The 72,089-nt window shown below is 34.5% G+C and overlaps 1 protein-coding gene and 1 non-coding gene across 5 annotated transcripts; one reads left to right on the top strand and one right to left on the bottom strand.

Annotated features, from left to right (window-relative positions):
• Positions 1 to 17,349: 17,349 nt before the first annotated feature.
• On the bottom strand, positions 17,350 to 17,457 carry LOC131167165 (small nucleolar RNA R71). The gene has a single exon (XR_009140024.1). It is a non-coding gene; the product is annotated as a small nucleolar RNA R71 (small nucleolar RNA).
• Positions 17,458 to 22,985: 5,528 nt separating this feature from the next.
• LOC131166018 (exportin-2) lies at positions 22,986 to 49,889 on the top strand. Of its 4 annotated transcripts, XR_009139707.1 has the most exons (3): positions 23,025 to 26,185; positions 44,278 to 44,378; positions 49,387 to 49,889. XR_009139707.1 is itself a non-coding variant. In XM_058124230.1 (2 exons), the coding sequence occupies exon 1, from the start codon at positions 23,245 to 23,247 to the stop codon at positions 26,182 to 26,184; it is 2,940 nt and encodes a 979-aa protein (XP_057980213.1). In that variant the 5' UTR covers positions 22,986 to 23,244; the 3' UTR covers position 26,185; positions 49,387 to 49,889. The 4 variants fall into 4 exon arrangements, 3 of the variants coding, with proteins under 3 accessions (XP_057980213.1, XP_057980214.1, XP_057980216.1); XM_058124230.1 differs by lacking the exon at positions 44,278 to 44,378 and having other exon boundaries at positions 22,986 to 26,185; XM_058124231.1 differs by lacking the exon at positions 44,278 to 44,378 and having other exon boundaries at positions 22,989 to 26,185; positions 49,338 to 49,889.
• The last annotated feature ends 22,200 nt before the right edge of the window (positions 49,890 to 72,089 follow it).

The raw sequence follows: 72,089 nt of genomic DNA, 5'->3' as shown, positions 1-72,089 counted from the left end.
GAACTCTAATTTTTGTAGATTACATACAAAGTTTTTTTCTAAATCCACACAAATTAAAATCTAAGTCACAAAATTCATAATCCCAAATATAACGTCATAAAATTTTTGAAGACTTGAAAAACAAGGTGCCCTTTTTATAATTATTTTTAAATCATAAAAAAATTAAAAAATTATTTTACAAATTTAAACAAACTCTTTATTTTCTACCTTTTTAATACGAATCTTAAAAATTTTAAAAATGAATTAAAACTAATTATTTGGAAAACTAAAAATAGAAAATGAAAAATATTTTTTCACAATTAAATGGGCCCTCAAATTTCACAAATTATTTTTTATTTTTAAAATTTTCAATCTTTTAGAAACAAGTAAATTTTCCTTATTACTATAATAACATAGAAATAATTTATTTTATACTTTTTATTTATCATAGTTTCGATACTATGTATTGGTACTTTTTATATTGTATTCTTTTGTATTTATTATTTTCTAATAATATTGCAATAATTTGAACTATTTTTTTCTTCTATTTGGTTTGTTATTTATACCCTAAGGATTCTTTATACTTATTGATGAAAGTTTTTATAGACTTATATATATATATATATTGTTGTTTATGGTGTGACTTTTATACGTGGGATTTCATAAACAAAGGAAGGAAGAAAAACATAAGAGTGCTGCATAGCAGGGACTCGTCGATGAGTGTCATGTGCTCGTCGACGAGTAGATCCTGAGAGTAAGGAAAACTCAGAGGTTCTGAGATACCGAGAGCAGAAAAATAGGCTCGTCGATGAATTATCAGATTAGTCGACTAGTGTCCATCTCCGTCTTGTCGACGAGTACCCTATTCTCGTCGACGAGTGCATATGGGCTGCGAGAAAATATTTGAATTTTGAATTAGATGTTGGGGTGGTTGGGAATTCGGAGGGAAACTTCTAAGGGAGTTTTATTTATGTTCTTCTAGGCGTGTATTGACAAAAGAGAGAGATCATTATGAAGTGTATTGTGTACTTTAACATTTCTTAGTGAAATTCTTGTGCTGATTGCTTTAGTGGATGTAGGCTTTGTCGAACCATGTAAACCTTGTGTTGATTCTTATTTGTTTCTTAATCTTTTGGTTGTGTTTCATTTGCTTGTTGTTGTTTTACTTGTTCCGTTGTGCATCCTATATCCGATCATTATACAACAAATTGTATCAAAACAACTGTTGTCATGGCATTGAGATCATCTTTTGCAAGATCTGACATTGTCAAATTCGATAGAACCAAAAATTTTGGTCTATGGCAGAGGAGAGTTAAGGACATACTTGTGCAACAAGGAATGGGAAACACTTTACTTGGCGTTCAACTAGAATGAATGGATGAGGCAACATAGAGAGAATTACAAGCAAAGGTTGTTCTACAATATGCTTGTGTTTAGCCGATGAAGTGCTCTATCGTTTGATGGAGGAGGATTCTCCAGCGGTTATATGTCGAAAGTTAGAAAGCTGGTATATGTCCAAATCACTCAATAAAAAACTTTTTTTAAGTAACCTCTTTATTGGCTTAAGATGGTTGAAGGATCAAACTTAGATCAACATATCAATGCTCCAATCAAATCATAAGTGATTTGATGAGAGTTGATGTTAAGTTTGATGAAGATGATAAGGCTTTGATGTTACTAAACTCCTTGCCATCGACTCATACCTATGAAAATCTAGTTACCACTCTTACATGGGGAAAAGAGACTCTTGATTTAAAAGAGGTGACAAGTGCTTTAATGAATTTTCATCAAAGGCTGAAAATATGTGACGAAGAAGAAGGACTTGTGGTGAAAGGTAACAATGAGCATGGCAAAGGAAAGTTTAAAAGTGGGTCAAGTCAAAAATCTCATACTCAATCCGAGAAGAAAAAGGAAATCCGGTGTTATAAATGCGATAAAAAGGGGCATGTTAAACAGGAGTGTTCGGATTGGAAGAAAGGGAATGCTGAAAAGCATGAAGCGATTTCGAAATCAGTAAATGTGGTTTAAGAAGGAGGTTTAGTTTGTAGTGATGGTGATGTTCTTTCAGCTTTGTCGGGGTCAGATAACCTTACGAACTCTTGGATACTTGACTCGACATGTTCTTACCATATGACTCCAAACAAGAAGTGGTTCAACACTTACAGGTTAGTGAATTCAAGTTCAGTTCTTATGAGTAATGATATTTCTTGTAAGATCATTAGCATATGAAATGTTAAGATAAAAATGTTTGATGGTGCTGTGAGAACCTTGAGCAATGTAAGATATATACCGGAGTTTAAAAAGAGTTTAATATCACTCGACACCTTTTATATTTTTATTCAAAGATTTCATATTCTCTTATCGTTGCAAAACCTATTTGAAAACAAACCCTAGAATCTCCAACACACATATTTTTAATTAATCATTTTTGGAGAAATATTGAATAGGGTTTAGATCTTTAAAGCAACTTATTATATATATTTCATACAAAGATCATATATCTTTATTGCAAATACATCATTAGGTAAAACACATATTCTCTCTTGAGCTTCAAGTTACATCTTATAAGAGTGTTTAGGATTTCATTGTACTCATTAGCTTATTAAGTAGCATCTTAGTGTATCTAAAATTATTTGTCATCACTTGTATTGACGGTTCAAGTTGTGAACTAGGAGGAGGAAGCTACACCTCTTATAAGCAGCAGATTGTAAGGAGGTAACTACGCCTCTTGTAAGTAGCAGATTTTAACGAGAAGCTCCGTCCCAAGTTAAGGAGCAATATAGTAGAACCCTTGGGTAGTTTGCCCAAGGCGAGGACGTAGGCTGGGTGTAGTGATCCTAAAAAATAATAATAATATAATTAAATAATTAAATAATAAATATTATTAATTAAATAATATAATATAATAATATATTGATATAATAATATTATATATATTTATATGCATAAAAGTCTCCTAAAGCTTCCGGAAAAATCAACTTGATTTCTAATCCCACCCCTTGGCCGAATTCTCTCTCTCTCTCTCTCGCTCTCTCCCCAAACTCTCTCTCTCTCTCTCTCTCTCTACAATTTATTTCAATTTCCCGCCCAAATCAGAAAACAAACATCATTTCTGGGTCCGAGCTCTGCTCCTCAACGTTTTAACTGAAGTGATTTCGTTGTTTGGATGTTGCAGGCACCACTTCAGGGTTAAGGTAAGGAGAATAGATTATGTCAGTTATTTTTGGAAATTTAACTGATTAAAATGAAGTATGTGATTACAGGAATATTATATATGATTTTCTTAATAAATCAGGCGTATGGATATGGTGATTTTGTATGTTATATACGTATTTGGGGAACACTAAAGTGAGTGGGGTAATCATCTCCTTTTTCCTATAAAACATATATTTTGAGTTAAATAAAATCATGGAAATGATCATACCCTTATTTTCATCAAAAATATATTTTTCCAATCAGTTGATTATATTATGAATTATCACTTAAATTGTGTGGCATGAGAAATGATTATATTACTGCACAAATAAACCTATTAAAATATTTTTATGATGATATACAATAAAGTATGGTTTATTACTGATCTCTGGAAATGTTGTGAATATTGTGGAATTATGAAATGACAGTTTGATATTGAGTTATAAAATGACGGTTTGATACCGAGTTATGAAATGACAATTTTATACTGATTTGTGAATGATTGGAAAATTGTGGAAATACAGATACGTTTTATATGTTGAGAATATGAGATCATTTTACTATTTTATTATATAAATTGCATTATATGGTTTAAGAACCCTGATGGGCTAGATATGTGAGAGCTCGATACCGTAGCTAGTGGAAATTGTTAGTGCAGCCACACTATGCTGAAAGTGTTGGTAATTGGATAGTCGATTTGGCCAGAGAAGGGTTGTGTACCCCCTGAAGTCTAGACCAGGCTGGGTAGGCAAATCAGACTTACAGATGAGTATGTTGACTTAGCTTGGTGCTAAGCTAGCCAAGGCTAAGTCTAGTCTTCGAACTGCACAACCCGATTATGGGGATTATACAAGATGTTAGTCCAACCAAGGAGGTTCTTCTATGTATATATGTAGATTTATGTAAAAAGGGCTATTTATTAAGCCGAAGTATGTTTTTGAGAAGAAAGGTATGTATTTTCAAATATATATATATATATATATATATAGAGAGAGAGAGAGAGAGAGAGAGAGAGAGAGAGAGGTGTGAGTACAGTTTTATATGCTATCTCATTTAAAGTTGATTAATGGACGTATTTTGCTTAGATTAAAACTCATGTTAGCCACACACTGATAATAATTTATTTTGTCTTATTGAGAAGCGTCTCTCCTCAATGATATCACATTTCAGGAAATACAGGGAGTCGAGCTTAGCGAGCTTCGGGAGGGGGCTTAGTTATTATAGCTTAGTGTAAGTGCTTGTGAGATACTAATATGTATATAGATATGTTTTTGTCTATTTGGGGTGTAGTATGAATGCTTGGAGGTACATGTGTACTTATGGTGGTATTAGAACTCTGGTATAGTTTTGAGATTTAAAATATTTTTCGTTGCATGATTTTAAATTGAGTTCGGGTTGTTATATTATGGTATCAGAGATTGTGAAATGGGTTTATTTATGGATTAGTAGCACTCCGGATCCCATCAGGTTTGGGGCGCTACAGTTGTGGTATCAAAGATTGTATTTATTATTATTATTATTATTATTTTTAGGGTCATTACAGTTGTGGTATCAGAGCTTGTATATGTATTACTATTATTTTTAGGGTCACTACACCGGATGAGGCCGAACCTCATAAAAATCTTGAGTTTGCATCTCTCTCCCTTACCTAATTTTATTTTAGCTTGCGTTTGATAATCTATTTCACATTTGCTGCGTTTGAAATTAATTAGGTAATTCTAATTGTTTGGAATATACAAAGCTTGAATCTATTAGGTTGTGTAATACTGAAATTTGTGTATCTCCAAACTTGTGTTTGTGTAGTTGTGCTTTTGAAAATTAGAACTTGAAGACATAGAATTTTTGAAATACCCAATTCATAGTATTGATATCCTTGAAGGACAAAAACTGGATAATGAACCTAAACCACAAGTTTAACGTGGAAGGCTTATTGGTGCAAAAGATAAAATTCTTAGAATGAGAATATTGAAATCTGTAAATCATTTTCTCTTGAAAATGAAATCCCTATTATAAAACCTCCTGAAGAGGAATCTCCTAAAAAGAAAACTCCTGAAGAGACATCCCTTGAAAAGGAACAGGTACCTAAAAATAATAATGAGATCTTAATTCATTACACAGGATAAATGTGGGATAGAAATAAAGTTGTTGTCAACAATACATTTTCATATGTAGTAGCTACTAACATTACTAGAAGTAATGAGGATCCTGAACCTAAATATGTTAATGAATGTTGAAATAGAAATGATTAGCCAAAATGGAAAGAGGCTATAGCATTAGAATTAAACTCTCTGTTGACTCTATGAGTTCGATCCCGTTTTGATAATGACAAATCACGTTATTTCTTACGTGTGCACTAAGCTTATGAATAGGGTTAATTCTTAGCATGCACGTTTGGTAAGGACGCAAGGATACCATAAAGACCACAAAGATCATATCATATGATTGGCACCTGAAGAGCAAAAGGGGGATGAAAATAAATTTTTTGTATTGTAATTACAATTCAATTTTTGGTCTGTAATAATGCACCGCATAAATGATAAGGTCTTATGCTCAAAAGACCATAGCATGACCATAGGAACCAAAACCCCTTAAAGTTAATATGTCATAACTTATTCACACATGGTTGAATAAGTTCAAGGACAAATATAGGGTAAAATATGCAATTTCAAAGAGCCCCGATTGACCAAACTTTCTAAGTTTAAATCACCTCGGCCAACCAACGATTATTTGTTAAATATTTCAAGGATATTGGGCAACCATCCTGATTAATATGCATCTTCCTTGGGCACCCGAAACCAAATCCCACTCGGACTCGTCTGCCTCAGCAGACCGGCCCTCACGGTCTAAAATTGATCGGCTGACCGAGCTTGACCATTCGGGTAACCGAACCATATGCCAGGCGACTGAACCTACGAAGGCTTGGAAAAATCGCCTTCGCTCAGCCGACCGACACAGTGATCGGTCAGCCGAACCCTCAAGTTCTTTCAAAAATACTGTGTATGTTCAAGTGATCGGCACATAGCTTCGGGCGACTGAACCTCTTGAGTTGGCACATTTTTACCGCTTTAAATAGGGGTTAAAGGTAATTAATCTTCTCCAAAAATTCCCTCTGTGTCCCTAATGGTCCAAAATTAAGGGAATTTTATATATACCCCTCATTTTTCCAAATTAAAAAGCAATTAGTATTACATTTAGTAAAAACTCTCTCTGAATTTTCTCGAGCTACCACTTCCCATACTTCACATTTTGAAGCCATATTTGATACTCTCTCATGCTTTTACTAGAAAAAATCTTTTCAAAACAGAGAATATTATTTAATCGTGCTCTTCATTTGCAAATTAATTGCAAGTTGAAGGGAGTGTGACTTTTAGTGTTGTGTGCATACATATATTATTTTAAAAGCTTATTACTCTCACATTCTTGTATTGTCTGATAATTTTTGAGAGTAAGTTAAAGTTCTTCTCATTATATTTGATTGATAAATATCTTTTGGGAAAAACTCATATTAGCTTATGAGTCTTGGCATCCTTATTGCCAGATTTGAAAGTTTGCTTGTGTTATTTGATAAAATACGTTTTTCTTTGCAAGCTTTAACTCTAATCTCAGTTGTGCTTAATACTAGAAAAATCTTTTGTTGAGAGATTCACTTAGAGTTTCAAATCTCCTTTGATTATATACTGATTACATTATCTAGAATCAAAGGTAATCACTCTCAAGTATATACAAATATGTACACACTTTTTGAGAGTTGGAATATTGATTAGCCAAATCTCACTTGAGCATAACATTTTATCATTTGTGAGTATATTGATTATATTGTGCTTATTTGTAACGACCTAATTTTCATGCCATATATATATATACCATAAAACTATACTACTCTGATACCCTGAATAAAATCTATAATGTCATCTTGATCCAAGTGAGGCCAGGAAGCTTGAACATCCATAAAATTTTCTATGCAGCGGTAAACAAAAGGCATACATCCACATTTACAATACCAGAGTTTTAGTATTCCCAAAATATACATACAACATGAACATTCCCAAAAATCTTCCATCTAATCTCCTAGGGACCATTCAAAAATTCATCTTCCCCAAAAATACTCACCCTACATACAAGGCAGTACTGTAGTCCCCCTACCTCCGAGTCTGATCTGCTCATCTATCTGGTGCACTTGAAAAGTGATAAATTACTGGGATGAGACAACTCTCAATAAGACCAAATATGCTATTACCAGTGTGTGGCAGATGAGTTTACATAATTGTAATATCTGATTTAAAAGTATTGTAAACAACCGAGTCTAAGAAAACACGTATAAATAATACATAGTATAACTCACACCTATGTTACTTAACATAAATTGTTTTTTGAATATTTTATTCAAAATACTTATAATATTTATAGGTATGACTGCGATTTCTGTAAATCTAGATATATAATAATAACTGAGAAAACTTCCCTGGATGGATAACTGAAAGTCATGATTTAACCTCTCATGATAGGGTTATGCGGCCCACAGGCAGTAACTTAACACTGGTTGGCCGACCAGGATAGTCAACTGAACTCCGATAGTCAAATCGGCCGCCTTAACCCTCTGACGGGGAGCCTATCCACAACAAAGGCACGATCGACTATTGAGAATCCACGTACTATCTGAGATATGTGATTGCACTCTAAATTAAAATAACTACGGTATTGTGCTCTGAAAACTAATTTGGTCCATCAGGGTCTGATACTATATATATATATATATATATATATATATATATATATAAAACTGATATATCTATATTACTGATTAACCATGATTCTGTTTAACTGAAATAACCATAACGTCGTAATAAATTGATCTGAATAAACTAATATATCTGAATGTTATGGTTCTGAAATCTGAATATCATGGTTTACTGAAACTGAATTTCATATTTCTGTATAAACTGTAAAAATCATAATCTGTATAAATCATAATTCTGGCTCATACTGCGTATCGTGCTTTCTGTATAAACCGTATAATCATGGTACTAAGAAAACTGAATATTTTAACTCTGTAAAACTACATAAATCCTGATAACATAAATGTTGTATAAATTCTGTTTTGTACTATTAATCTCTCATGCCACATAATTAATTAAATAATACACATATACTGAAATATGTATAACTATATAATTTTCTTACTTTGAAAACACCCATAATCATATACTATATCTTTACTAGCAAGTATTTCTAAATCAGTTAGCATAGCATATTTCCCTTACCTATTGGATTGGGAGGCTTGCCTCCAATTCAACCCTTACGTGCTCTCGGCGTACCAACCTCAAAATCCTGTAAATACATATATACAAATTTCCTAGTAAAACACCGAATTTCCCAGAAAATCATCACACTCGTATTTTTTGAATCTGCCTGCTCATAATTTTCTAAATTATAACTTACCTAGGCTCCTGAAAAAATATTCGTTGGGGTCCTCAACCCATGCCTGCAGAGTCCCAAAAACACACTAACCCTGAAATCATGACATCCTAATTTTACTCCAAAAACACCACTATATTCTTATACAACACAAAATATGGGCTCAAATAAACCTAGTAATACTAGAAATACCTAAATAATATACTTACCCTGATTTTGGGATGGTACCCAAGTTGCCCTAATCAACAATCTATTCTGGCAAACTTGTAGAAAATCTCCTCAGGATCAACATGGTAGCTTCTGATCGTCGAAACGTGGAGAAACGGGGCGAGAATTGTAGAGAGGAGGAGGGAGAACCGAAGTGGAGAGAGAGAGAGAGCTGAGAGATTTTGATTTTCCTCCCTAAAATGTCATTTTCGGCTATTTATAAACCTCTGGCCACATGGCCTTGTCGACGAACACATAACCCTCATCGGCGAATTTCAAGCCCTAAGATCAGCCCTCTTGGTAAGTTCTCGTCGATGAGACACATGTCCAATTCGACGTTCCCAAGAAGACTGCTCGTCAATTAATGCTCTGCGTTCGTTGACGAGACCCTGTTGAGTGCCCTTTTGAAATTACCTTTTCTCTCCTTCCTTTTATTTATTTAATTTCTATAATTCCCCGGGTCTCTACATTATTGGTGTACGTATCTTCTTAGCTTAGAAGCATTTCTGGTGTACACGAAATTTATATTGACTAATTGTATTCCAGGCGTGGCTTGAGGTGGGTCTTCTCCGCCCCTTTAAGAAGAGGTTGTAAAGGTTGGGGTTAGCCCTGCAAATTTAACCTAGGGTATTCCTCGCCCAGTAAGGAGAGGCTTTGTAATTGGTGCTGCTCCACCTGCAAGTGAGCTTTGGTGGAATCATCGGGCTTACAAGTTAGAGGCGGGGACGTAGGCACAGTTACTGAACCTTGATAACACATCTAGTGCAATCTTTACTTTATTTGCTTTACTGTCTAGTGCATGCTTGATTAAATTTATTTGGAGCATATTATTTGTGAATTCATCTATTTGTTTATTTTATACAAGTATTAGATTGACTCTAGACTTGTAAAATACTATTTGCTAGAATATTTGACCTAGAATTCTAAAAATCTCCAATTCACCCTCTCTTGGGATTACACTGAAAACAACACTCTTTATCAAAAAGAGAAGTTTTTGGACCTGTAGTCCATATACCAGAAGATGTCCAACCCGTTGGATACAAATGGGTATTTGTGTGCAAGCGAAATGAAAATAATGAAATTAATTGGTATAAAACAAGGCTTGTGGCACAAGATTTCTCGTTGAAACCCAAAATTAATTATGAGGAGACATATTCTCCCGTAATGGATGGAATCACATTCAGATTCTTAATCGGACTAGCAGTCGCCGAACGACTGAGCATGCGTCTTATGGACGTAGTAACAACATGCCTATATGGATCGTTGGATAATGAAATTTATATGAAAATTCCTGAAGGATTTAAATTTCCTGAAGCAAAACCCAGAAATTTATATTCAATTAACTTCCAATGTTCTTTATATGGATTAAAGCAATTTAGATGCATGTGGTACAATCGATTAAGTGAGTACCTTGTGAAAGAAGGTTTCATAAATGATCTAATTTGTTCATGCATTTTTATTAAAAGATCAGAATCCGAATTTGCTATAATTGTTGTTTATGTTGATTGAAATTAGGAATGGCCTCCTAAAAGGGGGGGGTGAATTGGCTTTTAAAAATTTCTTTTAATTCGTTTTTAGAATTCTTAAACTTAATTTATTTCTTTTAACCAATTCGTGACTTGTTTGTTTAATTTGTTAAGCACTCAAGAACTTAGTTTCTTTACTTAATCCTTAACCATACAAACATCCAATCATTCAACCAAACCAATCAACTATAATTAGAAAGCAAACAACCAAGCCTATACACAACACTTATGTAATATAAAAACTCAAAATGGTTGTTTGTTGATATTAGCCAAATTTGAACCAAGCCCTATAGTGAATGAAAATTTATGTTTGCTGATGTAAATCCTTGTATTGATGGTTTTTCTTCTTTAATATGATGTGCAATATAACATCCAATCAACACAATATCTACTTCTTCAATATTCAGAACTCAACTAAACTCTCAGTTAATTTATCCTTAGGCTGTTAACCAAGTAACGTACTCCCATATGGTTTTCGCAAGATATGGTATTACCAACGTACTCCCTTTCGATTTTCACAACCCAAATCAAAATTTAACTTTCAGTTTACTTGATTTCTATATTACGTAGTATATATGATATCAATTAAACCATCCACGCAATTTAAATATGTTGAAATTAAATAGTAAGAGAAAGAGAGAGTGAGACGGGGATTTTTACAAGGTTCAGCTTATACACAACCTACGTCCTCGCCTTTGACAAACCACCAAAGGATTCACTAAACCTGTTCCATTGACGGGTGGAACAAAACCTTTACAAGTGATACCCCACGCTCAAACACTCCTTCACTAGGTTAGAGCCCGCCTCTCCAAATGATATTCCCTCGTTTGGTCCAATGATTCTACAACCCTTAATCATCTATAAACAAGAACCAAGATAGAGAAGAGTTTGTGTACAAGAAAACACTCTCACAGCAGAGTAGGTTAGTACAACATTCAGCACAATAATATACTTCAAAGTAAATCACAATATGGAATATAACTTGAAGCTCAAGGAAGTGTTTCACCAATTTAATTCTTTCAATGGATGAAAAATTTTAGAATTGTAGCACAAATTTGGTGAGTAAAATCAACAAGAACTCAGTAAGCTTCGTGCAAGTTGAGAGCAAGAGAGAGAGCCTTGAGAATTTGAGAGCAATTTGAGAGAGATTTTGAATTTTTGCTGAATTTAAATTCTTGGTATATAATTCAATAATATTTGAAGCTTATTTATAGACTTTAAAAGGTAAGTAACTTGGTCCCCAAGTGTGTTGAAATATCCCCCAAGTTTCCATAAATTTTGAGCCACAAACAACCTCATTTAAAAATTTGACCGTTATGAGAAAAATCAAAACAGCCGCATGGTAGTCGCCTGCTCCAATCCTCCAGTCGCCTACCATGTTATTTTTAAAGCAAAAGCAGGGGTAGTAGCCTGGCAGTTGCCTGCCAGAACTAAGTCAGTCGCCTAGCATAGCCACCCAGGCGCCTGGCATGTTCAGGCAGTCGCCTGGCATGCACACATGCTGCTGTCAACTTCAAGCAGCCTTTTGTTTTTTGGTAATAACTTTTTTTTTATAACTCTAAATTTGATGATATTGGTGTCAAATGAAATCTAAGAGAAAATAGTACAACTTTCATGTTGAACACTTTTTAAAATAAATATTTTTTAATAGAGAAAAATACACGTCAATGAAGATGTAGAAAAATTAACAGCATTTTGAAAATTCTCTTTTTGATGCTTTTCATTTCAAAAATGATTCTAACCTTTTTGAAACAGTTTTTGACCTTATAAAAATATTTTCCAAGTATAGTCAAAGGCATTTAGGTCCAAGACATTAACCTAAGAGCTTCATATATCCATATTGAAATTATTTGAAGTACTTAAATGAAATTTCCTATAAACTCTTTCAAATTTTCAATTCTTGAATTCCTTAAAGTCTTTATGCTTGCTTCATCTTTCTTTGAGCTTTCCTTCTTGAAGCCTTTTCTTTAATATCAATGTTCTCATGATCTTCAAGTTTTATTCCATACCTTAGGCTTTGATATAATCATCCATCTTTGAAGTACAAACTTTCATGAATTTTTTAACCTTGCATTCATCATTGAGTCTTGAAAATACATCACTTAAACAAACCATGTTAAGTTCTATTTGTTTGTTAGCATCAAAATAAGATGTTAAACCTTGTAAGGCCAACATTGATGATTTGAATTTAGTTGGGACTCCAGACAAGCTCACCTTATTTAATGGTGAAATTTGAGATGAAAATGATTACGCGTCAAAGTTGCATAATTAGGCATTTAAATCCATGCATTAAGGATTATAATTTTAATTAAATACCTAAGTATGTTCAATATTTTAGCATTGCACCCAATTTGTAATATTTAATCTTATTTCAAATAATTTATGGATTTTTGTATTTTATTATTGCAAGAAAAATTTTGGAAATTAAATTCGAGATTAGAATGGACGCAAGTCGTGAGCATGAAGAGGTGTCGTATACGTGAGGTGGAGTCCAAATCAAGACCGTGAGCATCTGGGATTTTCATGGACATTTAAAGTATAATTTTCGGAAGCCGAGCCATGCACGCAAAGAGAGGCCGTTTTCGACACTACTTCGTAGTCTATGCGTAACTCTTTCATCCGACCTCTGATTTAGATGATTCAAAATGCTATAGAAATATGCAAGAACCCTCTACAACTTTCATGTTTTGCTTTTTGAGAAATACTAGCTGCATCAAGGTCGAAATCAGACATGAAGTTACCATACGTGGTTTTTATGGACTATTTCAACATTACTTCGTAATCTAGGCGTAACTTTCTTGTTCGAGCTCTAATCGAGATGATTCAAAGTTCTATGGAAAGCCGAGAAAGTGCTCTAAAACTTTCTTGTTTTGAGCTCTGAGAGATACTGTAATAACCTAAAAAAAAAATGTAGAATTATAATAATGGTCATTTAGTTAGTATCAAAACAAAAGTGTTTCTCTATTAGGATCCTTGATTTCATGTTTGATGCCTAAGAAATACCTTGTCTAAGCGAGTGCTCAGAGACCATTGCGGCTTAGTTGCTCCCTGGAGGTCGACCTGCTCAAAATGGAATTTTATAGGATAAATAGGATAGACACTATTTGTACACGTAAATAAGTACATATACATAAAATAGTGTTTTGACAGACATAATTTGCAGAAATACATAGTAAGATAATAATACTATAGGTATCATATGTGGGGCCCACAAGACTATGTGAGACCCATATGACTCCCGAAGTCGTGTGGGATTCACATGAGTCCCGAAGTTATGTAGGGCTTATAAAACCGTATAAGGACTATTGGAGTTACGTAGGACCCACTTGGGTCTCGAAGTTGTGTGGGGCCTACATGAGTTTTTGAAATTCAAATTTAATTTTTTTTAAAAAAAATTAAATAAATAAATACTAAAACATAGTTTAAAAGTAATAATAATGATAATAATAATAATGATAATAATGATTTTAAAAAAATAAAATAATAAAATAATTAATTAACTAATTAATTAATTAATTAAGTAAGTAATTAATTAAAAAATTATTTAATAGGAATGGTGGCAAGTACTTCCACATGACCTCCATCCCTATCCCATACTCAACACATACCTTGCCCATTTCTTGTCCATTCTTTAATTTTAAAAAAATTATAATTTCACCCCTCCCCACACTTTTACGAATTTCACTTCTTCCCCAAAATTTTCCTATAAATAGGAAGCTATCCACCTTCATTTTTCACAAAAATTTTCAAAGGAAGAGAATGATTAGTGAGTGAAAGAATTAGTGGTGGAGAGAGAATTTTTGAGTAAGTTCTCACTCACCCACTCTTTCCGATCTCATTTCTTAGAGATAGTTACTGTATTCATAGCATAAGATAAAAGAAGAAATAAGTAAATTTGATTATGTCAGATTTTCATACCCGAGTTTATTTGTAAGTAAATTTGATTATGTTAGTTTTTTTTTATTTAAAATTCATACCCGAGTTTATTTTGAAAGTAAATTTCAATTATGTTAGTTAGTTCCATAAAATTTTCATGAGTTTATTTTTTTCGCATATTTAATTATACCAGTTCTATCTTTAATATACTTGCAATTATTTTTGGGTCAAGAAATTTTCTAATTCCCTTGGGTAAATTTTCAACATTTCTTTCTATTCAAAGAAAATTATATATATTTTTAACACAAAAATTGTGTGACATGAGTTTATTTTTACGTTACATTTTTTTATGAAAATATGAGTAAAGATGAGATTTTCATGAGATTATTTTAAATTGTATAAATTATAATAAAATAGTTTTAAAACCCCTCATGGCAAAGCAAGTTCAAAGTTATAGATGTTCGGTACCGCAACTTAAAGTTTAAAAGGATCAGAGTGCACCCACACTGTTTACAGAGTGGTTATTTATGTTAGTGGATTTCTTTTGAGTGCACATTTGGTTCCGGATCAGGACTTAATAAGGAAAATCTCACTTAATGTTTATGTACGTTGATTTAGTTTGGTCGGCCAGCCAACTAAGTCCAGTTTTTGGATCGCACAACTCAGTCATGGGGGTAAACATGACTTACAGCAAATAGGCCTAAGAGTGGTTTTTACAATATATGTTTATACATATTTAATTACGTGTATAAAGTTATTGATGATTTGAAGGAAAAGTGTAAGTTTACATGAAAAGGATCATTCTTGTGCTTAAATGACGATCTAAAGAAAACGTATAAGGAAAAGTATATGTATGTTTATCATTAAATATTTTTACAGTTTTAAAGTTAAAAATTTAATTTAACAGTTATAGTATATGATTATAAAATTTTACTGTTATAATTGATAACAAAAATTTTATGTAGAAATTTTTAAATTTATATTTATTTTAGAAGCAGTTCTGAAATTATAGTATTAAATATTATTTTACGGAATTTTTCAAAAGCTCATTTTAGCCACACACTAATAATAATCTTATTTACTTACTGAGCGTCGTCTCACTCCAATTATATTTTTATTTCAGATAACTCTGAAGGGCATGTCGGAAATCAGGCTTAGCAAACATGTGGGTGAGGATAGAAAAATAAAGATTGATTAGAAATATTATTATGATACCAGATATTTATGCTTGTATAATTTTTTTTCTTTTGAAATAAATGATTGTAATATGAATAATTAGCGCTCTGGTTTAATAATAATTGAGTTTATTTACTTTCGCTGTAAATTAATAGTAAAAAGTAAATATCCCAGACCCTTCGGGGTTGGGGTATTACAGATACATGCTATATGAAGATTAAAATCAGCCTTAAAGTGTAGAACTGACTATGTGTTAACAAAAGGAAGAGGAAGAAAAAAAGGTGATGTGACCACGTGAGAGGGCAGCATGCTAGGCCCATGTGCTAGAGCTCCTTAGGGCGCCAGATTTCAAATTTGCAATTGAAGCAATATGGGAAGGAAATAAAAGGTTCAAAAAAAGTCAAAAAGTGGGGTTTTGGGTTTTTTTTTTTTTGTTTTTTTTGTTTGGGTAGGCTAGGGTTTAGAGAATTTTTTTAGTCTTTCTCTTTTGCTGGAGCGAGGAGGCAACACAACGGTAGGCTTCAGCCTCTTCACGCTTACACTTCTCTCTCTCTCTCTCTCTCTTCCTTTCTTTTCCCTTCTTCTCTTGTTTTTTCTTCCTTTCTTTTTCCTTCTCCTTTTGTTCTCTAGCTTTTCTTTCTTGCAATTAAATACTTGATTAATCATTGTTAATTTTTAGTTGAATTTTAATTAAAGTTCTAAGCTTTTAAATTTATGTTGGGTTATTATTATTAGATGCAATTTTTTTTTCTCTTCTTATTTAATATCATTATTAGAGTTAATTTTGGTTGGGTTATTTTTCATTGTTAAAGTTTGGTTTGGTCTCTTAAAAAAAATCTTCTTTAAAATTTAAATTTTGTTGGGTTCTATTTATTTCAAGTTCAGTTTAATTAAAATCTGAGTTTTTATTGCATTTTAGTTTATTAAGTTCGATTAAGTTTTGTTAATCTATTATTTAAGTTTAGGTTAATTTATTTTTGTTTGAATCTATTATAGGATTAAGTTTAATTTTGTTTACATTAATTAATTGGGTTAAGTTCAATTGTTTAGTTGGTGTTTAATTTTATGATTGAATGCTTCAGTTAATTAATAAAGTTTTGATTTTTAGGTTTTTGTCTGGAATTTCATAGGCAAGATTTATTTATTGTTTTCTAAATAAGATTTAATTACCGTCATTCGTTTCTTGTTATTCTAAACGTATTAGGTTCTTATTTTATGTTTTAATTTTAAGTTCATAAATAAAAGTTCACGTTTTTTTAATTTCATCACAAAATTCTCAAATATCCTAGGAATTGAATCTGAATTGTGTTTAATAAAAAAAAAAATTTCTTATTTTCTTTTGGAATTATACAAAATATGGAACTAAACTGCATTCCTTGATGAGACGATCTGACTCTTAGGCTAATTATTACACGACTGAACTCTTATACTTGGGATAGCTTCCAAGCTGCTCATTTTTAAAGTCAAGTTTTTGGCGCCATTGCCGGAGAATGTCAGTTTTAGTTTCAAACTAGTGTTTTTCCCGTTAGTTTAATTTTTCTCATGAAGAAAAAAATAATAATAAATAAATAAAAGAAATAAAAAAAATGAGTTTTGAAGAAAATATGGCTGCATTTGCACCATGCACGCTTATGGATTTTTTGTAACCTACATACACCATTGCACCATCTTACATTGCTTTACCTAATGACGCACTTAATTTCATGATTCAGTGCGGGAGGATGTCATTGATGCTTCAGTTCTACAGGATAGAATCTGAGTATCCTTATCGGCACCTGATAAAGTTTGAGTTGACTTGCAATTTTTTTTTCCCTTATGCTAGAACTGATAAATTTACTAGACTTCGTTTATTTGTTGCCTCTTTGAAGGATAGGGCGAATATGTGGTCTAATTCTTTGAGACCTCACTCTATCTTTAATTGGGTTGATATGAAGCGTGAATTTCTGCATAAGTTTTGTTTCTCACAGAGAACTCAATTTTTGTAGGAACAGATCATTCAGTTTATGCAGAAGGATGATGAGAGCTTTCGAGCTTGCTAGGAGAGGTTCAAGGATCTAATAAGTACTTGTCCACATCACGGGTTTGAATCATGGAGGTTAGTCAGTTATTTATATATAGCTTTTACTCCTGATTACAAACAATTTGTCCAGACTATGTGCAATGGAGAACTCTTCAGCAAGGAACCGAATCAAGCATTATCATTTTTTGATTACTTAGATGAAAGTTTCCGATAATGGAATACATGATACAATCAAGCACCCATGGCAGTAATCTATCAGCACAATCAGTGGTGGAGGTAAATATAAGCCAACATATTATCCAGATGCTCCTCCACCTCAGTATCAGCCACAGCAAATCTATTAGAGCTATGCACTTCCAGAATTTCAACCTAACGAAGCTCCTGTTTCACCAACACCATCTTTTGAGGATACATGGCACAAGTGGCTAATACACTTCAGGAATATATGTAGCTTAATACTTAAACCATGAATGAATTGCGGGACATCATTAATGTGATGAGTGCGCAGTTGGATATTATTGACCTTATAGGTCACACCCAATTTTGATAATGACAAATACTTGTTGTATTTGACAGCTATCTAAAGATATGTGCAGGTATATAATTGGCAAATCAAAATGATGCCACATAAAGTAGAACTTTAAAACCCTGAAGACTATATTTGTGTTGTATTTTAAATTCATTTTATGTAATGCAGGTCTGTAATAGTAATTAGGAGAAAAATGGTCTGTAATAATCAAATGCATTACATGCATTATATGATAGGTAAGCTTAAAAAAACCTAGAATGACCTTAGGATCCATATGCATGCATTAAGAAATGTGTTTATATGAATAAGGTTAATGTATAAGGGGATTAGAACCGAAATGCATTAAAAAATGCATGTTCGGTTGACCAAACTAGAAAGTATAAAAGCATTCGGTCGACCGAACCAGTCAGAAGTCAACGTTTTGACCATAGCACGGTCGACCGAACCTTGCCAAGTTCATACAGCTTGCTCGACCAAACTCCCACTACATCAACGGTTTGACCACTCGATCGATCAACCAGAAATATATGGGCAACGCCCTGGTCGACCGAACCCCCACGTGGGAAATCTCAATGCCATGGTTGACCAAACCATTGAGTACAAATTTCACCTAGTCGACCGAACTGCGTAAAATTGGAAAATCGCCTTTAAGACCCTCAGTACGGTCGACCAAACTCTTAGTTTAATTTTTCAGCGGTCAACCGAACTATGTTACTTGGTCAATCGAACCTTAAGTTCTGTCGACCGGTGCTCTTGAGTTGGCGACCTTTAAAAAATTATTAACCTTAGTTAAACTTTTTCTAAAATGACTATTATGTCCTGGATGGTTATAATTTTGGAGAACTCTATATATACCCCCTCATTTGAAAAGATTTGTCGCTAATTAGCAATCTTGATTAGCCAAAATTCTCTGAAATTTAAAAATCTCATATATTCATTTTAAAGCCTCCTACACTCACACTTGCTATTTCTTATTGCTAAAATTTCTTTGTAAGTGTGTGCTTTAGTGTTCTTATCATTAAGCTATTGCTCTCTCTTGCTTGGTTTGGGGGGGGGGGGGATGAGAAAATACATTGAAAAAAAAAATTGAATATGGATGATTAGGCCATGATTAACACTGACTTATATCTTTTACATACTTACATATAACCTAGGAGTTACACACTTAAGTTGTATAGTGGGTTATTTATGTGTAGTTTATTTTTATATGGCTAATCTAGAAATTGTAACTCTATATATGTTGATTACTAGTTCATTCGTGTTAATCTGACTATATAAACTCTTGTATTTATATGGTATCTCATGAGACTGAAAATACACGTTCATGTGACTTGTAGCACTTAGGGTTTTTTGTGAGCATTGAGAGAGCGCCTGTGGCGACTTTGACACTTTGTGAGGTACTGTTGAGCCATTTATCATTATTTTAAGTTTTTTGGCGTCAGCTCAGAGTTTATGAAACTCAACTTTCCCTTTTTTCTAGATACTCTTTGTACATTAGTCTCGATTTTTGACTTGCTAGCCTAGAGATGACATCCAGTGGGAAGATAGAAACCTAAGTCTTATAGCCTACTCAAGATGTGAAGGCTGAGCCACCCCTAAAAATAGACTTATTTCATGGATTCCTGCTTAAACTTAATTCACATGGGTGGTATGAAGACAACAAAAGAAGTGTAATGATTGTTCTAATTGACCATGAAAAGATATAAATTGAAGAATGAACAGAAAAAAAAAAAAAGAAAAAAAAAAGAAATGCACCAGAATGGGGTCAAAAATTAATACATGCTCCAAACAAATACCAAAAAAAAAAAAAAAAAACGTCAAGGACACGGCATATGTTCTCCACATATAAAGACTCTTCAACCGCTCAATGATTCAAATGTATTACACCTTGTTTATGAATAAATTGATCTAGGGTGGTCTTGGTTGGATATGACGAGTAGGTGAGAAGATGCTAGGGTGAAGAACCTGACACCTCACAAATAGGCTGGATCCTTTTCAGACTAGTCCACTCCATATATTTAGCGTTTGTTCCTTGCAATATGTGGGATGTTTGATCACGACACTCCTCCTCACATATGACGAGTGAACCCATTTTTTTTTTGAATATTTTTAAGGGTATACCAGTTAGGTTGAACCAAAACGACCGTTCTGTAGGTGTCCACTGGTATCCATGGTGTAACGAGTCATACACATTACACATACCTCGAGATTTCGCCTGTTTATACCCGAATTTATATGGCTACATTAACTCTGAATTGTAATTACTGGTTAACTTTATGTGAGTATATTGTTCTTAACGGCTATATAATGATGAAACTTGTATGAATGACTTGTCTCGAAATTGCATGAATTGTGTATGAGCTTGTGTGTAATCTAGTGATATTCATGTATATGAAATGGTATATTCGTGTTGCATGTACATTCATTTAATATTCATTGGAATTGGTGTTTGTGGGTGTCGCCGTAGAAACCCTCACGAGACTATAACTCATCCACTAGGATTGACTTATGGGCTTAAAACCTTACTACATTTGGTAAATGCAATCGTGTTTCCCGTGAAAGAGGAGGTAGATAGGATTTGGTAGTTTTCTTTTTTCTCTTATTTGCTAGAGACTAGCAAAACTTTAGTTGGGGGGTGTGATTACGCATCAAAGCTGCGTAATTAGGCATTTAAATTCATGCATTAAGGATTATAATTTTAATTAAATGCCTAAGTATGCTCAATATTTTAGCATTGCGCTCAATTTGTAATATTTAATCTTATTTCAAATAATTTATGGATTTTTGTATTTTTTTTATTACAAGAAAAATTCTAGAAATTAAATTCGAGATTAGAATGGATGCGGGTCATGAACATGAAGAGGTACCGTGTACGTGAGGCGGAGTCCAAATCAAGATCGTGAGCATCTGAGATTTTTATGGACATTTAAAGTATAATTTTCGGAAGCCGAGCCATTCATGCAAAAGAAGTTGTTTTCGATAATCTATGTGTAACATTTTCATCCAAACTCCGATTCAGATGATTGAAAATGCTATGAAAAGCTAAAATAACCCTCTACAACTTTCATGTTTTACATTTTGAGAAATATTAGTTGCATCAAGGTCGAAATTGGATGTGAAGTTACCATACACTATTTTTATGGACTATTTCGACATTACTTTGTAATCTGGGCATAACTTTTTCGTTCAAACTTTGATAGAGATGATTTAAAGTTCTATGAAAATCTGAGAAAGTACTCTACAACTTTCATGTTTTGAACTTTGAGAGATACGGGTTGTAGGAAGGTCAAAATCGGGCTTGAAGTGCAGAACTGATTATGTGTTAACAAAAGGAAGAGAAAAAAAAAAGTGATGTGACCACGTGAGAGGGCTGCATGCTAGGCCCATGCACTGGAGCTCCCTGGGGCACGGGATTTCAAATGTGCAATTGAAGCAATATGGAAAGGAAATAAAAGGATAAAAAAAGTCAAAAAGTTTGGTTTTGGGTTTTTTTTTTTTTTGGGTAGGCTAGGGTTTAGAGAATTTTTTGTCTCTCTTTTGCTGGAGCGGGGAGGCAACACAGTAGCAAGCTTCGGCCTCTTCAGGCTTACACCTCTCTCTCTCTCTCTCTCTCTTTCTTCGTTTCTTTTTCTTTCTCCTCTTGTTCTCTAGTTTTTTTCTTCTTCTTACAATTAAATACTTAATTGATCATTGTTAATTTTTAGTTGAATTTTAATTGAAGTTCCGAGCTTTTAAATTTATGTTGGGTTATTATTATTAGATGCAATTTTTTTTCTCTTCTTATTTAATATCATTATTAGAGTTAATTTTGGTTGGGTTATTTTTCATTGTTAAAGTTTGGTTTGGTCTCTTAAAAAAAATCTTCTTTAAGATTTGAATTTTGTTGGGTTCTATTTATTTCAAGTTTAGTTTAATAAAAATCTAAGTTTTTATTGCGTTTTAGTTTATTAAGTTCGATTAAGTGTTGTTAATCCATTATTTAAGTTTAGGTTAATTTATTTTTGTTTGAATTTATTATAGGATTAAGTTTAATTTTGTTTACATTAATTAATTGGGTTAAGTTCAATTGTTCAGTTGGTGTTTAATTTTATGGTTGAATGTTTCAGTTAATTAATAAAGTTTTGATCTTTAGGCTTTTGTCCGGAATTTCATGGGTAGGATTTATTTATTGTCTTCTAAATAAAATTTAATTACCGTCATTCGTTTCTTATTATTCTAAGCGTATTAGGTTTTTAATTTATATTTTAATTTTAAGTTCATAAATAAAAGTTCACATTTTTTTAATTTCGTCACAAAATTCTCAGACATCCTATCCTAGGAACTGAATCTGAACTATGTTCAGTAAAAAATTCTTTTCATATTTTCTTTTGGACTTACACAAAATTTGGAGCTAAACTGCAATCCCTAAGGAGATGATCTAACCCTTGGACTAATTATTGCACGACTGAACTCCTATACTTGGGATAGCTTCCGAACTGCTTATTTTTAGAGTGAGTCAGAAAGATTAGGAAAGGCAAAATATTGTCTTGACTTTACACATTGAACATGTAAATGGCAGAATTTTTGTTCATCAATCTAAATATACTGAAAAGGTATTAAGGCACTTCTCAACAGTGGTTTTTAGTCTTCCCAAACCGAAACCGAACCAAATTTATTATCCCTTAGAGAACCGAACATTTGGCGGTTAGGTTGCGATTATTTTATGTTTTTAACTGATTTTCTAAATATTCAACATTTGCTTTTTATAAGGGTTCTTGAAAATCTATTGGACATTTTGATTTCTAAATATTAAATGGATCAATTAAGTAATTATATTAATTTATATATATAATTTAAATTTAAATCAGTTTTTTGATTTTTTGGTTCGGTTATATTTTGGAAATCAAAATCAAAACTAAAAGGAAACCTGTAAATTTACATTTTCTAAGATGGAAACCAAAATTGAATACCGAAAACCTGAGTTACTTGTGATTTCGGTTAGTTTTGGTCCAATTTCCGGTTTTTCGATAATTTTGTACACCCGTAGCCGCTAAATCTGATGTTCGGACACCACAAAACTTTCGGTCTATAAACGGTGGGCGGTAGGCACCGTCGTCAGCATACAATGCTAACCATCTAAAACCCCATATTATGCTTCCCTCTTAAACCCACTTCGAATCATCCCCACTCTCATTCCTTCTCTGCGATTTCGACACTGCGTTTTCTCTCGGGTGCGCCTCCCTCTTTCTCTCTTGACATTTCTTTTCATTACCGATTCAATCAAATCGATCAAAATCACAGATTAGGATAAAATTCTACCAGCGCTCGTACAAAACCCTAGAATGGAGTGGAACCCTGAAACCCTACAATTCCTTTCTCAATGTTTCCTCCACACACTCTCCCCAAACCCCGAGCCCCGACGCCGCGCCGAGTCCAGTCTTGCCGACGCCGCCGACCGCCCCAACTATGCCCTTGCTGTGCTTCGCCTCGTTGCGGAGCCTGCTGTCGACGAGCAGATCCGCCAGGCCGCCGTCGTGAACTTCAAAAACCATCTTCGCTGGCGTTGGGCTCCGCCGGCCCGATCGGAGCCCAATGTTCCTACCCCAACTCCGATTTCTGACACCGAGAAGGAGCAGATTAAGACCATGATTGTACCGCTCATGCTCTCTTCGGGCTCTCGGATCCAAAGCCAGCTCAGTGAAGCTTTGGCAGTTATTGGCAAGCATGATTTCCCGAAATCGTGGCCTGCGTTGCTTCCGGAGCTCGTGTCCAGTCTCCAAAAGGCATCGCAATCATCAGATTATGCATCTGTTAATGGAATCCTCGGCACCGCGAATTCAATATTCAAAAAATTTCGGTATCAGTATAAAACCAATGATCTTCTTCTTGATTTAAAATATTGTCTGGACAATTTTGCGGCGCCACTTCTAGAAATTTTTCTTCGCACTGCGGCACTGATTGATTCAGCAGCCAATTCAGGTGGTGTGGCTGCAGCCACAACCCTTCGGCCCCTTATTGAGTCCCAGCGGCTTTGTTGTAGGATTTTTTATTCTTTGAACTTCCAAGAACTTCCTGAGTTCTTTGAAGATCACATGAAAGAGTGGATGAGTGAGTTTAAAAAATATCTTACTACTGTGTATGCTGCACTTGAAGAGGGTGGTGGGGATGGTCTTGCACTTGTGGACGATCTTCGGGCAGCTGTGTGTGAGAATATTAATCTTTACATGGAGAAAAATGAGGAAGAATTTCAGGGGTATTTGAATGATTTTGCACAAGCAGTTTGGAGCCTTCTGGGAAAAGTGTCTGCTGCTTCTAGCCGTGACCAGCTTACTATTACGGCAATCAAGTTCTTGACCACGGTTAGCACCAGCGTGCACCATGCTTTGTTTGCAGGTGAGGAAATTATACGGCAGATTTGTCAGAGTATTGTGATCCCAAATGTGCATTTGAGGGATGAGGATGAGGAGCTCTTTGAGATGAATTATATTGAGTTCATTAGGAGGGATATGGAGGGAAGCGATCTTGATACGAGGAGGAGAATTGCTTGTGAACTCCTAAAAGGAATTGCAACCAATTACAAAGATCAGGTCACTAAGATTGTTTCCAGTGAGATACAAAATAGGCTGAGCTTATTTGCTGCAAATCCAGCTGCAAACTGGAAGGATAAGGACTGTGCTATTTATTTGGTTGTCTCACTTGCGACTAAAAAGGCTGGTGGTAATTATGTCTCTACTGACCTTGTTGATGTTCCAAGCTTTTTTGGGTCAGTTATTGTGCCAGAGTTGCAGAGTCAGGATGTAAATGGTTTTCCTATGCTTAAGGCTGGTGCACTTAAGTTCTTTACTATGTTCCGAAATCAGATATCAAAGCCTGCTGCATTGGCATTGGTTCCTGATGTGGTTCGGTTCCTTGCGTCAGAATCGAATGTGGTTCATTCTTATGCTGCAAGTTGTGTTGAAAAACTCTTGCTGGTTAAGGATGACGGGGGGACTGCACGATTTACATCAGCAGATATTAGTCCATTTTTGGTAGTGCTAATGACCAACCTTTTTAATGCCATGAAGTTTCCAGAATCTGAGGAGAATCCATATATAATGAAGTGTATAATGCGGGTTCTTGGGGTTGCTGACATATCTCGTGAAGTTGCTGGACCTTGCATAACTGGCTTGACTTCTGTACTCGGTGAAGTTTGCAAGAATCCAAAAAATCCAATTTTTAACCATTATCTATTTGAGGCGGTGGCTGTTCTTGTCAGGCGGGCCTGTGAAAAAGACTCCTCTCTTATTTCTGCTTTTGAAGCAAGTCTTTTCCCCAGCCTGCAGATGATATTAGCCAACGATGTAACTGAGTTCTTTCCTTATGCATTTCAGTTACTTGCTCAACTTGTTGAATTGAATAGACCACCCATCCCACCAAACTACATGCAGATTTTTGAGCTTCTCCTTTCGCCTGAATCATGGAAGAAAACTGCAAATGTCCCAGCCCTTGTGCGTCTGCTGCAGGCATTTCTTCAAAAAGCTCCCCATGAGCTTAACCGAGAAGGGAGGTTGGGGCAAGTGCTAGGGATATTTGAGATGCTTGTCTCTTCAACAAACACTGATGAACAGGGATTCTATGTGCTTAATACTGTTACTGAGAATGTTGGATATGATGTGATGGCTTCCTATGTTGGTCACGTTTGGGTTACCCTATTTAAAAGGCTCCAAAACAGCCGGACCATAAAGTTTGTGAAATCTTTTCTGATATTTTTGTCCCTCTTTGTGGTCAAGCATGGTTCCATGAACCTTGTGGATTCGATGAATGCCGTTCAGCGTGATATATTTCTTGTGATTTTGGAGCAGTTTTGGATACCTAATCTTAAGTTGATCACGGGAACCATTGAGCTAAAGTTAACTGCAGTTGCTTCTACCAGGCTTCTCTGTGAGTGTCCAACCCTTTCAGCTACCACAGCTGTCAAACATTGGGGAAAAATGCTGGACAGCATTGTTACACTTCTTTCACGGCCAGAGGAGGATCGAGTTGTGGAGGAACCTGAAGTTCCAGAAATTGGGGAAACGGTTGGTTATACTGCCACATTTGTCCGCCTTTACAATGCTGGGAAGAAGGAGGAGGATCCTTTGAAGGAAATAAAAGATCCAAAGGAATTCTTGGTAGCTTCACTGGCAAATATTTCTGCTCGTTCACCTGGGAGGTATCCCCAAATTATCAGTGAAAATCTTGATCCAATGAATCAAGCAGCTTTACTTCAGCTTTGCAACACCTATAAGTTATCTGTAGTTTGAGGTTAGTTGCTGTCTCAAGATCTGTTTTTTCTTCTATGTTTCATACGTTACTGTTATTTGTTTTATGGTTCCAGGGCATTATCAGTTTTACCATGTCTATTTATTTGACATTTAATTGCAATCAGTTATGTGTATCACACAACTGCTATAAGCTCACAGATTATCAGTGTTTTTAAAGGCATTCTTGAGGCGCGCCTTAAGGTTTGCCTCAAGGCTTTTTTGGGGTGAAAACACATGAGGCCTAATTTAAAAGCGTAACTCCTAAAATGCATACACTTTTTTGGGTTGGGGGCATGCGCCTCAGTGACAAAGGCACGCTTTTTATGCCTCAAAAAGAAAGGCAAACGCCTTTCAGATTGAGCAATTAATTGCCCTTTTGTTGTGCATTCCTTCAACGAATCAAAGAGCCTCTCCCTCCCTTTGAAGATTACTCCATCCCTTCTACAGAGAGCCAAATGATCATCTTTGGCGAGCTATACCGACCGGACTGGAAAGGGAAGAGAAACTGCCACTGACGAGCTCCTGCGATTGCCTCTCTCGGATGGTTTCTTGTGGCCAGCTCCTGTGATAGCCTCTCTTGGCCTTCCTCTTTATTTAGCCAGCTTCTTCAATCTCCAACCTGGTTCGAAAAGGAAGTGTGTGAGGCGATGGCTGAAGTTGAGTGAGTTGATGGCCCCTGCATAGAATAGACTATTTGAGAGAGATGAGGACTGAAGTCTGGTTTATCAGAGTTGCAGGATCTTCTAGAATTGGCAATATGTGTTTTTATTTTTTTTATTGGCTTAAACAGTGCTAATTCTGTTTCTTGGAGAGGCATGTCTTTAGCTTTATAATTCATGGGCAAAGACTGCTGGAGTTTTCTGAAAATTGAAGTGTTGGAATTTTGTATAACTGATTTCTTAATTTATTTAATAAATTTATATTACTTATAATACGCATAATTTATTTTTTGTGTATATTTAAATTAAAATTAAATTCTTAGAAGGCTTATGCCTCAATGCCTTGAGGCTTACGCCTCGCCTTGCCTCGCCTCGCCAGGGGTAAAGTGCATCGCCTTATGCCTTCGCTGTTTAAAGCACTGCAAATTATCATGGTATAATAGGCATGATTCTATTCTCTGTGTTGTTTTTTATCCCTTCTCTTAAATATTTTTCAGTTCTGACAAGAATTTGGTTTCATGTTATTCTAACGGAAATTGAAGCTTGGCATATGTTTTGTTTAAAACTTGTGAAAAGACTTACTGAAGTTTTTAGAAAGTATACAAGCCTACTAGGCCGTCTTGTTAACTTTATGAATTCTGTAGGTTAAAAAGTACTCAAATCTGGAGAACTTGCAGTATCAAAATATTGGACTCCATAGTTGTCAAATCAGAATTTGAATCCATGAATCGAAATCCCAATATCATGAATTGAGAATTGAGATTTGAGAATCCAATCAAATTGTAAGATTCAACAGAAATTTGAAAAATCAATTCCAATGGCTTGCGTATATGTACAAGAAGTAAAATAGTAAGATACATTGAAATTTAAACAAATATGGATCAATCATGTTGATAATTGGAATGACATTTGCCTCTGAAGCTAGTTTTGTAGGTCTAAATACTACCATATTGATATAAAAAGGAAACTGGCTATATAAACACTATACACCATGATCTAACTATTCCACCTCTATCAAGTATCAAGTTAAGCTAGTTTCTATGAAACTATAACACATTTTATGTGACTCAAAACTAAATCGATAAGTCTAAGAGTTCAAGATGCACACACAATAACAATAATAAGTTAAGGACCCACAAAAAATTTTTAAAAAATTAAAATTTATGCTTATGGTGTAAGTTTACATGTTTAAAAATAAAAAAAATTGATGTGTATGCTTTCTTAAAACAATTAAGGAGAGGAATCATGAAAAAACTTAATGAAAAATTGAGCTTTATGGTTTTTAAGGGAATGAATCAATAAAAAAACAATAAAAATTTGAGTTTTATGCTGTTTAATAAAAAAATAGTAATTTTTAATGCATGGGTTTGCTCTAACAACAAAAACAAGAAGGAAAACTAAATAAAAAGACAAAAAAAAAAAAACTAATAAAAATAAGACCTTTAAATCTAGAGAGTGGAGATGGCAACGTGCCACCCAAAAGCTCACCCACCTAGATGACTTCGATTTTCTTCTCAAGACTGGATTCCTTCTCTAACAACTCTGGTTTTCTTCTAGTCTTATCTAGTAGCAGAAAAGAAAGGTGCAGGATGAGATGGCTGACAGACCGCTTTCTTCTCTCTTGGAGGGCAGAACTCATGTAAATAGCAAATAGAAGGCCATCATGGAAAAAGAAAAAAAAAGTTTGAATTTTAAGTTGTGTTTTAGAGGAGTCAAATCTGAATCTTACAATTTGATTTGATTCACTGAATCATACGATTCACCCCGATTCACAGCCTTTTGAGATTCTCCCATGCGATTTGAATCAATTTCTGCCTTTGTTAATTGTAGATTTGAACCAAGGATCATGCAATTCTAACAACTATGTTGGACTCCTCAACTGTTTGGATGTTGTTCATGTTGAACATGTTCAAAAGACTATAGATGACTGTAATTTTCATAGCTGTCAAAGGCACATGGCGACATGAGGTGCTGGTCCCTGTGCCTGAACAATCTGCAGCAAGGCAACATTTAAGGAGCACGGTGGGGTGTGTGCCTCAGGTGCTGGGCACAAGATGAAATGTATGCCTCATGCATTTTTTATTTTTTCCTATTCAATTTATTGTGTTTAAATTTCACCCCTTTTATTCGTGCATAAGATAAGAAAAGATGTGAGCTGATTATTATATATGTATTTTAAATTTTTTAGCCTTAAAGTGCTATTGACTCTCATAGTCCCCCTCAACTCTCATCACCTCTCTGTGACTCTCAGAAAACCCTAGCAATGGCCAAATCGACTCCCCTTATCTACCAGAGATGACCATGTCAGTCTCTCCCAGTTTCTTTCTCTCTCCTTTTCTTACCCCCCTGCCCCTTCTCTTTTACTTCTCCTTCTTCTTGACCAGTGGGCCAGGCTCCTGTATACCTTTCTTTCCCCTTTTTTCTCTCTCTCCTACTCCATTTTGGAGTTTAAATATTTAAATAATTTGCTTAACCTCTTCTATACTGGGCAGTTCTGTTGTCTCTGTTTCCTTTTGCTTTACCGCAGCCATCTCACTGTGTTCATCCCTCCCTACCCCCTGGCCCCCCCCCCCCCCCCCCCCAAAAAAAAAAAGAACAAACAGATACAACACCACCTTCCTTCTTCTTCATGAATGGTAGCCCTTGTTCCCATTTTTTGGTGCTCACGCCTTAGATCTCACCTGTATTTTTTTCTGCTGGGCAGATAAATTCTTATATTACGGGAGAGATTCTAAGAAGGCAAATCTGCATTTAAAAAACATCAATTTATTATCATTTTTGCCACAAATTCATGACAGCTTAGTTACCCATTTTATGCTGACTTGAACCATGCTTGGTACTTGGGATTTCATGGTTGGTGTTTTTTGTTACTCTAATGCTCTTGCATTGAATTGTTTAGCATATTTGCATTCAAATAGTGGTGATGATTGGTTTAGAAATTGGAAATCCATTACATAGAACACATATACACATAGGATAAATGTGCACCTCACCTTTGTGAGGCACGTGCTTGTGCATCGGCCTCACACCCTGTTCATCATACCTAGCCTTCATGTACCTTCTCACTTTGAGCCTTTAATGGCCATGCTTTATCTTTTGCATACATGTTTTTTACACTGGGAAGGTAGATCACCTTGCACGTAGAGATTGTCCAAATACCCTAAGGTCCTTTTTGGAACTTGGAACCCGTAAAGGAAAAGGAAGCGAATTATGAAATTATCCACTTTTTTGCATGTGGATATCAAGGAAAATGAGAATGGATGCTAATGTTTTATGTAAAAATAATATATAATGGAAAATTTGATTTCCTTCTAATTCTCTTTCTGTTTTCTTACAAAATTCTTGATCAAAATGGAGCCTAATGAAAGTTCAACCATACAACATAGGATGCTAGTGTTTTACATGTGTGTTAAAATTGGAAGAGGAAGGGAAAAGTAGATCAATGTAAGGGAACTAAGCGGTGGAACGTAAAGGGAGAAAATGAAATGAAATTTGAGGATGAAATAATAACAGAAAGTGATTGGGTAATAGAAGATTGTGAAGGCACAACCGCACAAATGCTCTAAGAATAAAATGTCCAAGTCTAACAAATATGCAAAAGATGTTTTAGGTGAAGGATGGTGGAAGGAGGAAGTCTAAAAAGCAGTAAATAAAAAAAACAGGGCAAGAATATAAAAATAGGAAAAATTTAAAAGTATAAAAAGGGTGGAAAAGACATAAGAAAAGTTGTTGTCAAGGTAGACAGATTCCATAAATTGTTTACTTTAAAGATGGAGTGAAAAGCATATGGACATACTTAAGGCTAGAGAAGGAAAGAGTAGAGGACTGGGTAATATCAAACATCTAAAAAAGTATGGAAGACAATGTGTTAGTTAAAGAATAGGTAAGGGAAGGATGATGCAATTGTTTTAGTAATCTATTTCTAACTTTTTTGTTTTGGTAAAATTAGAGCATGCGAAGTTAACTATGCATTTAAAAAATATGAAAAATGGAAAGTTCATCAGATCAGATGGCATCCATGTTGTTGGCAATGCCTATAGGAGATAATGGGTAATACAATTGACTAGTTTATTGACAAAATTTTAAGGGCTACTAAAATGCCAGATGAATAGAGATAAAGTTCGTTAGTACTTGTAAATAAAAAAAGGAAATATTCAAAACTGTAATTATGATAAGGGACATAAATTTATGAGTTATGACACAATTTTGGGAAAGGGTAAATGAACAATTGAACAAATATTAAGGCTAGAAACAAGAGTTTCAGAAAATCCTTTTGCTTTAATGCCTGCAAGATCGACAATAGAAGCTATGTACTTGTTCTAAAGGTCGATGGAGAGTTCAGGGAAAATAAGAGGGATTTGTGCATGGTTTTTATTGACCTGGACAGAAGCATATGATACGATTTCTAGGGAAGTTTTATAGTGGGTTATAGGAAATATGGAAATAGGTAGGTCGTTAAGGACATAAGATGAGTTGAGGACTAGTATTGTAACTGCAGAGGCAAAATTGGGAAATTTCCAATCACAATAGGTGCATTAAGGATCTGCAGTTCTGATCTATTTGTAAACATATCTGATTGAGATGTATGACATATTTTATTCGTGGATGATATAGCTGGATTAGAATCCAAGTTAAAAAAATGGAAAGAAGAGTTAGAATCTAGAGGTTTCAAGATGAAAAATAACTCTGTACATGAAATGCAGCTTAAGTTATACTAGAAAGAATATTGAAGAAACTGTTAACCTTCATCATCATGAAATTGTTGTAGGTTTTGTTATATTAGATCAATTTTGTTGGCAGGAGATTGAAAATGATGAGATGGATAGAGTGGAAGCAGGTTAAGTAAAATGTGAAGTGCATTTGGTGTGTTATGTGATTGTAAACTACCTCTAAAGATAAAAAGAAAAATTTTATACGATTGTCATAAGATGAGCTACAATAGGCAACTAAGAAACAACATATGCAGTGTGTTATTGTGGCTAAAATGGCCATGTTAATGTAGATGAGCAGAATTACTCTAAAAGATTTAGGAATGAACACATTCTAGTAAGTTAAAATCACTACTCATAGGATATAAGGGAAGCGTAGATATAATGCTCGAGTGAGATACCGAGGACTTAGTGGTTGTGGTGGTGATTATGGACTTTTTGGCAAGTTTAAAGATATCACTTGTAGAATATAAAAGAAGGGCCACTAAGAAAGTCTGTGTACTTGCAATGTAGACCAAATAATGCTTGAGTGAGATACTTAGGGCTTGGTGGTTGTGGTAGTGGTAATTAGCTTTTCAAAATTTTGCATATGAGCTATGCTATTTCCATTGTAATGATTTTTTTAGTTGCTCATTAGGCATCGTTTTCTGATCTACCACCGAGCTTTGGAAGTTAAAAACACCACTTGTAGAATGTAAGGGAAAGGTGGCTAAGATGGTTTTGACACTTGCAACGTAGACTAAATAATGCTCTGGTGAGGGACTTGAGGCTTGGTGGTTTTGGTCTTGTGGTTATTGATTTTGGGATTTTGCATGTTTGCTGTGCTCTTTCTATTGTAATGTTTTTCTAGCCATCGTTTTGTACCTACCCCAAGTATTGCTTATATAACACTACCGCAGGGATCACAAAATCTGAGAAATTACATCTGCTGACTTGGATGGAATTTGATTCCAAAATACCTTTGAAATCTTTCATGTGTTTCGTTTAGTTCAATGCTCAACCAACCACTATCACTATGTTCCAACCTCCTATGCCAGTGTCAACATGCTATGAAATCTGTTAAAGAACCTCGGAGCAGCCTATCACACGTCCGCATCATTCTCACCTTCCATTTCTTTTCAGTGCATCATTGGAATCCACATCAGTTATGACTACTCGTAACCACCTTGTGAATCACTTTTATCTTCCCCAGAACTGAACACCATTAATCTTGTCTGTCCTTATCCCAAACAATTGAAAGCTTCTCCCAAGTTATGAATATTCCCCATATTCATCCTATAATGCCCAAATCAGCAATAAGCAATTCCCTACCTTCTCCTTGCGTCATCATTCTCCAAAATTTGTTTACAATTTGCTCGGTTAGTAACTTCAATTCCATTGCCATTTTCTGATTTAACAATCCAAACTGTTTTGTTTATTTGTTGGTTTGATAAGCACTCCCTATGCATAATTTTTTTGTTCGTTTGTTAGTATGGTTGGGGTTTGAAACTACCTCACTTATTGTGACTAGGGTTCAAATTACCACAAAGAAAACAGTAGCAACAAAGCTAGAGAGGAGGGAATGCATTGGACAAAAGCAAAGATCAAGTCAAACGAGAAAGGGGGATCAGAAGAGTAAAAGAAGACATAAGGTTTTTGTTAGGAATATGAGCGGCCTTACTATATTTGTGCCATAAAAATTGTCTTTGCTTAGTGTGCGAAGGTAATAAAGAAAAAAAAAAAAAAAAAAAGGCTGTACCCAGTGCACAAGGCTCCCACTTTGAGTGGGCTCTGGGAGAGGTGGATGTCAGCAAGCCTTACTCCCATTTTTGGAGAGGCCGCTCCCAAGTTTCGAACCGAGACCACCCATACCGAGGCGGAGGCACTTGCCATCGCACCAAGGCAAAAAAGGTATGTTTGATTATGTTTCTTGATCCGACAATTACCAATTGGTGGGTTAGAGCATAAAAGGTTAATAAAGTTGAAGTGATTGAATCGTGGCGTAATTAATGAATGATTTATATTGGGAATGAATTTGAAGGATATCTTGATAGAATGTGTGGGTCATTGATGGGAAAGGATGGAGGTAGTTTGGGTAGATGTAGGTAGAAGCAGATGTTGATAGCAACATGGGTATGGATTGACTATAGTAGTCCATATGTTCTGTGAGAGTTGTAATGGGGTAATTTGGTGACATTGAAAACCATGAACTATGGTTTGCTGATATTGAACAAGGGTTCAAAATCATATTTGTTAGAATCTTATGATTCATGATTCAATTCATATGATTCGTATCAATTCCACACCAAATTGATTTGAATCTTACTAGTGAATCTAAAAACTACTAAATCATTACTGAATATATCAATTTTATCTCGTGAATCTATCAAACCTATCCGAATCTATTGATCCACACAATTTTGGATCTATTATAGCCCGACTAATTTGACTGGTTTAAAAGCCCCCAAAACAACATTTCTTTCTTTTTTACTACTTTTATTTTTACACGAGTACCTTCCATTCCTTGTATATGCAAGTTTTGTGCTTAAAAAGAGGAGAAAATAGAACTTTAGGTCTTATGTTGCCTTCACAAAACTATTCTTCACTCTAGGAGTATAGTGTTCTACTATTGCGAAAAAGGGTTGAAACACTCACTGGCTAAGGTGATACGTATGTTTCATTGTGTTGTTAAGATCCAAAAGTTAGTTTTTTAGTAGTTTGTGAAAACTAAGGTGTAGTCCCAAGAGGGGGGGTGAATTGGGTTATTAAAATTTTCTTTTAAACCTTTTATGAATTCTTAATCTCTTTTAATTCTTTTAAAGATTTCTTGACTTCTTGTTGATTTAGCAATCACACAAAAATTCAATGTTCTTTTATTCCATCCACAACCATACAATTATTCAATCAATCAACCAAACCAATTAACCACAATATATTTAAACAAGATATAAGATTCAACTTTCAGCTTTTGCAGCCCTGTGTATTTGATTCAAGCCCTGTAGTGAATGTAATTTGATTCAATGCAAAACACAACTCAAATCCCAAACAACTCAGAATTTAAATAAATTCTTAGTTAATTTGTCTTTTGGATGTTAACCAATCAACGTACTCTCTTTGAGGTTTCCGCAAAGTATTGATCAACCAATGTACTTCCTTTCAGTTTCCGCAATCCTAAAACCAAATTAAACTTAAGTTTATTTAAACAAGATATAAGATTCAGCTTTCAGCTTTTGCAGCCCTGTGTATTTGATTCAAGCCCTATAGTGAATGTAATTTGATTCAATGCAAACCACAACTCAAATCCCAAACAACTCAGAATTTAAATAAACTCTTAGTTAATTTGTCCTTTGGGTGTTAACCAATTAATATACTCCCTTTGAGGTTTCCGCAAAGTATTGATCAACCAATGTACTCCCTTTCAGTTTCCGCAATCCCAAAACCAAATTAAACTTAAGTTTATTTAAAATCCAAATTACTTAGTATATATGATTATGAAATTAAATCATCCACGCAGTTTATATGTTTGCTGGAATTTAAAGAGAGTGAGAGAAAGAGAGAGACACCAAGTTTTTTACGAGGTTCGGCTTATCCCCAGCCTACGTCCTCGCCTTAGGCAAACCACCTAAGGATTCACTAAACCAGTTCCTTTCCGGGGGGAACAAAATCGTTACACACTCCTTCAATAGGCTAGAGCTGCACCTCTCCAAGTGATACCCCACGCTTGGTCAACGATCCAACAACCTGGAATTGTCCAAGAACTACAAGAAAGACGAAATAAACCTTGCGTATAAGAATACTCTCAAACAGAGTAGATTAGTACAAATTCAGCACTATGTACTTCAAGAATTTAAATATCAAGATGAAATAGAATTGAAGCTCAAGATAAGATATCACCAATTCCTTCTCTAGATGAATATCAGGAGTAGTTCAGTAGAATTCTCCCAGCAAGAGTGTGAGCAAGAGTGAGCTTTGTGAGAGATTGAAAGTAGGATGCTTGATTTCTTGATTGTATGCTTGGTAATTTGATTCCTTGGGTTAAAAGAGTATTTATAGAGTTTTTAGGGTGAGTTTCCTTGTTTCCCAAGCTACTTGGAGTGTCTACCAAGTTTTTATAACATTCACATTTGAAAAACTAATTTTAGAATTTTCCCGTTGAGGTTCAAAATTTGAATTCTCGTAGGGTTAGTCGGCTGGACAGGCGACTGGGTGAGCATTTTATACAGGGTCAGTCGGTTAGATAGGCGGCTGAGACCTTTCTGTCTGCTAGAAATTAATTCGATTAAATTGTTAGTCGGCTGACTGAACACAATTCAAAAAGTGTCGGTTGGACTTGTCAGTCGGCTGACTGATCATAGGTCAAAATGGTCAGTCGGCTGGGCAGTTATTCAACTTGGAAATTTTTGTTAGTTGGCTGAGAAATTTCAGAGCAATCTTGGTCAGTCGGCTGACCAGTCAATTTTTTCAAAACTTCTATTTTTTTTAAGCTTTTAAATCTTTTGTTATTTGAAAAACTTAAATATGACTTTTCAAAAACATTTTCCAGGGTTTTAAAAAATTGATCTCTAAGTCTTTATTGCATCCTAATGAGCTTCAACATATTCCAAGAGATATTTAAAATATGAAGTACTTGCACAAAGACTTCTAGGACATTTGACATTCTAAGTGCTCGAGTCTTCATGTTTGTTTTTCTTTGAGCTCTCTTGCTTTGCTTTTCTTTGGTTGTCTTGCTTTTCTTCAAGCTTTGATATACTTTAAGCTCTTTAACATCCATGCTCTCATGTTCTTCAAGCTGTATTTGATCATCTTTACATCCATGCTTTGACTCTTCATTGTGACCATTTTACTTTGTATTCTCATTCTTAAATCTTGAAATATCATTACTCAACCAAATATGTTAAGTTTCTCTTGTTTGTTAGCATCAAAACAGGATGTTAAGCCTTGTAAGACCAACAGTTTGTTCAATTATTATCAATTTTTAGGTTAATTATTATTTTTTAATCCACGAAAGAATATGCATGAAATGTATATATTTTTTAAATTGTTGATAAACACTAGAAGTTCAAATTTTTTATTATTTTTTCTTGATTCCTTCCCTTTAACAGCATAAATTTCATTATTTTATTAATATTTCCTACCTCATTCTCTTACTTTTCATTTGTTTAGGGAAAGCATACACATGAAATATGATTTTTTAATGTCAAATTTTAGATGCATTTTATTATTTTGCTTCTTGTTTGTATGTCAATATATGCATGTCATTTAGAAATGATTTCGGAAATTTGTACTAAATCTTACGATTTGTTTTGATTCTCGATTGCCAAAATTGAAATTTCAATTCATGATTCGAATCCTGATTTGACAACTATGTTAAAAATGACTCACCAATCATGCGCCAAGACAATTTTTTCTTCAAATTTTAATTAATTAATAAATTAAATTTTGTTATATTTTTTATCTAATGATTATAATTATTTAAGAAATTGGGACAAGTGGTTATTAAGCATATTTTGCTAAAATTGTTTAACCAATGAGAATGACGAGGGAGGTCAAGAAAATTTAAGAGAGGCCCTTGTCATATGGGTAAAACTTAGGAATTGTAAATTCATTTTGCCCTAATCCTTTTTTCTCTTAGCACTTTTGAAATTTTGCATGTTGGCCCTTCTCTTTTTGTTTGATTGTTTTCTTTGATTGTTCATCAGCCATCACTTTCTATTGTACATTTTATTGGAGTGTTTTCGTTAATAACCAACCACTGTTCTACCTTTGAGATATAAGTCTACAAGAATTTCTTAATTTGATATGTTCCATCAGTAACAATCGTGAGACATGTTTCTTGTCCATAGTGATTAATATCTTCTCAACTCTACATCCCTTATGTACAATAGGGGCAAGATAATTAAAAAAAATTGACTTATGGGCATCAAGGGTGGTTAAGGGTAGCTTTGGCTTCCCCAAGCATACAACAACAACAATAAAACAATCCTTAAGTCCCACTAGGCTGGGTCAACTGCATGAGCCCTTTTTTGCCAATTTACACAATCATGGACAGTTTGCCCGACAATTTAAGGGCTATTAAATCCTTGCTATCTTATTTCAAGTTATTTTAGGTCTACACCTACTCTTTTTATTGCCACTAAGAGTAACTAGGTCACTCCTCTGGCGGGTTATTACTTGGCATACATTGCATGTGCGCAAATTATCTTAGCCACCCCTCCTTGTCTTATTTTCTATTGGTGCTGTACCTAACTTATTGTGAAATATGTTCGTTCATTAATTTATCTTTTAACGTTATACTACTCATCCACCATAGCATTCTTATTTCGGTAACTTTTACTTTTGGAATATGTTAACTCCTAGTTGCTCGACATTCTAATCCATAAGCATAGCTGGTCTTATAGCCATCTTATAAAACTTTAGTTTTAATTTTAAGGGTATTCTACGATCACACAACACACTTGAAGCACTTCTCCATTTTAGCCACCCTACTTTAACTTTATGCATAACATTTTTAATTTCTATTTCAACTTGCATAATAGATCTGAGGTGTCTAAATCTGGTAATGCTATTAATTTCTTGACCATCAAGTTTATCTTTTTCACTAATATTCTTCCAACCATGACTGAAATTATACTTCATATATTCTATCTTATTTCTACTTATCCTAAAACCTTTAGATTCTAGAGCTTCTCTCCGTAATCCTTGCTTAGATGCTACTCCACCCCTAGTTTCCATCAATCAAAACTGTATCATCTGCAAACAAGGTAGATCATGGGGTCTCATTTTGAAATACTCCTAGTAAGTTCATTGATTGCTATTGCAAAAGGATAAGGGCTCAAAGAAGATCCTTGATCTATGCATATTGTGATTGGAAAGTCCCTAGACTCTTCACCTGTCATCTGACTCATCCTAATACTAATCATTACGCTATTGTACGTATCCTTAATGACATCAATATATCTACTAAGTACTCCCTTTTTCTATAAAACCCACCGTAGAATTTCTCTAGGTACCTTATCATAGGATTTAAATCAATAAAAATTCATATGCGAGTCCCTCTTATTTTCCCTAAACATTTCCATTAATCTTCTTAAAAGGTATATGACTTTTGTAGTTGAGTTCCTAGGCATAAAATCAAATTCATTTTTCGAGACCCTCATTTCGAACCGTAGGTTTTGCTCATTTGCCCTTTCCTATAGTTTCATTATGTGATTCATAAGTTTAATTCCACAATAGTTATTACAATTTTGAATACATCCTTTATTTTTGTATATAGATATTAAAGTACTTTTCCCCCATTCATTTGACATTTTCTTAGTTTTTATAATTGTATTAAATAAGTTACTTAACCATCTAATTCCATTATCACCTAGGCATTTCTCTCTATCTCTAGCAAGTATAAATATTTCTCTTTTCCCTCCTTTTGTATCTAATCTAGGATATAAATTATTATATGCTCTATGTTTAGCTTGACTAATGGCTTCTATCTTTTCTTGCCTCTTTATACTTTTCAAAGTTTTCCATGTTTCTATATTTTTTGTCATGTTTTATGTCATTCTTTTTGTTTTTATGACTTTTTTAACTTCTTGATTCCACCACCAACTTTCTTTACTAGCCTAGAATTTTTCTCTAGATTCACCTAAAATATCATTTTCTATCTTTTTAATAGAGCTAGCTATCCTACTCTAAAGTTTGCATCTACACTACCCCCTCTTGTCCTATCTCCCTCTTTTGTCATTTTATCTTTAAATTTTATTATATTTTCTCTCTTTAGGTTTTACCACCTAATCTCTTGCATTCATTTGTAGTACCCTTTCTTTTCCAAATTTTAATGCATGTATCTGCCACTGGAACTCTGTTGTATAGTTAAACTCCCACTTGAAATAAAACTTTACAATGCTTACGTGGTAAATGATCTACCCTTCTAGTTTTAGTTAAGAAGAAATCTATTTGACATTTGGTTTGTCCGCTTTTGAAGATTATTAATTGTTTTCTCTCTTTGTAAAAACATGTATTCATTGCAATAAGATCATATGACACGGAGAAGCTTAAGATCATATAACTAGGCTCTTATTTGTCTCCATATCCCTGTCCTCCATGCACCCTCTCATAAGTCATAACCTTTATTGTCCTTCTCAATGTTTAGATATATTCAACTTGTATGAATATTTTCTGTCTCTGAAATCCCTTACATGATTGATGTAGGATGAGAAGTGGCTATTTGGTTGGATCATTTTGACCCACTTAGGAGGCCTATGTCAAAGAAAGGGTGAATGTTTTATTGGGTCCGAAACCCAAATGTGCTTAGTTATTTAGTTGTTTAAATATATGTGGGTAATTGCTTGTATTAGGATTATTTATGTTGGGGGCTTGTTTCTAGTAATTGTGTATTGTAGGGGTATGTTTGTAATGTAATGTAGTTTTAGGGGCATGTGTGTAATTTCATATGTTTAGAGGCTTTCTTATAAATAGTGTGTGAAAGCCATGTTGTAGCAGTTGTTGATGAATTTGAATTGTTAATTGAACGTGATTTCCCCCCCTGTATCTCCTATCTCCTCCTGTCCCCTTACTTCCTCCCTTCTAATTTCTCCATGGCTGCAGAACCTTGATGCTGCCCTTGCATCATTTGGTATCAGAGCCCAACCACGATCTCCATTCTTTCATTTCAGTCCACCCATTCTCCCTCATTCTTCCCCTTTTCTCTTCCTCTTCTTCCTTCTTTTCTTCTTCTTCTGTTAATTCTCTCCCATAATTCCCTCAACTCTCTGATTTCTAAATTCTGTTGCTTTCTCCTCTGCTTGCAGCAGTCTCTGTCCAGCAATTAATCTCTCTTTTCCTTCCATCTTCTTCCACTTTTCTTCTTCTTCATCTTCCAATCTCTCCACTGATCTCTTCATCTCTGTTACTCTCTTGTCTCATCATTTCCTTTCTCAAATTTCAGTTAAAAAAAAAAAAAAACCAAAAGTAGTTCTGCAGTTTCAGAACTTTTCAGAAAATTCCAGCCTTGTCCCCTTTCCTCAAACACCACCTTCCAGCCATCATCCTGCAACACTATCCACACCACCAAAAACAGAACCCCTCGAAACCCTTCCTTTAAAAATTTCATCACTGTCCGACCACCGGAGGAGCCCCCCATGCACTGGTCAAACATCTCAAGTGCTGACCCGTTCAAAATCCACCATTTCTGGAGTTATTTTGAAAAACAGTCACCACCACTGTATTCCCCAACCCCTGCCCTCGCCTGGAAAGTCATCACTGAAGCACCATATCCGGCAGCCCACGCTCCCCATGCGCTGGCGACTGCCAGTGGCATTCTGTCGGACTTCCCTCCTGCTGCCAGAATCACGAAAAATTGTTTCCCAGCCATGAGAAATTGGTGTTTTCTCATGATATTTTGATTTGCAGCATGATATTTTGGTTCCTAACTTGAAATTGTGTAAGCAAGTGCAATAATTTGGCACGAAATCCTAGAAATTGTCGCTGCCAGCATCAAAAGTCAGATTTTATTGCTGCTATTTGTGAGTTTTTCTAGTGAATTTGTTTCATTTTTGCATGATACTCAATATTTAAGGTGACTTGAAGATTGTTCTTAAATAATTGAAAGTGAAGTTTGTGATTTGCTTCATATAAGTGCATCATGGTGATCAATGTTGAATTTTCTGCAAAGGTGGGAGTTGTTATCTGGTAGGGTACAAAATATGGAAAATGCTTTGGAGACTATTACTGGTGCTTTGAATAGGCTTACAACAGAAGTTGCAGCCTTAGGTAAAAAGCCCATGGAATTTCCTACCAAACAAGATGGTGGAATAGCTGCTGTTCCTCATGGTTTTGAGTTGTGTGAAGGCTGAAATAATCATTTGAGCAAGGGAATTAAACTAGAAGTCTGATTTTAATGGCGATGATGGTTTTCCCCATGAATTTGATGATTGGGTGTATTCTTTGGAGTACTATGTTTGATGGAATGACATGAATGAAACTAGAAAGTTGTACTTTGCTGAATCAAAATTGAAGGGAACTGCTTGAATTTGGTGGCTTGAACAAGGGAAATTTTTAGAAGGAGGAGATTTGGTGAGATTACAACATGGGATGAGATGAAGCGAGCCATGCAGGAACAATTTGTGCCTCCCAATTATTAGCAGCGTGTTCATCTTTAGCTCTTTGATTTGAATCAAGAAGAAAAGACTATGATGGAGTACACTAATAGGTTCTATCATTTGGATCTTTGTGCCGATATAGAATGGAAAGAGGACGTCATGATAGCTTTGTACAGAAAAGGTTTGAAGCCAGCTATTACCTCCAAACTTGCTGCATGTTGTCTCATCACAGTTGGGGATGCAACATAGGTTGCCACTCAGATTGAGGACATGCAATGCAATCCTCCTAGAGCTACATCAGCCCTTTGGTTTGATAAGAGTACTAGCGGAGTGGTACAAGAGAAGACAGTTGAGTGATTGGGTAAAGGTGTTTAGAATAATACCTCTTTGAAGACTCTTGAGCATTCTGGAATAACTTCTAAGAGCCAACCATCACTGAAATGCTTTAAATGTCGAGGTTTTGGACATCGAGCTGCACAATGTCCTAACCAGCTCATGGTTGTAGAAAAGGGAGAAGATGAAGATGATGATACTCAAGTAGTTGAAGCTGAAACAGAAATTCCAAGTGACTTAGATGATGATGGCAATTTGAGAACCTGTTTAGTGCTTTGACATATGCTCTCTTCCCACAAGGTTAAAGAGATGGAGGATTGGAGGCGGACCAACATCTTTTAAACTCAAGTGATATGCCAAAAACAACTTTGTACTTTGGTTATTGATCCTGATAGTTGCACAAATGTGGTTTCTAAAGAAGTTAAATTTGGAAGTTGAGCCTCATCCCGAACCATACAAAATTGCTTGCTTGAACAATACCAACTTGAAGGTCCATGATCACTGCTTACTTACCTTCAAGATTGGTTCCATTATGGAGATGGTGCAATGTGATATCCTTCCTCTCGAAATTTGTCACATTCTTTTGGGCCAACCATAGTTATTTGATAGGAAGATGAAGCATGATGGATATGAGAACTCCATAGACAGAGAAGTATATGTTGATGCCGTCACGAATTCTTCCACTCACCAAGTTGAAGCGTACTGCTGGTTCCTTTCTTATGAAACGAGATGATTCTATTCATGGTGATGGACTCCTTGGTACTTTCCCCAACTCGACGGAGTTGAGTTCTTTTCGGAAGGAGGGAATTGATGTAGGACTAGAAGTGACTATTTGGACGGATCATTTTGACCCAATTAGGAGGCCTATGTCAAAGAATAGGGTGAATGGATTATTGGGTCCAAGAATAGGGTGAATGGATTATTGGGTCCAAAACCCAAATGTGCTTAGTTGTTTAAGTATATGTATGGAGTTGCTTGTATTAGGATTATTTATGTTGGGGGCTTGTTTGTAGTAATTGTGTATTGTGGTATGTTTGTAAAGTAATGTAGTTTTAGGGGTATGTGTGTAATTTCATATGTTTAGTGGCTTTCTTACAAAATAATGTGTGAAAGCCATGTTGTAGGCAGTTGTTGATGAATTTGAATTGTTAATTGAACGTGAGTTCCCCCCGAGTATCTCCTCTCTCCTCCCTTCCCCTTCCTCTCTTCTAATTTCTCCATGGCTGCAGAACCTTGATGCTGCCCCTGCATCAATAATACTATCAATATTTTCCCAAAATTTTCTTTTAATGTTTTCAACTAAGCCTATTTGAGGAGCAAGTACTAATGACATTAACCATCTCTTGACCTAAGACCGTCGTTATCCCCTACTCTTTTAACATCTACGACACTATATTTTAGGTCTTTGTCTATGATGATTCATATTTCTTTCTTATGTTTTTCTTTTCTAGTGCATTATAGTTTAAATCCTTATTTTTCAATTTCTCTAGATTTCTCCCCCACCCACTTAGTTTCTGAAAGGCAGATTGCATTAATTTTAATCATTGTTTTAACTACCTCTATACTTTTATCTATAAGTGTCCCTATATTCCATGTTGTGAATGTAATCCTAGTTTCCTAAACCAACTTCCTTACCCACCTACGTCTAGAATGTAGCGGGAACCTTCGCATATTTGACACCATACCCAGGTGCTAGCACGACACTTCATTTTAGGGTGAGACTTAGCCTACCCTTGCCCACTTCTTGCTACACTGAGTGGTAGATGTGCAACTTGTTGCTTGTAGGGGATGCCCCCATTCATAATCCGTAAGGATTCATTTCGTAGAGATCTGACAAGTTTTACGTTAGGTTAGCTACCTAATGCAACCAACCCTCCTCATTCGTGCTTGAGACCAAATTTAGGACATTGAGTGCATCACTGGTAGAGTTTCCCAAGCATATAAAATTATGAAAATGAATAGTTCCCCACCCAAAGAAATAAGAATGATTAATAGATCTGTGATTAGCCTGGTTTTAAAAATCAAATTTTAAAAAATCTATTTGATTGACTTCCCACTTAACTGTATCTGTATCAGATGCGAATGACCACATTACAGGGCTATGCTTTGCTCACTAGAAAATTTATACCATATTGACCTCTACAGGATGATATGGTTTGTATTAGTTGCTAGTAGTTGCTGTGTTTGGGTATCTCTTAATCATCAATTTCACCTTTGCCTTCTAGTTTCTAAAGTTGGATTTTTGTATGTTCTATTGCTTGTTCTAATGCATTTTTTCCTACAATCCTCTTCCATAATGATATAATTATCATGTATAATCAGACAATGCCATGTTGCCAACGTATGCATGCACAATTGGACGTCTTAATAAGTGCAGAACTCCCCCTGGCAACTGAACCTATGTCATAGTTTCAAAGTGGAAGGTATAAAGGACAAAGAAATTCAATTCCTGATGTATTTGATGCCCCCCAACGCTATTAATTTTGATTTTCATCAATTTAAAAAAAAAAAAAATAGTTTAGCCTATATTGTTTTTGAATAAGGATGATTTGTATTAGAAAGCTGCAATATCATTCCTGCACACAGCCACACACATACACATGCACACACACACACACACACACACACACAAAAGATACTAATGTGTGTGCACACAATCGTTCTCTCCAACCCAAAAGAAGGAAAGGGGAAAATAGTGGAATTACTGAACATTTTCAACTTTTAATGGAGTGATTTTATTTGCTGATGTGGGTTACAAATTGAATTTCCCATTAGATACAAAAAATAAAAATATTTATAATTTTGTCACATTTTATGTAAGATTTATTAGTAATCTCTGTTAGAATCTACGCAAAAGAGAGTTTATTTATTTATGCATCCTGTTCTTGTTGTTGTCAAGGGAATAGACTTGGTCAATATAAAAGGGAGAGGGTTAATAAGTTAGCATAAGAAACTAAGATTAGATTAGCAATGTGGAATATAGGGACTCTTACGGAAAAAAGTATGAAGTAGTGGAAATAATGTTTAGAAGGAAAATTTACATAATCTGCCTTCAAGAGACGAAATGGGTAGGAGAGAGAGCTAGAGAAATTGAAAAATCAGGGTTTAAACTTTGGTACATTGGTAAAAAAAAGCCTAAAAATGGGGTGGGTATTATTATAGAAAGAAGCCTAAAAGATAATGTAGTAGATGCTAAAAGAATAGGGGATAGGATCATTAATATCATAATAGCTTTAGGCGTGGAGATAGTGAACGTCATTAGTGCATATGCTCCCCAAATAAGCTTAGCAGAAAATCTAAAGACAATTTTGGGAAGATATGGATAGTATTGTACAAGGGATATCAATGTTTGAAAAGACATTCATAGGAGTTGATTTGAATGGTCACATTAGAAAGGATAATATAGGATATGAGAGGATACATGGAGACATGGATATGGAGATAAAAATGAGGCTAGTGATACAATCTTAGATTTTGCCATGCCTTATGATTTGGTTATATTGAATACTTGCTTTATAAAAAGAGAAGAGCTAATAACTTTCAAGTGTGGGTATAATAAATGCCAAATAGATTTCCTTTTAACTAAGAACGGGGATTGTCTATCTTGTAATGATTATAAAGTTATTCTAGGTGAAAGTTTACTACACAACATAGAGTCTTAGTATTAGATATACATATTAAAAAATGGAAGAGAAGGAACATAAATCAACACGAGAGGATTAGATGGTAGAACTTGAAGGGAGATAATATAGTAAATTTCATAGATAAAATGAACGAAGAGTATGATTGGACAGTAGGGGAAAGGTTGATGCAAATACTGTTTGGAATAAAATGATAAATTTTATCGTAAAGATAGCAAAATAGGTTTTAGGCGAGTACAAAGGAAGATATTCAAGTAGTAAATAAAGTTGGTGGTGGGATCAAGAAGTTCAAAAAGCCATTAAGACAGAAAGAAATTGCTAAAAATATGAAAAAATTATAGAAACATAAAAAATCTTGAAAAATATAAAGAAGTGAGAAAAAATGCAAAAAGGATTATTAGTGAAGCTAAACATAGAACTTATGATACTTTATACACTAAACTAGATACAAAAGTAGGAGAAAAAGACTTTTGTAAACTTGCTAGAGCTAGAGAAAGAAAATGTAAAGATTTAGGTGATATAAAATGTATAAAAGACGAGAGTGATAATGTCTTAATTAGAGATGATGACATAAAGGAGAGGTGGCGGAGATACTTTGACAAGTCGTTTAATGAAAATCAAAATGAAAGATTGAACTTGAAAGTGACAAATGAGGAGAAGACTAAAAGTAGGAGATTTATTCACAAATTTAGAGTCCTTCAAGTTGACATTAAAAAACGATGAAAAGTGGGAAATCTATAAGACCAGATATAATACCAATTGAAGTTTGGAAATGTTTAGGGGATAAAGGAATTATTTGGTTATCTAATCTATTCAACACTATTATAAAAATTAATAAAATGCTAGAAGAATTGAGGAAAAGTACGTTAGTACCTTTATATAAAAACAAAGACGATATTCAAAACTGTAATAACTATTGTGGAATTAAGATTATGAGTCATACAATGAAATTATGGGAAAGGGTAATCGAACATAGAATGATATTAGAAACAAAGATTTCAGAAAATTAATTTAGTTTTATGCCTGGGAGATCAACAACATAATCTATTTATCTTTTAAAAAGTCTAATGGAAAAAGTATAGGGAAAAGAAGAAGGATTTGCATATGGTTTTCATTGACCTAGAGAAAACTTATGATAAAGTACCTAGGGAAGTTCTTTGGTGGGTCTTAGAAAAGATGGGAGTTTGCAATTGATATACGAAGCTCATTAAGGATATGTATGATAGAGTAGTGTCTAGCGTTAGGACTATAGGAGGAGAATTTAGAGATTTTCCAATCACAATAGGTGTACATTAAGGTTGTACTTTGAGTCTTTATCATTTTACTTTAGTAATTGATGAACTAACTATATCCAAAATGAGATAGCTTGGAGATGATATTGTGTTGATTGATGATAGTAGGAGTAGAGTGGAATATAAGGTAGAACTTTGGAATGCCACATTAGAGTCTAAAGGGTTTAGGATATATAGGAATAAGATAGAATGTATGAAATGTAATTTTAGTTATGTAAGGAGTTACAATAGAGAGAAGATTAAACTTGACAATCAAGAGATTAATAACATCGATAGATTTAGGTATCTTGGATCTATTATGCAAGCTGAATGAGAAATTGAAGAAGATCTAGTACATAGAATTAAAACAGGTTGGGTAAAATGGAGGAGTGCGTTAGTTGTGTTGTGTGATTGTAGAGTACCCTTAAAATTAAAAGTAAAGTTTTGTAAGACGGTTATAAAACTAGCTATGCTTTATGGTTCAGAATGTTGGTCAATTAAGAAACATGTACAAAAAATAAAAGTTGTTGAGATGTGTATGTTAAGATGGATGAGTGGTTTTATATTAAAAGATAAAAGTAAGAATTGTGCATATACAATAATTTAGGTATAACACCAACTGAAACAAGATAAAGGAGGGGCGACTTAGATGATTTGTACATTTGAAATGCAGGCCTAGTAGAGCACTTGTGAGGAGGAGTGAGTTAGTTATTGTTTCTGTCATGAAAAGGGGCAGGGGTAGGCCTAAAATAACTTGGAACGAGGTAGTGAGGAAGGATTTAACAATCCTTAATCTAATAGACGAAAACGCTCTTGATCAGGTGAATTGGCGTGAAAGGATTCATGTAGCTGACCCCACCTAGTGGGACTTAAGGCTTGTTGTTGTTGTATCTTGTTCTTGTTGATTTCTGTAATTTAGGTTTCTTGTTTTCCTTGCAGATATTGTATGGTATTTTATCTTTATCATAATTGTGCTTTCTTTTAACCAGCCTTCCCTCCCTCCAATAATTTACAGTTGCAAAATCTTTGTTTGTGTATATATATATATATATATATATATATTAATTTGATGGTGATGCTTAATCAAGAGATTGACCTTTTCTTTGGCACTTCTGTTCTGTATGGTCATTGTCGAAGTTGCATCCTCTGTAAAGAGTGGTATGTCACTTAGAGCTGACATAATGTTTGACTGCATAACTGAATCAGACCTTATAGAAGTTATGAACCATTACAAAATTTCAGGTGTCACTCAAGGTCAATTGCTCTAGGCTAGATCACTAGCTAATTCTGAGCTTGGAAAAATCTGTCACAATACTTCTTTGGAATGAATGTTAAATTTTTGTCCAGGGCCATAATCATTGCTTGCCAATTTTAGGGTGCCATTCAGGCTGATTCTTTTCCCAGCTGGTTATCCTTCATTATTTTTTTTGAGGGTTTTTCCCCTTGTTAATATTTTTTAGTTTAAGAGTTATATTTGTGCACTGGCTGGGCTCTTGTATCTCATCATTTTCTATTGGATGCAAAACTTTCTTCACCAAAAAAAAAAAAAAAAAAGGAAAAAAAGGAAGAGGCAAACAGTGCGATGTGTGGGACACAACAGTGGTTTATCTCCTTGGTCTCTATCGTGAGGTTGGTGATGAGACGTTGAGGGCTTGTCCAGTTGTGAAAAACTGTTTTCATTTTCCATTTCTGGTTTTGTAAGTAATTACAAAAATACCATCTTATTTTGTAGTTTCCCTAATATTTGTATATGAAACTCTGAAAACAATTAAAGACATTTTGGAAGTTTCCTATACAAATGTTGAAAAACTGTAAAATAATGTGACAGTTTTGTACTTATTTGGTAAACTGGAATGGAATGAAAGGATTTTTTGATTTATTTCTTCCCTGCCCTGGAAAGGAGGTATTTTCTATTTTTTGAGGCAATACAGTGGAACATGTCTAAGGACAGCTAAACAACCTTAGAAATTTTGAAAACTACACTTATAACAATAAGAATTTCAAAAACTTGCAACAGTGAAGGAAAGAGGAGAAAAAAGAAGAGCTGCAAGGCTGGTATGGTAGAAAAGTAACCTTTACCAGGCTGTTTGGCTTGCAATAGAAATAATTAAGTCTCGTTGTAAGTGCATTTTCTTTTTCTTTTTCTTTTTAAACATTAGCGTCTTTTTCTTTTTTGTTTATTTCATTAGCTACTTGCAATGTTATTATTTACTCACGGCTGCATGGATAATTTTGATTTTGCTTCCTTTTCTCTTTCTTCCGACTCTATTCAGCCCTGTATGGACATACTTTTGTTTTGGAAAGTTCTCTTTTGGCTAAACATGGTTCCACCATAAACATGTGACTTGACTTGTATCCCTGTCTCTGTTTTGCACACCTGCATCTACTCTTGCTTGCTACACTTCGGCCTTCCTATATAATGTATTTTGTTGTATTTTAAATTTTCATTTTGGTATTCTTCTATTTGCAGAAGTTTGGACAGAAGTATTCATTTATTTATCCAATTGTGCAACTTTCAGGATTGGAGGTGGAAATGTAGCTTGATATGCCCTTGTAGTTTGACAAAGTTTTGATCGGCAATCTTTTTGTGAGCAAATGGTACATCGTGGTTTATTGGTTTGGACACGGTATCATCCACTTGTGTGAGGGTTCTGATGGGCTTATGGAGTGCTAATGAAAGGATTTCTGCTGCAAACATAGTTTATCTCAAGAGTCCAATGCATGGGCGCCATGGTTCATGGATCTGCCTGCCCTTCTTTTATTCCCCCACTGCCATCCTCTGGTTTATTCGGTGCATAGGAGTCTTGTTTAGCATACATTTGTGGGCAAGTGGTAGATGGACATTGCGGGCTGGCTGTATCATTTTTTTTTTTAATCATGCCCCCGCCTCAGAATTGTCAATTCATGTATGCATTACTTTATGACTTGCCAGAAGAAATGTATGTTGTTTGTGGGAATCTTTTAAGTCCTTTCTGATGGTATACATGTGATTAGTGCTTTCAAGCTTTTTCCAGCTTACAAATTTTATGTTTTAGGCCCATGTGCCCAAGTTCTTCCAAATTTTTATGGTGGCCTGGTATATTTAGTGTCTCACTTGTGCGTGTTAGACGAGCTCTGATCCATAGATAAGACACGGTGATGGGGTGAAAATGGTGGAGCACATGCATGCGCAGGCATGGGACAGTTGGTCCACAGCATCTGCAGGCTCATTTAACCCTGCATCTGTTATCTGGTCTTCGCGACACAAGTGTTATTAAACCGTACCCGGAAGCTATTACTTTCCGGGGAAAAAAATTTAAGGCACTAAAGTAATGTCCTTACGGAGTGTTTGTGATGTAAATTTCTGATGTTTGAAGGATCCTTAGGGACATGGAACTCCATGTGAATGAGCTTCAGCATTTTGCTCTGCAGTTGACTTTATGATTCTGCTCCTCAGCTCATGCCGGTTGGGACCAACGCTTCTGTGGATTCCGTGGCTGCATCCTCGTGCTGCTGTCCCCCATTCTAGGGTTTGGTGCAAATGGTGCCCAGCTCCTCCCGCAGGCTTCCGTATGGTGATGACAATGAAGGCTGGGGGAAAAAGTATGGTCAATTTTCCTTCGAATTTTTTTTTCGGTCCTAGTAAAAACACCATTGAAGATGCCGTTACTAGTCAAGACTCAGCTGTAAAGGCGTGTTTGGATGTTCATAGAAATGGCACTGAGGGCAAAATGCGACGCTGGTCGCGGGGCTTGTGTATCTTCTTCCATTTCGCATTTTCGTACGTGTTGCAAAACTTTTATGGTTCACACACCCCAAGGGGGGTGGGAGTGTGGACCATGTAGCGTGCTATCCATGGTGGAAAGCAGCATTTGCCTACTTATATAACAGATTATACACGGTAGGCTCGGGAGAAGTTGCACCTACTCTAAATTCCTGGGATCATTTATTGCAATGGATTTTTAATCTGATGGGTAGTATTTACTAGTGGGGTATACATCACAAGGTACACATGCCCTTGAGGTGTTTAATCATAGACGGACCCTTGTTTTTACTCCAATTTTCATTTCATTGTGCAAAATAAAATGCAATGGGTGGGACTTGATATTTTGTTTAAGCATTCTGTAAATGTAGAGTATTATTTTTGGGTGCAAGCATAATGTTGTGGGTATCAACAAATGTGTTCTACCCAAACTTTTCGGGATCACCCTAACATTTCCCACTTGTCTGGCTGTTGCTGAGTAGTTTTGTTTTCAGAAAATGATTCAAAGTTATAGGCTTTGAAAAGGTAGGAGTATTATTTTTGGGTGGAAGTATGATGTTGTGGGTATCAACAAATGTGTTCTATCCAAACTTTTGGGGATCATCCTAGCATTTCCCACTTGCTCCGCTGTTGCTGAGTAGTTTTGTTTTCAGAAAATGATTCAAAGTTATAGGCTTTGAAAAGGTGAGAGTATTATTTTTGGGTGGAAGTATAATGTTGTGGGTATCAACAAATGTGTTCTACCCAAACTTTTCGGGGATCACCCTAACATTTCCCACCTGTCCGGCTGTTGCTGAGTAGTTTTGTTTTCAGAAAATGATTCAAAGTTATTGGCTTTGAAAAGGTAGAAATAGAAATAATATAAATTGTCGAAAGTCATTTTTTATCTACACAATTTTACAATCCAGCTGAATATATGGAAAAATTAATTTAAAATTAATGAGTAGAGGAATGCTACATAGGGCGATTGATTAGCCCTCTTGGATCGGTCTCAATAAATTTTGAATTTTTGAGTTTTTTCAATTTAGCTGATTAGTGGATCTGAGTGTGTCAAGTGTCCTGACAATTGCCACGTGTTGGACAATGACCAAAGCCGTTACTAGTTGGTTGGTTGGTGGTTAATTTTGTTTGAATTTTGAATTTTGAATTTTTGAATTCAAATTTCAAAATCATTTCCCTCTATTTTTGTATGGTTTATAATTAGACTATGCAGGGGGTACTTTTTTGTATGACCAACTTGGGTAAGGAGCAGGAATACAGGGAGAGTTCAAGTGTTCTTGGGTGCTAAAGAGAGTTGTATTTTGGGGAAACATGGAAGCGATCATTTCATTTTCTTTTCTTATCATTGGGTTCTATGGGGGTGTGTCCATTCTAAGGAATGAATCTCCACTTGAAATACATTTATTGCATTGTTTTAAATTAGTCCTATCATTCTACTTTAGTCATTTTCAAGTTTTGTTTGTATGGAATCATATATGTTGTTATAAAATGTGTTCTTGTCATTGTTTTTGAATGAAATCATGTGTGTTGTTTTGAAGATGTCATTTAGGATTCATTTAAGATGAGATCATGTTTTGAATTTATAAAAAGTTGCACGAAATTTACACAAAAATTTACATTTTTTTTGAACAAAGCATTCAGATGGTCGACTAACTTGCAAACACGATTGCCCACCTTTCATTTAAAAAAAAAATTGTCATTTTGACTTTTGTAAATGATTGATCGACTTGCAAGCATGGTTGGCTGCGTAGATGAGATTGAGTTTTTGACCATTTTTTCTGGACATATTTTTTTTTAATGATACAGATGGGTTGAAACTCACCGAAGTGTGTAGTCGAGTTTGTTTATAAAAATAAAAAAATAAAAAATCCACTTTTAAAAAAGTTTTCAAGTTCTTAAAATAAAGTTCTAGAATGAATGCTTATGATGTGGCTTTTGGTCAATTTTTTTAGAGGTTTTAAGTTTCTTTTCAATGAGTTTTCAAGACAGGTTTGTTGTTCTCCCACAACAAAAATAAACTTATCAATGACATTTTTCATTTTTTTTATAACGTGCGAACTCTAGCCACCTACGAGCCCTTTGGACCCCCCCGGTGCGGCACCAAAAACCAAGAAGTTTAGTCATAACAATCAAAACCAAAAAAGTTTTTCTTTCTTCTTCTCTATTTCTTTTTAAGTTTTGTGTGAATAGTTGTTTGTTTCGGAAAGACATGAAGTAGTAGAGTCCATGAGGTTTAATCTTTGCATGGATCTTATGAAAATCTTTTTAAAAGGGAGATTGGGTATGAAAATTGCTTTGTAAAAATTCCAAAAGAAGAAAAGAAGAAGAAAAAGAAGAGAAGTTTGCCGTAGGTGGTCGACTGGCCTTTACAGGTATGGTTGGCCGACCCCTGTTGCATTTCATTCTTCATGATGTTCTTTTTTCACAAAAAAATTACCTTGAGATACACACACACACACAAAAAATTTTAAGTTTGGTAGCCATTCATGAAATGGGTGGTGTAGGGCGTTAGTCCTCTAAATTCCATAAAAAAGCCTTTCCTATTTACATCTTTTTTTTTTTCAAAATGTTATCCTTTACATTTTCAAAACTAAAATAAAGTGATGAATTAGTTTTCTAAAATAGAAAGGGCGAGTTAGACAATCAATGGTTTGAATATCTACACTTATTTGTTTTATAAAGGGTCACCAAACTTGTTGGCAACTAAACAAGACTAGAAATGAAAGTTTCAGAGAATCAATTTTGTTTTGTGCTTGGGAGATTAATAATAGAATCTATTTATCTTTTAAAAAAATTAATGGAAATATTTAGGAAAAAGAAGAGAGACTTGCATGTGATTTTTATTAGCCTAGAGAAAGCTTATGACAATATACCTAGGGAGTTTTTTGGTGGGTTTTAGAAAATAAGAGAACTTATAGTAGATATACTGAAGTCATTAAGGATATGTATGATAAACTAATGATTAGTGTTAGGAGTGTGGAAGGGGAATCTAGAGAATTTCCAATCACAATAGGTGTACATCAAGGTTTTACTTTGAGTTCTTATCTTTTTGCTCTAGTGATTGATGAAGTCACTAAGAATATCCAAAACGAGATTCCTTGGTTTAAGTTTTATGCAGATGATATTGTCTTGATTGATGAAGTATAAGTGGTGTGGAATCTAAGTAAGAATTTTGGAGAATCATTTTAGGGTCTAAAAGTTTTACAACAAGTAGGAATAAGACAGGATATATGAAATGTAATTTCAGTAATATAGGGGGGAAGTACAGAGAGAAGATTAGACTTGATAATAAAAAAATTAATAGCATTAGTAGAATTTGATATCTTGGATCTATTTTGCAAGCAGAAGGTGAAATTGAAAAAGATGTAATGCATAGACTTAAAGCAGATTGGGTAAAATGGAGGATTGTATTAGGCATGTTGTGTGATTGTAGAAAACCATAAAAATTAAACGGAAGTTTTAGAAGACGGTTATAAGGCTAGCCATGCTTTATCAATCAAAATGTTGGAAAACTAAGAAACATGTACAAAAAGTAAAAGTTACCATAATGCGAATGTTAAGGTGAATGAGTGGTATAACATTAAAAGATAAATTAAGGACTGAACATTAATGCAATAAACTAGGCACAAAACTGGTTGAAGACAAGATAAGGGAAGGGGTGGCTTAGATGGGTTAGACATTTAAAATGCTAGCCTAGTAGCACACTTGTGAGGAGGAGTGAGTTAGTTACTGTTTCGGGTATAAAAAGGGACATGATTAGACTTAGAATAACCTAAAATGAGATAGTAAGGAATGATTTAATAACTCTTAAGTTTACAGGAGGAAAATGCTCTTAATCATGTGAATTGGTTGAAAAGGGTTCATGTAATTGACCCCATCTCATGGGACTAAAGGTTTTTGTTGTTGTTGCATAGAAATTTGTTGTTGTTGTTGTCATTGCATGGAAATTTTTTGTTGTTGTTGTTTTTGTTGCATGGGAATTTTTTGTTGCTGCTGCTGCATGGAAATCCTATACATATTCAACGTTAATAATGATATGTATGGAGTTCAGTAGTAGTTAAATGTATGAGTCTACACTAAGATAAAAAGTGATATGCATGGACCTACAATGATAATACTGATGCTAGTATGTCTGTACCACACATGATTTAAAACCACAAACGTATGTCATATGATGAACTAATACAAACTAATGATAACTGTAGACAACCCATTTTGTCCAGAGCTTATATAACAAAATTGTGTAAATATTCATTAATTTAATAAAATGAGGTAATTTAGAAAAAAATTAAATAAAGGAAAAATGAAAATAGAAAATGAAATTTTTACATTGAAAATAAAAAAAATAGAAAAGAAAACAATGAAATAAAAATAGTGGGCCAACTTTTTTAGCTTCAAACCTGTAAGCACAAAAGGAAGATATTCAATTACACATGTGAAATTGTAAATTAAATATGTGAGTAAATTCGAATTAAATTTGATTAATCAATTAGGTGCTGATTGATCTAACCAGTGATAATTGAGTGATCCCCCAAGTCTATAAATAGTGAGCTTTTGAGGGTAGTAGATAGACATAGAAACAAAGAAGGAAAAAAGGAATTGATCACAAAAAATGTTGAGAGAGGATCAGGAGGAGAAGTTTGAAAGTTTGAAATTGTGAAGGTGAAGAAAGATAGAGAAGCAAAAGGCTAGAGGGCAGAAGCAGTAAAGGCATTGGTACTGGAGATTCAAAGTAGCAGGCTTGAAGATTGGAGGAGATAGAAGACAGAGGTTGGTTCTTTAAATTTTATGTTAGTCAGTTTGATTATGTTTAAATTTTAGGCTTGTTTGAAAATTGAATTGTGTAATTTGATATTATATTTGAACAAATCCTCGAATAGAAGTCAATTTTCTAGATCCAAGAGCTCAGATCCAAATTTGGATCCAAAAGCTCACACCCGAATACTCCTAGATCCAACTTGGGGATCTGAGTCAACTGACTCGAGGACCCAAGACTCAGGTCCAACTTTGACCTGGGTCCATTGACCCTTTAACTGGTCAAACTCATCTACTTAACTCCAACCCAACGTACTGTATTAACCAAACCTCCCCTAACATAGTCCAAAACCAAATTAAACCCATAACTGGTCCAAGCCCGCTATTTTGCCCTCAAACACTAACTCATACCCATAGCCCCTTGGGTTTGTCTTAACCCAATGCACCATAATCTAGAACCCACTAAGCCCAAACCAATCCCATGACCCATTTTAGGCCAACCCAAACCAATTTTAACTCAACCCAAAATTTGACCCAAGTTCACCTAACCTTTAACCCTAGTCAAACCCTGAGCACCTTGTTTGGATTACGAGAAACTACAAGAAAACCTAAAAGAGCTCATTTTTTTTTTTTAAAAGAAAAGATATACATAAAATAGAAAAGAAGGGAAGGGTGTTTACCTCTAAGATCTAGGAACTTGATCTTAAAAAAAAAAATAGAGAGATTGAGGTTCTTTGCCAGTTGGGATAGTTGATCAAAACCTACAAAAAAGGAGTGAGAAAAGGATTATAAAGAGTAGAAATCAAAATATAAAAAAAAGGAAATCAGAAGAAAGAGATAGAGATTGAAGATAGAAAGTAGAAAGTGTAGAAAAGAGAAAGTTAAGAGAGCACAAAGTGTAGAAAGAAGAGAGGTAAGATGAGAGAAAATTGAGATGAGGGAGCAAAAAGAGAGAGAAAGAGAGATCTAAGATAGAGAGCTCGAAGATAGAAAAAGAGATCGAAGATAGAGAGAGCTGAGATGAGAGAGTGTAGAGAGAAGAGAATTAAGAGAGATACGAAGAACGAAGAGAGAAGAGAAAAAGAGAACGAGAAAACAGGGAGAAAAGAAACGAAAAGGAAAGAAAAAGAACAAAAAAGCTTTTATATTAATTTTTTGGAAAAAAATAAATAAAAAACTAAGTGGGATATGTGTCACTGTATGGACGGTGACGCGTGGCGCGCCCAAGATCCAATGTGTGTTTTCTCTAGACAACCGGATCACGGCCATGTTAGCGATTTGCGTCAAAAGCTCTGGGCCTTTTGTGTCCTACCATCATCATGTTGAAGTCACCTTACTGCAATACAAAAATGAAAAAAAGTAAAATACTAGTGCCACATGTCGCCACCTTTGGCTGACACATGGCATCCCATTCCTAATTGGGTCAATCCAATTTGACCTGGGTCAATTGAGTTGACCTGGTTCAGACCAGTTCTTCTTGAGTTGCCGATTCATTTCTTTAATTTAAAAATTAATTTTTAATTTTTAAAAATCATAAAAAATATGAAAAAAATATAAAAAAAAATTAGGAAAAATAAACAAAAATTATTTGAGTTATTGTGGTTTAGATGAAATAAAATAGAAAAATAAAAATTTCAAACATAGATAAAATGGAGAAAAAGTCTTTAAAAATCCTAGACAATTGTAAAAAAGATATTGGAAAATTTGCAGAAAATTCTTAATTTGTTTTGGAAAACTTGGGAATATTTTAAAGACTTTTTTTTTGAATTCAAATTTAATAAATTTGTTTAATTATTTTTTTTATATTCTATTTTGGTGTGTGTGCATCCCAATGATTAAACAAATGATAAAAAGGTATTTCAGACCTCACCTATAATAGTTCTTGGGGAGGGGGGGGGGGGGTTATCTAATAAGATCCCCTATTTTGGAGGTTTTATTAGATATTCCTAAATCACACCTTATTTAATAGTTTCTTTTAAAAATTTTAATTTTTTTTGATTTATTAATGAGTTAATTAAAAACCATTTGATTTAGTTAAGAGATAATTCCTAGTTAATTAGGTATCATTCATAAAACGACTGTGTAGGAGGTGCTACCACCTTGCCCTCCACATAACTGAACTTATGATCCCAACTTTACTAAATGTAGATCAAGACTACTAGTGCCTTGGCCTCAGATTAGTTTAGAGATCAATTAACGAGTAGTAATTAGGTGAAGCAACAACACACCTAGGTAAATAACTGCTTAGTGGCAACTCCATCAAACCTATATTATTATTATCCCTTGCCATTCCAGACCCTCCTTTGGGACATTGTGACAATTTGACAACTCCACTGGGGACTTAGAGAGTTGAGCTATTTATTAATTATAAATTATCTAAAATATGAATTTAAAGGTCCTTTTGATTACTCCATGATATTTTACTCGTAAATGTGAATAATTGTTGTGTACTTGTGAATATTTTACTTGTGTATATAGCTCGTATATGTATGTTGTGGATGAATGGATAAATATGTACATGGTGTGATGATGTGTTGCAATGAAGGGATAGACTTGAAAAGTAAGGTGTAGTCCTAAGATTGGGGATGAATTGGATTATAAAAATTTCTTTTAATTCCTTTTAAGAATCCTTAACCATCTTTTATTTCTTTGAGCTAATTCTTGACTTGTTTGTTTAATTCTTTAATTACATAAGAACTTAGTTCTTTTAAATCAATCAATCAACACAATTAAACAACCAATCAATTAAGCACAATATTCAAACCAAACAACCAGTTAATTCCCAAGTATAAGTTAACTGCAACACTATTAGATTGATGCAAATTTTCAAGATTCAACACTCTTTGAAATATAAATAAAAACTACTCAATATCAAATTTTAAACCATTCAATTATAATATAGCTTTTGTTGTTAGCTCTGGATATAAATTTGAATTAAGCCTTGTAGTGAATGATAATTTGTGTTTGCTGATGTGAAGCCTTATATTAATTGATTTGCTTAATATGATATGTAATATAAAATCCAACACAATGTTCACACTCTTCCCAATATTCAAAATTCAAATAAACTCTCACTTAATTTATCTTTGGGATGTTTAACCAAGTAACGTACTCCCGTATGGTTTCTGCAAGATATGGTTTAACCAACGTACTCCCTTTCGGTTTTCGCAACCCAAATCAAAATTAAACTTTAAGTTTACTTGATTCCCAAATATACGTAGTATATATGATTTTCAATTTAAACCATCCACGCAATTTAAATATGTATTGAAAAAAAAGAGTAAGGGAAAGAAAGAGTGAGACGGAGATTTTTACGAGGTTCGACTTACACCCAGCCTACGTTCTCGCCTTTGGAAAACCGCCAAAGGATTCACTAAACCTGTTCCTTTACTGGACAGAACAAACCTTTACAAACTCCTTCAATAGGCTAGAGCCTGCCTCTCCAAACGATGTACCCTCGTTCGGTCACTCCTTCAAATAGGTTTGAGCCTGCCTCTCCAAACGATGTACCCTCGTTCGGTCACTCCTTCAAATAGGTTTGAGCCTGCCTTTCTAAGCAATATCCACTTGCTTAGCCAACGATCCAAACAAATCCTTGGAATCATCAATCTACAAGAAATACAACCAAAATATGTGTACAAAGGATGTTCACACAAAGAGCTGATTTGTGACGCCCCGAAACCTACCAAGTGGGGCCCGAGTGCCACGTGTTCCAATCACCTACATCTGATACCATAATTATCATGCACGTAGCAGAACATAAATAAATAACCTCAAATAAATACCAGAGTTCTATATAGTAACCCAAAAAAAAATACTACAACATCCAGATATCTATACATATATCAATATCTCACAATATCCAAAAAAAAAAAAAAAAAAAAAACTACCACAAAGATAGTCCCTGCCTAGGCCTTCAAACCCGGTCTCCAGAAGAACCTGAAAAATTGTTAATCCACTAGGGTGAGACACTTCTCAATAAGGGTGGAACAAATTATAACAGTGTGTGACAAATGAGTTTTAATATTTACATATCAAAATAAACTGCTTCTCATATAATATCAATAACAATTGAGAAAATGTACCATTAATAACATCCCCAACATCTAATATCACACACATCCAATATGCACAAGTACATAATTTTTATGCAGGTGAAAGTCCCCAAGGATAGGGAAGATTACCCGCCCATACAAGTAACTTCCCTTTGCTCTGGTACTAAAAACTACCTACTAGAGCACCCACCTTACTCAGTAAGCCCTTAGGTGAAGTATTACCTCACCGCCAGTACACACATCTTTATTATTTTAAAGGCGAAGGTTTCTGAAGATCTGGATGTCTACTCGCCCACACAAGTAGCATCCCTTTGCACTGATACCAAGAAACTACCTAACAGAGCACTCGCCTTTCTCAGCAAGCCCTCGGTGGTATGTTTACCTCGCCGCATGCACACACATGCATTCACAATATGCTATACCATTATTTTTATGTTATAATTAAATTTACATGCACACAACATATCCACACAGGAATCATGCATCTCATACTTCATATTCCAATGTCCTCAGTATGTGGGCCACATAGAGCAACTGTGTACATGTCAGTACGTGGCCCACACAGGCACCTATGTACTTCTTAACTACATGTGGCCCACACAGGCACCACTACCGACATAGGGTACATAACATGGCCCACACAGGCGCCATTATTCACACAGGGTATAACGTGGCCCACATAGGCACCACTACCCACACAGGGTATATAACATGGCTCACACAGACGCCATTATCCACACAGAATATAACGTGGCCCACACAGGCGCCACTACCCACACAGGGTATATAACATGGACCACACAGGTGCCATTATTTACCAGTATCCAATCTCCATGACCTATCTGTCATACATCAGTAGAACAAGCTCCTCGACCTGCCAATGTTCTACCCCATATAAATGACAATATGACAAGCTCCTCAACCTGCCAATGTCATATCACGATTTACATTTAGGCAATATAACAACCTCCTCATGCCAACGTTATATTGAGATGCATACGAATAACCACACCAGTTAGTTCACACAGATGCATTAATGTATTTCCACACAGGAATTCAACAGATCAATTCATTTCCTACACAGTAATCTAACAAATCAATACATTTCCACACAGTATCCCAATAGATCAATACATTTCCACACAGGAGTCAAACATAACAACTCATTCATCATGTCATAATCATTTCAAACACCCTCACATGCAAATCCAAATACCACAGTAATTCATATTCAATTTATTAGGAAAAATTACTCCCATGTCACACGAATTTAATATCATAAGCAATTATCCCAAATATAAATCTTAAACAAAAATCATCATTTTTCCAGTAATTAGGCTATTCTGAAAATCATATAGATAAATAATAAATTTCGTATACTCGTAAATAATTGGTTCACTTTAATAAAATACTGATATAATTTTATCCCCCCTTACCTGATTCCTTGAATTACGCTTGCAGGGCTCCCAAATTTATACCCACGACGCTAACTCAAACCCTGATTCAATCAAATCAACCCCAATAAAATATTATTTTAACATTTCCTAATTTATAATAATTAAATACCAATTAATTTCTAAATAACCCATTTATCCTAATTTTGGGTTATTTCTACAATGACCCCATAAGAAATTCGCTCCGGTAGACTTGTAAAGAATCATCCCTAAATTCTCGTGATGGTATCCGATCGTCCATTTGGCTTAAAATTTAGGAAAAATTGAGATAAGAATGAGAATTTAACTTACCCCACGAGATATGCCCACGTTACTCTTACAAAAAATCTACTTCGGTAGATATGTCAGTGGCGAAGAATGGAGTTCGGTGGTATCTTCGGATTTTCAATTGGACGAGAATTGGCCGCGAAATCGTAGAAAGAAGAAGAGTGGAGAGCGTGAGAGAATATATTTAATTTTTCTTTCTCTTTCCTTCTGTTCAGAGAACATGAATCTGTTTTTTTTTTCTTTCCTTCTCTTCCTGTTTCTCTTTTAAGTTTTTTTTTCTTTCCTTTATCCTACTTTAACCTTATCATATACTTATATATACTTATATATATTACTTACATATATACTTATATATATATAAAATTAAATATACATAGATATATATATATATATATATATATATATATCCACAATCCTCAAATTTCTTAATTTAATTAATTTTCTTAATAATAATTAATTAATTAATAATAATAATTTTTTTAATTAATAATTATTTTATTTTATTTATTTATTTATTTTTTGGGTCGTTATATGATTAGTACAAGTTAAATCTATATACTTCAATCAAATTCACAATATGGAAATATGAAACTCAAGAAGATATCACCATAAGCCTTCTTTCTAGGTTGAAAGAATTAATAGTAGACTCAAAATTTTCTTGATAAATTCATAGAAAATCTCAGTAGTGAAAATTAAAAATTGATTGCACAAGAGAGATTTTGAGAAAGTTGGGAGATTTGAGAGCAAGAAAGCTTGTTTCCTGTATTCTCTTGGTGTGATTAATTCTTAGCCTTGGAGGGTTATTTATAAATGACAAATCAAGTCAATTTCGTGTTCCCCAAGTTACTTGGAGTGTTTCCCAAGTTTATAGAAAGTTTAGAGCACAAAAAATATGAATTTGAATTTAAAAACTTTTAAAAAATATGACCGTTAACAGTGTTCAGACGTCTGAACTTTTGGGTTTAGTCGTCTGAGGTGGTTCTGCCTCTTTAAAAAACCTTCAACAAAAACTTCAGATGACCGAACTTAATCTTCAGTCGACTGAAGATATTCTTCAGATGACCGAGGTCAAGGGTTAGACAACCGAAGTGTCTGGTTCAATCTTCTGATGTTCCACTGTGAACAGTGTTCAGTTGGCTGACAACTTTGACCCCGTTTCAGTAAATTGGTCATAACTTTTTCTGTACAACTCCAAATTAGGTGTTCTTGGTGTAAACATAAAGGTAAGAGAAAATCCTACAATTTTCATGTTGAACATATTTTAAAATAAGGAGTTTTGGATAGAGAAAATGCACCTTAATGGGGATATAAAAAAAAATGACAGCATTTGGAAAAACCTCTTTTTGATGTTTTTCATTCCAAAAATAATTTCAACCTTTTTGAAATATATTTGGACCTTAGAAAAATATTTTCCAAGTATTTTAAAAGGTATCTAGGTCCAATAAAGTAACCTAAGAGTTTCATGCATCCATATTAAAATTATTTGAAGTACTTACATGAAATTTCCTATAGACTCTTTCAAGTTTTCAATTCTTGAATTCCTTGAGGTCTTTATGCTTGCTTCATCTTTCTTTAAGCTTTCATCAAATTCTCTTTAATCCTCATGCTCTCATGATCTTCAAGCTTTATCTTTAAATCCATTTTTGAATCCATGTTTTAAGCTTCATATTGACCACCCTTCTTTGAAGATTAAACTTTCATGAATTCTTTAACCTTGCATTCATCATTGAGTCCTAAAAATACATCACTTAAACAAAGCATGTTAATTTCTACTTGTTTGTTAGCATCAAAATAAGATGTTAAGCTTTGTAAGGCCAAGAAGACTTTTAAATTTATGTGAACACACACACACTTTCACGAGCCCTATACTCATGCTTTACCATTTTTAGGATTAGATAGGGGTGTAGTACCTTTAGCTTCCGTGAGACAAAGTCTTCGGGAGCGCGCGAATCACACTGCTTAGTTTTTACTATTTTTCAAGCCCATTAGGTAAGAATATGGAACATTCTGGGAACCTATTGTTGATAGCGAATAGAGCTTGAACCACACATATTTGACTCTAGTTTCCTCCTTTAGGATAGAACCTCGGAGAAAAGCTATAAGCAATAAATCCACCTGGGGTTGGGATATGTATTTCATCCTTCTTCACATGACTTAGTCCATTCTTTTGTTTATATATTTTTGAGTTCCCTAGTGTTGTTTACCACATTTTGCATTCATTTAAAGCTTACACACTACTTTACCAAAATTTCGGATTAGCCCCAAATCGCCCCGTGGATAACTCAGTAGTGACATATAATGAAGAAGAAATAGAGGTTCAACAGTATTTTGGAGTCCAACAAAGTCATTAGAAAAAGGTGCGCCAATTGAATTAATCGTCATAGATTTCTGTCTATTGTGTCCTTTGGTAGTTCCCACTCTTTAGATGGGACCTTTGGTTGCCATGTCTCGCCTTTGTTTTAGGTAGAAATGAAAGTTCAAAGAAACAGTATGACTATAGGAAAAGGTAAGGATGTAAGAAAGATTTCTCTTAGTTGAGGAAAGATCCGTCAAGAGCTGAACTAAACACTCAACAGATAAAGTGTATAGGATAGTTCTTAGGTTCCAATAGAGGAAAGAAATGTTCTTGAAAGTCGAGGAGGATAGTTAAACTTTGAAATTGCGAAGATTATACATGATGTACATCAAGAGTTGGGTCTACTTGGGCATTTTCATTAGGAATATGTGTTTGTTCTTTAATAAAATTGGTTGGAAAAATTGGAAAAAAAATGAGCTTTCTTTTTGAATTTGCTTTTTTATTTTCTTTAGACATGATTTAAAAAATAAAAATAAAAATAAAGTGATGGGGTTTTTGTAAGAATTTTGGCAAAGTGGTTGTTTTAGGTTGCATTGCATAAGCACACATGCATTTCATGCATGATTATACATGCATAAGCATTGCTAGTGGGACTTTGCTCACAATATACAATTGCTTGCAAAGAAAGTGTCAGTAGATCAAAGTCATAGTGATAGGAAAATTATTGAGGTAGCTTGGAATTTTTGGGATACAATATTGAGCAAAACAAGTCAATATCTCTACATCCTTGTAACACCAGACTACGAAAGGTCAGAATCATGGGAGAACATTTGAAAAACCGCATGTTGGGACTTGAGCAAAGCCATGAGGAGGTCAGTAAGGATGTTCATGAGATTAAGGATCCAATGAATAAGCTGATGAAGATGCTTACTACTATGAGTAAAGGGAAAGATGTGCAATATCGTTGAAGATGATCCTTTATTTCCACTAGGGTTCCCACCAGTTAGTGGACACACTTCCTCATAGCCAGTTAATGTGAGAATAGGCTTGGGGCCAGGTTTATATCCATTTGTTCCAATGGCACCGGCCCTAGGATTCCAACCAACTAGGAACAAAAAGACCCCGCCAATCATAATTACCAATGCTAAAGCTAAGGAAACAATTAAAGAACATACCCCTAGCTTGGAAGTGAACCATAGGTATGAAGTATTGGAGGAGCACTTGCGATCCGTGGAGGGTACGAATGTGTTTAGTACCTAGTTGTTTTACCCCCAAAATTTAAAGTTCCATACTTCGAGAAGTTTAGTGGGTCTAAATATTCAGTAACTCATCTGAAGATGTATTACATAAAAATAACGGCATATTTCAATGATGATAAGATGCTAATCCATTGTTTTTAGGATAGCTTAACTGAAGCGGCCATAAGATGGTATATCCAACAAGACCATATAAAGATCCAAACCTGGAAGGATCTAGTTCATGCTTTTATTACCCAGTATAGACATGTGATTGAGATGACATTCGAAAAGTTGACTTTGCAAAATATGGAGAAGAAGATGAGTGAATCATTTAAAGAATATGCTTATCGATGGAAAGAAATGGTAGCACAAGTGCATCCTCCAATTGAGGATAAGGAGGCAATCTTTTTATTTGTCAACACTCTCAAAGACCCATACTTCAGTCATCTTATTGGAAGTACTCACTTGAGTTTTACAGATTTGGTAACCATTGGAGAGACAATTGAAGTAGCATTTAATATGGGAAGGATGGGAAACTTTAGTATTAGGTAGGGGATTGCAGAGAAAGGAATGGAAAAAAAGAAATATGGGGAGGTACAAGCAATACAAGGTCGCCCATACGGAGGAAGTAATGCCAGATGACGACAAAATGTTCAAGCCTTAAAAAGAGGTTTCCCAAAGGAGACGAAGAGAACAAAAATTTAGTCCATCTCAATGGCTTATGCAGAATTGTTCCCGTATTGATGAAAAGTCAGTTTGTTGCCTTAATACTAGGAATTTCAGTACAACCCTCTTATCCAAATTGGTATGACCCAAATGCTCAAAGTGAATATCATGGTGGGGCGCCATGTTACTTAATCGAAAAGTGTTGGCCCTATAAGTTCAAGGTGCAAGCTTCGAGGGATCCAGGGTGGTTGTATTTTGATGAGAAACTCAATGTGCATGGCAATCCATTGCCTAACTAGGTGGGCTATGGTAAAGGAAAAGTAGTAAGGATAGGAAGGAAAAGATACTCCTTAGTAGAATTCCATGCTAGGTTGGAAGATTGTTTGATTGTCATTTTCGGCGGTGGATCGATTTAACATATAATTGACGATGGAAAATTGAGTTAAATTAGTGACATGTTCTTGAGTACACAGTAGTGATGAAATCAATGAAAGCTTAGGTATGTTTATGAATTCCTTCATTCTTGTCAACAAGAGGACAACGCCCCATAAATTATTATTTTTAGATTATTTTAAATTTAAATAAAATAAAATGCATTTCAGTCTCATCTCATTACACGATCCTTTGACTGTCACCTTTTGCCAACTTTTATGTGATTTTGCTTGTGTTTCATTTACAAATATAGGAAATGGTTTTACCAGTACGGAAGACTTGAAGTTGATAATTGGCTTTGAAGATCCAGCCAACGGGGTAAAAAAAATAAAAACAATTTGAAAAAAAATAAAAGATAAAAAATGAAAAAAGAAAAGCCCTCCTAATTGGTGCCTGGAAGGGATCTCACTCAAACAATGCGTTCTCAATAATTTTAAGAAGATGAACTAGTCTAGAAGAAGATTTTGACAATCCATAAAGATCCCCGCAGGAAATGGCTTTCAAACTACAAAAGGGTCTTATCAGGAGAAGCTCTATTGTTAGCCAATATATATGGATATGACCTACTAGACTCCATCAACTCAGAAGTTGTAAAAAAAAAAAAATATTTTGCTTGATGACATGTGTGCCTTTTTTATGAGATCAATGATCAAGGTTCTTTGACTTTTTATTCTTAATCGTGGTAAGTGTCTTATGGGTGTAGTAACTGTATTCTGATCAAATGATGCATGACCATCTTTGGCTAGCCAATATTCACAAAAGAACCAAACAATACATTGATTTACCACTTGATAACCCATTTGAGTTTTAATTTTAAACCAATTTTTTCCCTTGAAAGTTAGTTTACCAAAAATGTAACCTGGGTTTGTGTCCCTTAAGTGTCTAGCAATTCATTTGAGGTAATGGCCATTGCCAAAAGGAAGGGAGGAATTATTTCTGCTACTTAAAAGAAAATCAAATAAGAAATCTCTTGCTAACCTTGTTGATCCTGAAAAATTTATTTCTTAAATACACTATCAAAGAATCAGCCCAACACTGGGGCAATTTCAAAAACATTAATAAAAAGCCCTAAGTGAATCTCAAATAAAAAGGGGAACCAAGATCCTTTCACACAAGGAAAAACAAAATATATTGTAAAAGAAAAAAAGAAAGAAAAAAAAAAGGAAAAATGATCAAAGGCATACTTCATAGGTGATCCTTGAGTAATGTGACCCTAATAAAATTGATGACTTTGTGTCTTATTAAATCTTTTCGTTCTTTTACCCATACCGTCAGCCTACATTACAATCTGAAAGGAAAGTCCCGACCTATTTGGTATATGCCAGTACCTCAAATGAATTGTCAAACTCAATGAAGTTTGAACTACGTTATGACCTAATCCTAATAAAGTATGTAGGTAGCTTATTCTAAGGATAAATTCAGTAAACCTTTTGTAACACTAGGGCATAAATGTCATTTTGGGAGAGGTTTTTGAGCTTTAATTTCCCTGTTCTTCTTGTATCCTTGGTCTATATTTTGTCTCATATCTTAAAGTCCACCCTGAGATTGGAATTGTGATCAAAATTCCCGATATGAAACTAGCTACAAATCAGGATGGAAAGGCTGAAATGGAACACAAATTAGGAAAATACTATTGGAAGTTGGTGTCAAATTTAAAGTGGAATAGTGAGGAAGTGTGTAGCAGATGGGCAGTATCATTTCTACTTTTCCCATAATAAGAAAATGAAGAAAGGGAGTTTGGGGTATTAAAAAAGAAGAAAGGAGGTGTTTGTTCGTTGACTTGATTCTCTAAGTTAACAACAAGGCTGCACGATGTCAGAGTACTGGTAAAGTCACTTCCCGTTCAACAAGTATATATTTTTGGAAAAAGGACAAGTTTGAGCATTTCATTTGTGTCCTTAATAAGATCATTACTTGATTACATATTTGTTCACTTAAATTCAAAATGATTTAAACATTAAAAGTGCAGTCCTCAAGGGGGTGCCATTGACAGGAAAATCTAGTGAAGCATTGGTTAATCAACATTCTTGAGATAAATAGCTCAGGTTGAGTAACTTGGTCACAAGTAGCCTGGGGCAGATGTCATGCCAAGTTGTGAAGAAACAAGATCCAAGGGCACTCACTCTGCTCAAAGAGCATAGTCTCCTTGAAGATTGTTAATAGGGGCATCATTGGAAAAACATTGAATTTCTTCTCCACAAATTAGAATTTGAAAATTATGAGCAAAAATAAGGTATGGCAAAGTTTGGTTTTAGAATTTGGTTTGTTGATTGAATAGGTGTTGGTTTAAGAGCACACCTAAAGAGGAAATTTTTGCATCTTCATACATTACATACATAACATCAATAGTAATAGGAAGCAATCCACATGCATTTTGTAAAATCATTGCATGAGTAGAGTTAGGATGTGTCCTCACTTCAAGTATCATAATATTCATATTATACAAATTTATTTTATAGATTTTGTGAATAGTTTAAATTTATTTTATAGATTTTGTGAATAGTTTACTTTTCATTTATCACATCTACAATTCGTTTCCTTTCATAAATTGGAATGGTTTGCATTCTACTTAGGGTATGAGGGCATTAGTTCCCAAATTAAAGTAGTTCCTTCCAAGTTGTTTTTTCTACTTCGGATGTTTAGGACAATAGTTCCCAAATCCAAGTAGTTACTTTCAAATTGTTCTTGTGAATTAGGGTGTTATCCCAAGAGGAGGGGGGGGGGGTGAATTGGGTATTTTTAAAAGATTATAACCTTTAAGATCTAATTTCGAAAAACCTTCAATTACAAACTTTCAAGTTACCTACCAACGGAGTTAATGTTTCACAATTAGTCAATCTAATATGTGTCTCTGTCAACCATACACTTATACCCAATTACTCACAGATGTAACAAGTGTTCAACATATACACAATACACAAGTAATTTAAATACAATGCAGAAACTAAAAAGGAGTTAAGGGTAAGAGAGATGCAAACACGATTTTACTAGGTTCAACCAACCCGGCCTTCGTCCTCGCCTTGAGCAACCTACTCAAGGATTCCACTAAATGCTTGCTCCTTTAACCGAGACGGAGCTTTGATTACAATCCACTGAAGAGGTACAACTTCCTCGTACTCCATTGCTTACAAGAGATACAACTTTCTCCTCAAACCCGGTTCACAACTCGAACCGTGATTACAATATAGAAGTTACAATTTCTGCAAATACTCTCAAATGCTTCTACACAAAGCTCGTGAGTACAATAGAAAATCCTAACACATATCCATATGATAAAACTTGAAGCTCAGTATGAATGTAAGGATGAAATCATTATATGAATGATATGCTTCACAAAATTTACCTTCAAGTTGATATCTCCGAAAAAAAATAATTTCTTATAAATAAGTGCTTTGGAGATTTTAGGGTTTTAAAAAAGTTCACTTGATGCAAGAATATCAAGATACGATCCTTGTAAAAATAATCTTTAATAACACTCAGATCTAGGTTCTAGCTATCAAGTAATTTGTAAGATTAAATCTTTGAATAAAAATATGACTTGAAATATTGCAAAGATTTAAGCAATATTTTTCAAAACAATATTTCTCACAAATATATATTGAAACACTCTCAAAGTTTGCAATCAAATAGTTATTGTAGTAGTAAATATTTGAATGAAAATATATTCAAAAATATCTCAAAGATTTTAGTTTAAACAATTTTTTCTCAAGTATGTATAATCAATCAGTGAATAAAAATATTCAGATTATTATTTTTGTTCCCAAGAAATATATATAAAATGTAATGAGTATGGGAAAACAAAAATAAGATTTAAATGCGTAAAATAATTTTACCAAACCTCAAACCTCAAGATGAATGATATGGTGCAATAAGATATGATTGAATGCTTGCTCTTGAATCTTGAAGATCTAGAATGAAAATGCCCAAAACTTGATGTGTATAGTTGGAGTACAGGCAAGAAGTGTATTTTCGTTTAACGCTCTCAAGATCAATCAAAAAGTGAGGCTTTAGGTTTTAGTGGTTGTTTTTATGAGTAATCTCGACCTTAGGTTAAGTCTTGACCATTGGATCAATTAGATTAAGTAAACAATCCGCATGTTTTCTCGCTGAGGTTCAAAATTTAAAGTCTCTACAGGGTCAATCGATTGAGCTTTTGGGTTCAGTCTTCTAATGTTCCTTAAAGCACTAAAAAATATAGTCTGGACACAGGGTCAGACGACTGAACTGTAGGTTTAGTCTTCTGAAGTCCCAGCTTAGACGACTGAACTAAGGGTTCAGTATTTTGAGGATGTTCTGCATGTTCTATGTTTCAGCAAATAAATCTTCAGATGGATGAACTAATTCTTTAGTATTCTGAGAAAATTCTTCAGTTGTCTGAGTTTGCATCTTCAAGCTTTTGAGAGTACACCTCAATCGCCTGGGCAGACCAACTTAAGAATTTTTAGTTTTGTTTTCAAAAAACATTTTTGCTCTCTGACTTTGCTTCTTCATAAAACATTTTTCTGGTTTTTGAAATAATGTCTCTAAGTCCATAATTAACCTTAGAATATTTTCATGAGATGCATGTATCCTAAGGTTAGTCTAGAGTATATTTTGAGCTTCTAGCTATATCGTATAAAATATGCAAATACAATTAATTCTAAATACCCATTCCCATGGCGATCTTGAACTTGACGCTTGCATCTTCATTCTTCTACTCTTTTAGTTCCATGGATTATGTTAGGTTGTATATGCTTTAATCCTCGTGGCTTCCATGACTTCCTTATCTTACGTGCATGCTAAATAATGTTCCTACTAAAAAGCTCAATGCACTGATCAAATATCAAGTGATTTGTCATTATAAAAACATGATTGGATTCATAGAGTCAACAATCTCCCCCTTTTTGATGATGACAAACACTAGAGCAAAATGCATAAATTTCAAAATAGATATTTAAGTTCAGCTCAATATGCATCTAGATATATCAATAAAGTATATGCACATTAATCCTCTCCCCTTAAAAATAGTCTCTCCCTAAACACAAGGAGTATATCATTTTGCTTATTAATCCTATCCCCCTTTTGGCATTAGTAAAAAGGTTAAGCATACAAACAAAAATTTTTAGCTTTAAAAACATGACTCCCCCCCTTTTGAAACAAATTTTATTTTAGCTCAGTAAAAGTCTCCCTCTTTTTGAAAAAAAAAACTTTTCGCCTATTTTTTTTTTATTTAAGTTCATACACATTGTAAACTATGCAATTTAAAAAAAAAATATCTCTCCACCTTTTGATCTCAACCAAAAAATTGTAGATAAAACAATATTATTCGAACATAACTTTATCACATCGTTTAACATAAATATATCTCTCCCTATGTCACTCACCTTACTACTCTCCTGTTATTAAGAAACAAGCAAACTCTCACCATTTCTAAGAAATATCTGTGTTGTTTAATCAAATATCAATGAAAATATAAAAAACATTTTAATTTTTCATGGATATGGATAAGCAAATTAGTCCATTAAAGTCCAAAATTTATGTGAGCATATATCCATAGAAATTTAACATGCAATAACCATTCTTTAGTTTTAATACCAAATGTGAACAAATGAGCCAAATTTGAAAATTCTAACCAATTGTGAATATTAAATGTGAATTTTCATTGGTGTTGCTCCCCCTGAGTTATGTAATTTAATATAATTCTAAGCAACTTCTCGACTATGCATCAGGCCTCATTCACGTCTAATTTGAATAAAACTATCTTTCGCAAGTGGTTTCGGGAATATGTCTGCCCATTGTTTATTTGTGCATACAAAGTCAAGTGTCACATCACCTTTTTGCACATGGTCATGAAAAAAATGATGTCTAATTTTTATGTGTTTAGTTCGTGAATGTGATATATGATTCTTTGAGAAGTTTATTGCACTTGTATTGTCGCATCTTATAGGAACTGTGTCATAGTTTAATTCAAAATCCATAAGTTATTGCTTTATGTATAGCGTTTGAGCACAATAACTTCTAGCTGCTACGTATTCAACCTCGGTTGTGGACAGAGCAACTGAATTTTGCTCCTTTGAAAACCAAGATACTAACGAATGTCCTAAGAAATGATATGTGCCGCTCGTACTTTTTCTATCTACTTTGCTGTCGACAAAATTTGCATCTGAATAGCTAACAATCTCAAAGTATGTATACTTAGGATACCATAATCCAAGTTCAATTATTCCAATCAGGTATCTTAGTATTCTTTTGACGGCTAATAGATGGGACTCTTTAGGTGCAGCCTAAAATCTTGCACATAAGCATACGCTAAACATTATGTCAGGCCTGCTGGTAGT

Source organism: Malania oleifera, chromosome 10 (genome assembly GCF_029873635.1).
Source record: "Malania oleifera isolate guangnan ecotype guangnan chromosome 10, ASM2987363v1, whole genome shotgun sequence".
Classification (NCBI taxonomy): domain Eukaryota; kingdom Viridiplantae; phylum Streptophyta; class Magnoliopsida; order Santalales; family Ximeniaceae; genus Malania; species Malania oleifera.
This window is presented reverse-complemented; position numbering and strand designations above follow the sequence as displayed.

Coding starts and splice junctions, on each gene's coding strand:
- LOC131166018 (XM_058124230.1), top strand. CDS start 23,245: ATGGAGTGGAACCCTGAAACCCTACAATTCCTTTCTCAATGTTTCCTC.